The sequence below is a fragment of the Ornithodoros turicata genome, unplaced genomic scaffold, assembly GCF_037126465.1.
Source record: "Ornithodoros turicata isolate Travis unplaced genomic scaffold, ASM3712646v1 Chromosome131, whole genome shotgun sequence".
NCBI lineage: Eukaryota > Metazoa > Arthropoda > Arachnida > Ixodida > Argasidae > Ornithodoros > Ornithodoros turicata.
This window is the reverse complement of record NW_026999308.1, coordinates 106,732-178,820: the sequence shown is the minus strand read 5'-3', so window position 1 is coordinate 178,820 and position 72,089 is coordinate 106,732. Positions and strand designations below refer to the sequence as shown.

Sequence of the window (72,089 nt, the reverse complement as noted above, 5' to 3'; positions counted from 1 at the left end):
ATATCGCTCGCTGAGTGACCCCTGGTTTGCCAATTTCGAACGATGCGCAGCTACCCAGAGCTGACGAGCCGCAAACACGGCGAAACACGTGTCCTCTGGTACTGCCACATCGTTCCATGAGTATCTGTTTCTCTGCGTGCAGCCATAGAAGCCATGTTGATCTGTAAGTTTGAATTTCAAACACGTCTAGTATCATTTATTTGTTTCTTTAATGGCCTTTTTTCCTGCATTATAATTCACTGGCTTGCACTGTGGCATTGAGGAGTGCCCAGTCACGCTCCCAGGTGTATATCGCTCGCTGAGTGACCCCTGGTTTGCCAATTTCGAACGATGCGCAGCTACCCAGAGCTGACGAGCCGCAAACACGGCGAAACACGTGTCCTCTGGTGCTGCCACATCGTTCCATGAGTGTCCGTTTCTCTGCGTGCAGCCATAGAAACCATGTTAATCTGTAAGTTTGAATTTCAAAGACGTCTAGTATCATTTATTTGTTTCCTTAATGGCTTTTTTTCATGCATTATAATTCACTGGCTTGCACTGTGGCATTGAGGAGTGCTCAGTCACCCTCCCAGGTGTATATCGCTCGCTGAGTGACCCCTGGTTTGCCAATTTCGAACGATGCGCAGCTACCCAGAGCTGACGAGCCGCAAACACGGCGAAACACGTGTCCTCTGGTACTGCCACATCGTTCCATGAGTATCTGTTTCTCTGCGTGCAGCCATAGAAGCCATGTTGATCTGTAAGTTTGAATTTCAAACACGTCTAGTATCATTTATTTGTTTCTTTAATGGCCTTTTTTCCTGCATTATAATTCACTGGCTTGCACTGTGGCATTGAGGAGTGCTCAGTCACCCTCCCAGGTGTATATCGCTCGCTGAGTGACCCTGGTTTGCCAATCCCGAACGATGCGCAGCTACCCAGGGTCGACGAGCCGCAAACACTGCGAAACACGTGTCCTCTGGTGCTGCCACATCGTTCCATGAGTGTCCGTTTCTCTGCGTGCAGCCATAGAAACCATGTTAATCTGTAAGTTTGAATTTCAAAGACGTCTAGTATCATTTATTTGTTTCCTTAATGGCTTTTTTTCATGCATTATAATTCACTGGCTTGCACTGTGGCATTGAGGAGTGCTCAGTCACCCTCCCAGGTGTATATCGCTCGCTGAGTGACCCCTGGTTTGCCAATTTCGAACGATGCGCAGCTACCCAGAGCTGACGAGCCGCAAACACGGCGAAACACGTGTCCTCTGGTACTGCCACATCGTTCCATGAGTATCTGTTTCTCTGCGTGCAGCCATAGAAGCCATGTTGATCTGTAAGTTTGAATTTCAAACACGTCTAGTATCATTTATTTGTTTCTTTAATGGCCTTTTTTCCTGCATTATAATTCACTGGCTTGCACTGTGGCATTGAGGAGTGCCCAGTCACGCTCCCAGGTGTATATCGCTCGCTGAGTGACCCCTGGTTTGCCAATTTCGAACGATGCGCAGCTACCCAGAGCTGACGAGCCGCAAACACGGCGAAACACGTGTCCTCTGGTGCTGTCGCATCGTTCCATGAGTATATAGCGGCCGGTGGACAACGACGAGGATGGACACGCGCCTGGAGCACCCGCTTCAGTTCCACCGGCGCGGCCAGGGAGATAGGCCACCGTCATCGCCTCTCCGTGGCATACCATCATCGCCGGTCGGGGCTCATGTAGAGGAAGACCATCGTCCTCTACATTTGGTGACCCGAACAATGAACATCAAGTTCGGAGCAATTCGGCCCTTGTCCATCCCAAATTTGTGACGACACCATCGAGCAGCACTATTTCCGGCACACACGCGCTTCACAGATTGAGCCGCCTTCACTCCTGCCGCATCTCGGCACTCTTCACCGCACCCAAAGCTTCTCACTGCCGGCCGCGACACTCGAGCCTTGCGCTCACCTGCCGGTCGCGGCAGTCGAGGCACCCGACGGCACGGCCGCTTCAGCCCGTCTCGGCATCTCACCACGGCTCGCATAGCCTCGCCTCACTCCCTTCACCTGGGACTCTCTCGCTCGTCTCTACCTGACGGATCGTTGTTCCCGTCCCCACCATCTGTGACATGTCGCCAACGTGTGTCGTGCCAGGCACCTGTTCAAGCATGCTCGTCAACCACGGTCGCCCTCACTGCCCTCCTCTAGTGAAGTCGTGGACATCATCTGTTTTATCGCTGCTCCGCGTCTGAGGGGGGAGTGATGTAGCGGCCGGTGGACAACGACGAGGATGGACACGCGCCTGGAGCACCCGCTTCAGTTCCACCGGCGCGGCCAGGGAGATAGGCCACCGTCATCGCCTTTCCGTGGCATACCATCATCGCCGGTCGGGGCTCATGTAGAGGAAGACCATCGTCCTCTACATTTGGTGACCCGAACGATGAACATCAAGTTCGAAGCAATTCGGCCCTTCTCCATCCCAAATTTGTGACGACACCATCGAGCAGCACTACTTCCGGCACACACACGCTTCACAGATTGAGCCGCCTTCACTCCTGCCACATCTCGGCACTCTTCACCGCACCCAAAGCTTCTCACTGCCGGCCGCGACACTCGAGCCTTGCGCTCACCTGCCGGTCGCGGCAGTCGCGGCAGCCGACGCCGCGGCCGCTTCAGCCCGTCTCGGCATCTCAACACGGCTCGCATAGCCTCGCCTCACTCCCTTCACCTGGGACTCTCGAGTTTCGGCTCCCGTGCCGGTCGCGGCACCCCAGGACCACGACTACGAGCGCCTCACTCTCTCTCGCTCGTCTCTACCTGACGGATCGTTGTTCCCGTCCCCACCATCTGTGACATGTCGCCAACGTGTGCCGTGCCAGGCACCTGTTCAAGCGTGGACATCATCTGCTTTATCGCCGCTCCGCGTCTGAGGGGGGAGTGATGTAGTGGCCGGTGGACAACGACGAGGATGGACACGCGCCTGGAGCACCCGCTTCAGTTCCACCGGCGCGGCCAAGGAGATAGGCCACCGTCATCGCCTCTCCGTGGCATACCATCATCGCCGGTCGGGGCTCATGTAGAGAAAGACCATCGTCCTCTACAAGTATCTGTTTCTCTACGTGCAGCCATAGAAGCCATCTTAATATGGAAGTTTGAATTTCAAACACGTCTAGTATCATTTATTTGTTTCTTTAATGGCTTTTTTCCTGCATTATATATATATATATATATACAGAGGGGGGAAAAGCCATTAAAAAAATAGGTAAATGATGCTAGACGTGTTTGAAATTCAAACTTACAGTTAAGATGGCTTCTATGGCTGCACGTAGAGAAACAGATACTCATTGAACGATGCGACAGCACCAGAGGACACGTGTTTCGCCGTGTTTGCGGCTCGTCGGCCCTGGGTAGCTGCGCATCGTTCGGGATTGGCAAACCAGGGGTCACTCAGCGAGCGATATACACCTGGGAGGGTGACCGAGCACTCCTCAATGCCACAGTGCAAGCCAGTGAATTATAAAGAGGGGGAAAAAGCCATTAAAAAAATAGGTAAATGATGCTAGGCGTGTTTGAAATTCAAACTTACAGTTAAGATGGCTTCTATGGCTGCACGTAGAGAAACAGATACTCATTGAACGATGCGACAGCACCAGAGGACACGTGTTTCGCCGTGTTTGCGGCTCGTCGGCCCTGGGTAGCTGCGCATCGTTCGGGATTGGCAAACCAGGGGTCACTCAGCGAGCGATATACACCTGAGAGGGTGACCGAGCACTCCTCAATGCCACTGTGCAAGCCAGTGAATTATAAAGAGGGGGGAAAAGCCATTAAAAAAATAGGTAAATGATGCTAGACGTGTTTGAAATTCAAACTTACAGTTAAGATGGCTTCTATGGCTGCACGTAGAGAAACAGATACTCATTGAACGATGCGACAGCACCAGAGGACACGTGTTTCGCCGTGTTTGCGGCTCGTCGGCCTTGGGTAGCTGCGCATCGTTCGGGATTGGCAAACCAGGGGTCACTCAGCGAGCGATATACACCTGGGAGGGTGACCGAGCACTCCTCAATGCCACAGTGCAAGCCAGTGAATTATAAAGAGGGGGGAAAAGCCATTAAAAAAATAGGTAAATGATGCTAGACGTGTTTGAAATTGAAACTTACAGTTCAGATGGCTTCTATGGCTGCACGTAGAGAAACAGATACTCATTCAACGATGCGACAGCACCAGAGGACACGTGTTTCGCCGTGTTTGCGGCTCGTCGGCCCTGGGTAGCTGCGCATCGTTCGGGATTGGCAAACCAGGGGTCACTCAGCGAGCGATATACACCTGGGAGGGTGACCGAGCACTCCTCAATGCCACAGTGCAAGCCAGTGAATTATAAAGAGGGGGGAAAAGCCATTAAAAAAATAGGTAAATGATGCTAGACGTGTTTGAAATTGAAACTTACAGTTCAGATGGCTTCTATGGCTGCACGTAGAGAAACAGATACTCATTCAACGATGCGACAGCACCAGAGGACACGTGTTTCGCCGTGTTTGCGGCTCGTCGGCCCTGTGTAGCTGCGCATCGTTCGGGATTGGCAAACCAGGGGTCACTCAGCGAGCGATATACACCTGGGAGGGTGACCGAGCACTCCTCAATGCCACAGTGCAAGCCAGTGAATTATAAAGAGGGGGGAAAAGCCATTAAAAAAATAGGTAAATGATGCTAGACGTGTTCGAAATTCAAACTTACAGTTAAGGTGGCTTCTATGGCTGCACGTAGAGAAACAGATACTCATTGAACGATGCGACAGCACCAGAGGACACGTGTTTCGCCGTGTTTGCGGCTCGTCGGCCCTGGGTAGCTGCGCATCGTTCGGGATTGGCAAACCGGGGTCACTATATACCGGGGTCACATATATATATATATATATATATATATATCACTTTTCCTAGATCAAATGAATTACAATATAGCAGATGCTAAAGGGCGCTCCTTGGGAGGACATTACAAAACTCCTAAGGCAATGTCTTAATTAACTTTCAAGAACTAACATTTTAATTATAAAAGCTACGGAATTGTCCCAATGAGGACAACTCGTCCATTCGGTCACCTGATACCGGAGCCGTTTTCAGAACACAAATCCGTTAGATAGATCGTCCGCAAAAAATTTGGGAAGCAACACAATTTTTTCCACCTTATTTTGTTCCTCGCGCGTCTTTGAAGCCGCGTCTTTCCTTTGTGAGAGGGTGAAGGAGCACAGTACACGCGATGCCGCGTCACGGCCTTGCGAGGTCATAGATTTGACCCCGTTCTATTTGTGGGGCCGCATTAAAGACGCGGTTTACCAAAGCGAGTCCGCAAAGCCGGAGGAACTACAGGGGAGAATAACCGACTTCTGTCGTGCGATTTCACAAGAGGAACTGCGGATGGCCGCAAATCATGTATTGTACAGACGCCAGCTGTGCATCGGGGAAAATGGGAGGCACTTTGAGCACCTTCTTTAGCTGTTACAATTTGTATGTGCTCTACTTGTACTCTTTATGTGAAATAGTGAAGGGATTAAAAAACTCTCTTTCCCTTCTGTTTTCTCATGCTGTTTTCATGCGCAGTGGGACCGTCTCCGAGCCGAGACAATAGTCCCGGCGCCGCGATATCCGAAAGCGCGTTTGCAGAGATGGCAAGTTTTCGGGTGTCGAATTTTTGTGTAAATATCGTGAAAGATCCTGTTTGTGACTGAAATGGGGTGCTGTGGCCATGGGCTTTCGAATTAGCGCAAAAAACGTTTTCCTTTCCTTGGGGATTTTTTTTTAGTTCAATTTAGCAAATTAGACAAATTAATGAAGTACACTGATGAAGACCACCTGCTTAGGCGTCAAAAACCTTCACAAGTATGATGCAGAAGGTTTCTAATTTTTTTCTCAAGTACATTTTTTTTCACTCACTGCCGATAGGAAACAGGTAGGCCACGGGATGGAGATTCCAGACAAATAAGTCCAAAGTAGTCACCTGAAGAACTCTATTACGACAGTACCATAAACGAAGTTATCAAATCCAAGGCTATAGTGAAGTGATGTGACTCGCGTCAAAAAAAAAAAAGATAGGACAATTGGCTTATCTTGTTTTCGGTCACTCTTAAGTGAAACACCCTGTATACAGAGGGTGTTTCCTTTTATCTGCAACACATTTTCATAAAAAGCGGAGTTGCCTTAGGGTGGTTTTACGTTTGCCTTTGGATTACTCGACGGGGTTGCTACTAGGAAACCAATTTTTTGCTCAATTAGGGGAGTAATTGACAGATGTATTATAATGAACTTTTGACTTATTGACGTTAGGGAGCACATTGCAATTGTAATATTAAAGGCTGATCACCAGATGGTCCGCTCGAACCACTGATGAAGGGCTAAAGTAATCTCAGCGCGTGCTATAGACCTAAGGATTTCACCTCGGCCGTCCGCTGCAAACAGACAGTGATTACCAAAAGAGCGACGGTGACGTCGATATCTCCGCCCTCACTTAACGTCACAGGAGAACGTCATACGCGATTGTGGCACACCCTTACCCCCGTATGTTTCCCGATCTTTGTTTTGTTTTTGTTTTCTTTTTCCTTCCTTTCCTTCCTTCATGTGTTCGCAGTCGCTGCCGCATCAGTCCTTTCATCCTGCTCGACTCAGCTTTTGCCCTTCCCCGGTACGATAAGCGCTGATATGTGGTGGCGATGCGCGAAGCTCTTTGCAAACAAAAAAGAAGAACAAAAACAAGCAAATATCGTTTTTCTGTGACGTTAAGCTAGGGCGGAGATATCGACGTCATCGTCGCTCTTTTTGCGATCACCTTGTGTGCCCATTGGACGGCCAAGGTGAAATACTTAGGTCTCTAGCACACTGTGCGATAACGTTAGTCCTTCATCAGTGGTTGGAGTGTGTCATGTTGTGAGCAGGCTTTAATATTATAATTGCAATGTGCTCCCTAAAGTAATAACTATAAGGTCAATTGAAATATATGTGAATTACTCCCCTAACTTAGCAAAAATTTGGTTTCTAGTAGCAACCCCATCGAGTAAACCAATGACAAAAGTAAAACCGCTCTAAGGCAACTCCCCTTTTTATGAATATTTGTTGCAGATAAAAGGAAACACCCTGTATGTGTGTGTGTGTGTGTGTGAAGGTACAACATATTCGAGGTTTCTGGCGACTTTCTCGTCTCTCCACATGGGTGTTAACCCCCTTCCGCAACTGACATCAAGCTGTTCTTCAAAGCATGATTAAGACAAAAGTATTTGCCGCTCATATGCCGTAGCATTTTTGAACACAAACTTGACAATGAATGTCTCCATTCGGCGTCGAAGCAGTCTTAGTCAACATGTTTGTGCAATGCTCCGACAGCCATCGCTCCTGTTGCAACACCTGTCATGCATGTCCACTGACTCCCCGCCGAAACGCGTTCTCGCCCCACGCGCTTGGCGCCCTTGCGCCAGGCAGAGCACGGGTCTCACTGCATCAGCATTGAGCATTCCAGTGCGTTATGCGGCTATCACAATGAATGACACTGCTGAAGGAGTGTTTGCCGCATGCGTCAGATGCACACTGGTGATATTTTGTGCATTCGTGTGATGCGCCCCAAAAATTCTCACGGTTGTCGCTAGTAAGCGCAAAAAAGAAGCCCGTAAAACATACGGAAGGCTAAGTGAAAAAATGCTTAGTTGTTCTAGCCGGCGGTAACCTAACTACTGTACTTAGTTAATTGTGGTTTAACAACTAGTTGTAACTACCATTTTGGAAAGTAGTTTCTAAGTACTATTTAATTACCATACAGTAGCTTAACTAGTAGGTTAACCACGAGTAGTTAACTACTGCACATCCCTGCAATTTAGGAACACTACCCAAGCAGCACAATGTACTGAAAGTCAAGTGCAATGGGGGTGGACGGTATGCGTCACATCAATATTCTTTAGTTTCATGGGTTTGTTCAAGGCCTTCCACCTACCCGTCCACCCCCATTGTACTCGACTTTCAGTACATTGTGCTGCTTGGGTAACGGACGAGGACAAAATTAACCATACAGACAACTGCAGTGTATTGTAGATAAAGTACAAGCAGACGTAGGCACACAAACCTGTAACAGGCGACAGGTGCCGACATTCAAGAGTGCCACACGCATGTGCGAAGCAAACTATCTCACTCCGTAGATAACAACAGCATGGTTAACTGTTTAACAACATGGTTAACTGAAGTGTGTGATGGGCTTCCATGACGTGAGGGATCTGGTGCCCCACTCTCCGGCAGTGAGCAGGTCGTGTGGGTCAGTAGCTCACGCAATAAACTGCATATCAATAACCTCCAAAAAACACGTAGATAACAAAGTTCAAGTCACAGATTCCGTTACTCGACAAGTGTGTATGTTCTACTGGGTTTAGCGAAACAGGTGGTGCCCCGTGCTTTGAGAAACAGCCTGATGTCAGTTGAGGAAGAATGACATCGAGAGAATGATTCAGTTCTCTGTTTCTGTTCTCTCTTTTTTTTTTCTGCGCATTGACAACTACGGTCATAATGCACCTAGAGAATAATAGCAAAAAGAGGCCGCAGGACTCGCGCAACGCTAAAAAATAGTTCCCTTCACATTTTTTTTTCCTAGGGCACAGAAATACGATGCTGTTGCGATTCTAATGGACTAAACACCTCATGGTTGTGCTCTGAAACTTTGCAATTGCGCGGTCGAAGTTATTTTTACAAATTTCAGAAGATAAGGATTAAGGGCTTTATAACTACTGGTACACCACCACCTGATACACCTTAAAGTAGGCCTCCTCGGGAATACATATATTCAACGACTTTTTTGTTTTCAAATTTAAAATTTCAAATTTCAAATTTATTGTCAGCCTTAAAAAGTGACGCACACTGTATAATAAAGGCATGCACAACCGCCGTATAAAATGATACAGGGTGTCCCAGAAAATGTGTCATTGAATTATAATAAAACAACTGCGCCACCTAGAATCACGCGGTCAACGGCATTTGTTCTTACTAGGTTTTTCCCATCTCCTGATGTGAATGGCATGTATATCGTAAGTTTAATTATGCAAATATTTGCGAACTGAACGCGGAAATTTGCGAAGTAAAGGTCACCAGTATGAGGAGCGTGTCGAATTCACTCAAATTCATGAGGATTGACAGGGATATTCACGAGCAGACCTGTGAAGTAATTACAAGTAATTGAATTACTGTAATTAATTACTTCCTTAGTAATTAATTACTTCCGGAATTACATTATGTTTTATGTATTTGTAACCGTAATTGAATTACTCTTACAAGTAACGCGTAACACATTTTGAATTACCTTCGGAATGACTTTCAACGCTATCTGGGAAGGCCCAACGTTTAAATTTTTGGGTCAGTTCCACATCGTTTTTTTTTTCGTTTTTTTTTTTCAGTGATTTCCGAAAGACTCGACTCAGATCGGTATATTTTTCGGTATAGATTTTGATACATTTGAATGTAGAAGGAGAAAAACTCTTGCGCCATGAGAAAAGGAGTGGGATTTGTGGGTATCGGCCCGCACTTCAGAGTCGTTAGAGTGCTTGAAAGGTCTTTCCTTTGTGGTCGAAATGTTCATGAAGTACAACGTTGGGCTGCCCAGCAGTGCACCAGTGGAGCGTCTTTTTTCGGTTTGTGGTCTTGTTATGACAAGGAGACGTGGCAGCCTCACAGACAAGAAGTTTGAGAATACCTTGCTCTTGAAAGCCAATGGAAGTTGCAAGCTGCACTCATGATCTGCACTTTGTTCACATACCTAAACAAAGAAAGCCTTTCGAGTGTGATGTTCTGTGTTTCTTTAACATAGCAAGAGACTTGCCCTTGTGTAAGACTTCTCTAACTTGTTTTTCTACCAGAAGCACCATCTTTCAGAACATGTGCAATAAATGTGTATATCAAATCTTGCAGCTTGCCCGTTGCAGTCAACTTTGTGAATGCAATCAGTGTAATGCAATTACTTTTTAGTAATTGTAACCGAATTACAATAGAAAATGAGTAAATTGTAACTATAATTTAATTACTTTTATGAACATGTAATTATAATGGTAATTCAATTACTTTGGAAATGTATTTTTTACAGGTCTGTTCACGGGCTATCCCATCGGAAGAAATAGCCGAACATCGTGCATTGATAGCCGCATGATTCTAGGTGGTGTATTTTTGTTATTATAATTCAATGACACGTTTTCTGGGGCACCCCGTATAGCTGTTATCTCACATGCCTTGCAAAATACAGATTATGCACGGTGGAGTTGCGAATCGCTCACATGAAACCACGCGAAACAGTAAGCTGTAACAAAAAATTGATCCAGCACGACCTTTCCGAAAGAAAAACGAACCGCGAATTTAATAAGACTCTGCCCAGTCTTACACCATAAAGCGCAATGTATAGAGGGTCAAAACTCGAGGCTATTCTCATAGAATGCCCGTGATTATGGGACCGAAGAGAGGCTTCAGCGTTAATACTGTGCGATCCAGGACCCACAATCCACGGGTGTTTCGGGTTCCGACGCGCCGTAATCCCGAAGGACACGAAATACATCGGTATACTCTCCTGGGGATGAAGCTGACGATTGTCCACTGGTGGCTGCCATCACGCCCGCGCATAAGGGGGGCCGTCGATCGTTTGGTCAAACGTAGCATCTGGGAACGGCAAAAATAAAAAGTTACGAAAAAGAACAAGAAAAACATCACACTTGATGTGAACGAGGGCAAAGGTTACAGCGAGGAGACTCCGCTAACCCGCCATGGGCTGTCCCATCCCGAGCGGGTTGCAACTGTGTCGACACTGTGGAAGAAAGGTTGGGATGGCGACGAACATGCTCTGGAGTGCTCTTGCCCTTTGTCCTGCTGAATAGATGCGCTCTATGTACTCGTTCGTGATATGACTGGCAAGGAACATGTACTGCAATGTTAATTTCAAACGTAACAGATGTACGTTGAGCATCCAACTGGTAAGGCCCGTCCAATCGGTTTGACACGTCCAATCCGTCCATTTGACACACTGGACAGCAGCGAGCAAACCGCAAAACATCCTCTCTCATGCGAGGCCACAAAGGGATACGATATAACTTACAATAAGTCTTACTGCAGATACCGTGACCTGCAAAAAAAGCCGAGACATGGAAATTTCTGATTAATAACTTAGGTAGCTTTTGTGGTGCTGAAATACGGAAAACGCTTTTATGGACAGCACACTAAAATTGACACAATATCGGACCAATGTGGACGGTCAGGTTGGCCAATTCTTCCAACACTGGTCCAACGTGAAAACTGCAGGCAGGCTCCATATTTACCCAATATGGGCTTCCTATATTTGCAAGCCAATATTGCCTATATTGCGCCAATTTTTCGGTAGTAACGTCAACGATGAGTCCGCTTAATCATAGAGCATTATCCTGTATAATATCCACCGCTAGCAGTGGATATCGCTCATACAAAGTGACAGGGCGCTGACAAGCTGGTGCATGATGAGAGAGGCGGAACCCGAGACGAGGAGGGAAGAAGGACGACACAAACAAGAATTCTCGAGAATTCTAGTTGTGTCGCCCTTCTTCCCTCCTTGTCTCGGGTTCCGCATCTCTCATAAACATCCATAGGACAGGATCGACACGAGCGACATCTGTAAGCAAATCTGAGCAAATGCAAGCGTGAAAGGGGGATGAGTGAGAGAGTGGTTGGTTTGTCCCTTCAGATGACGCATCCTTGGAAGTCGCTGGGGAGGTGTGTTAGCTTAGCCCAGTTGGTAGGTCCCTGAAGCAGCAATCCAGAAGATGTGGGTCCGACTCCTACAGCTGACTAACCTTTTTAGTGACTTCCATATTTCATCATTAATTTCTTAGGCACTTGGGGCCTTGTATGTATTTCTCACTGCTATGTGTTCCAGCCTCGGAACATCAATTGTCTCATCGGCTTTGCATATTCGTTACAGGATATCGATGGTCGCTACGAAACATGGAAACTTACCCGTAAATTGTTGAAGGATTACGCCGACGTAAGTTAAACTATTATGCGCCTCTACTGAGGTTGTGTGTTGTCCTATAAGTCTCACTGTTTGTGTGCAGGAGATGAAGCAGCGGATCGGGAAAGAACGAGAGGAGGCTCAGCGTATGTATGAAGAGACAGCGAAAAAGGTTACCCTTATTATGTGATTTTATACAATTATGTGACTTTATACGATTTCAGAAGCCGGCACCAAAACTGTAGTAACATCCAACCGCGGTTACTTAAGGAAAATAAGAATATTTCCGACTCTCTTTCTGATACCGAAAGAACTGAACTATATATATATTTGTTTCTGTTGTACACAGAATATTAGCACAAAAATATGTCACACAGCGCAGCCGTCAGGACACGAAATGTCAGGTCCCCCAAACTCCCCTCTGAAAAGCGTGCAACGAAGAAGGCCGCCACTAGATACCCCACTGTTGCCGTTCCGGATCACTTCAGCGCGCCAAGCTTAGCGGCAAAATGTTTTTGTTGTTCCTGCGAATGAATCTAGTCTTTATATGTTTAAATAAAACGCGTATGACAACTTCTGTGTCGTGTTTCACTTTTTGGTCCCGTTTTTAAACGTGTTGAGCGATCGGAAGGATCTAGTGCACGGCTGCGTGCATCACATAGCGTACCTGTCGTACCAGGCGCCGCAGGCACAGTCGTCGATTTCTGCTTCTGTGACTTGGCCTTGATTAGATTGTGCTTCAACTTGATCTTTAGCGCTCTACAATCAAACGCAAGCCAACGTCTGGTAACAATGGGGTGTCTAAGGGCGGCCTCCGGCATTGCACGCATCGGAATAGGAACAAATACATGGGAAAATGGCGACCTTGGGGGACCTGCGAAATGTAGATCGAGACAATTGCATGAGCTAGCAGAAACATGGGCTTGTTTCCTCTCTAATAAACGCGTTTTCTGTTTTAGATGACTGAAGAGGAGCACACTAAATACATCGAAGCGCTTACTGCTATGGCCAAAACACACAGCATATATATCGAAAAGGTAAACTCAAAGCTCCCTCATTTTTTGACATGCAACAGAGCTCTGGCACAACACACATCGTTATGTCATGTTTTACCTTCCGCAGATGAGAGAGTCTATGGATAAAGAAACATTTTATGGTATCGTCGGTGACGCTGTGGTTGCCGGACTATCCTTTCTCCCAGTAAAAAAAGGACTACGTTCGCTGGGAGATTTCTAAGTATCTGCATGGGAAGGAGCTACTGAAATGTTATCATCTCATCAGCGCAGAAATCGTCTGTTATGTCAGTAGCTAGTAGCAAGGTCTACGACGAAAGGCAAATGCTTTGAACACAAACAGCACTTTGGAGAGAGGGCAATTCCTTGTCTCTTGGAATGAAGAACTCCTCTTATAGTCTTTATGTAGCCATCTTAAAATTACCCAAGAAGGACACCTTCTAATATGAGGCCCCTTGTGGAACCAACAAAATCTACTAAATGAAAATTGATTGAAGCCGAAGACAAGGAAAATGAAGACGATCACAAACACTTTCTCGATTATCACTAGTTGCATTTTGACAATTATTCAAGTTCTACTACGTTGCGGGCTGCGTACATGTTAGCCGTTGTACGGATCACGTATCGCTATTTCGTACCACCGGGGCGATCATTTCATACGGACCATGTGTTGGGAGTCCAGTGTTGCGGATTTGAATCCACGGATTTGATTTAAATCCGGATTTAAATCTACCGGAGGGCTGGCGGATCTGATTTGCGATTTGATTTGCGCAAAAAAATATGGTCAGGATTTGGATTTGGATTGAATCGCATTTTCCACTAATGATTAGGATTTGGATTCAATCGTATATTCCAGGTATGATTTGGATTTGGATTCAATCGCATTTTCCACGAATGATTTGGATTTGGATTCAATCGCCCCTTTTTCAGCGGATTTGCGCGTGGATTTCGCCAAGCTCCCTCACAAAATGCATGGATTTGAAATTGAGCGAAGCGCCGTTTCGCATTCTACGCTAATTCATGTGACCTTGTCTGAAATCTGCACACGCACTAGCAGCGTCCTCTCTCCAGAGCGACAAGAGTAGCCGTTTTGTTCCAATCACTTCCCCTCATCGCACCGAGGGAACACCACGTGCAGTTCTTTGAACGCAGTTAACGTTATTCTATCGATTGGACGGCACCTTTCCCGTGAACCTCTAACTGAGTCTTCAAGCACGACCCATTTCAAGCTTGCCAAATCATGTCGCGAAAGTCTTGGTCTTCGCCATCATATTGAACGCATATAGGTACACGCATTCACGTCAAAACAAAGTAAAAACGAACAATAAATATATAACATCCTATCATTTCGTGATTTCGGGAAGGCAAGCCTTTCCTACTCCCACGGACAATCATGGCAAGATGTGGCACTTTTCCTCGCATACTCTTTTTTTCCCTTTATTACGACAGTACAGTGTACTGCGCGAGGAAAATTTTTACAAAGCCCCGAAACGGCAGCATTAAAATAGACCCATGGGCTACATGTTTAGTATAAGTATTCGTAACATGTCCCACGATTTATTAATGATCCATTTAATTGTGACCCCCAGGGTATAGTAACCAACGACCTGTGGTCTTTTCAGTACCGATGGTAGAAATCAACGCAGGCGTGTGCTTTTGGGTGTAGCTGAGCATAGGCCCGCGATAGGAATTCCTTCACTCAGGCGTGTTCGCCCGGTGCTAAATGACGAGGATGTTCCTGACCCAAAATCCGCTTTTGGGAAGGTGTACCATACCTACCAACTCCACACTGTTCATACCCCGTGAAACCCTAGTCAACACCAACACGATACGTAATGAAGATGGGGGTTGTGCATCCCCCTCCCAGAGTCATCTACGATTCAATACACTTTTATCAGTATCACTTTTTCTATTTTGGTGTAACACAAAAATTTAAGGGCACTTAACGAATTACGTGTTGGCAATGCAACAGAAAGTGCTACTGCTTTTCGATAAAGTTTTACTATTTTCTTGCTGGATGCCTTCAACTCATCTCATTCATTCATTACGTGTATTGTCGTTGGGCTTCCCTTTGCGCCCCTCTTCTACTGGCATTGCGCAATTCGCGCGGCGGAGGGGCCAGCTGTCGGCTACGCCCCGGCGAGGAGAGCCGTCTGAGCCAACGGGGAATTAAATGACGGAGGACGAGCTTTTTTTCGTGAGGAGGAATCTAATGCTATCCCACTGCAGGCCGACGCAGCTCTGGGCTCGGGCAATGCTCGGGACTGCCTAGCTCTGGGGGAAGTACTCATGCCCTCCAAAACGCGGCCCGTGTTAGCTTCCAGCTAATCGTACGGCGGCTGGTCGCGCGTGAAATACAACATCCACATTCAACGATCCCAACGATCCGAAATGGCTGCGGGTCTTCAACCTTTAAGAGGGAGCACGCTCGGCATGCCCGTTGCCCGCACGGGGCGTGCGAACGCTAGAGGTGACACAGTGAGGTCGCCTTCTGTCCACTCTTGGGTAGTTCCTTTTTAAATCGACAAGGGTGGGAAATTGACAAGTTTTAATTTCCATGAAAAAAATATATGTTAGAATCTCGATTGATGACAAATGCAAGAATTTCGAGCTCCATCCGATGAACCATTTCCGATATGGAGAGGCGGAAGGTTGCGGCGGCGAATGTTGGTTCGAATTTTCTCCCAACTTTGACCTCATAGCAACGCGCTTCTTGTTTTACCACATCCTTCAAATTTGACTGATAAAGACTATGGGTTTTAGACAGCACGCGGAAAAAGTGCCGTGACTCCTACTTTAAAGGGGCGCTACGAAAAAATTCCCGAACACAGCACTTCCGGCAAAAAATGTACGATTTCGAACATTTATTGTTCATGAGCGGGTACATGCATTCCCTTGAAGGCAGATTCATTAGAACCGCTAACTCATTCTCTATCGAATGGTATAGATATAATTTATATAGCTCCTGCGGTATAGCAAGGAGACGGCTGTAAGTAGAAGCAACTCGCCAAATTGCTCCCCCCCCCAATCGCCCCCAAAACGTCAGTTTATACATTGAATTTCCCTCTCCTCCCTCCCCACTACGCGCTCCGACAAAGAAACCGCTGCCCCCCCCCCCCTTCCAAACCGAGCGTCTGGAACCGCCCCTGACACAGGCTGATACGTGGTGACTGATAGTCTGGTACACGCCGAGCAGGCGTAACCGACAATGCCTTTCTAAACTCAAAAATTTATGTCCTAAAACATGGATAAAATTTCGGTCAGCGGATTGATAGGTTGTTCCTTTATATCCTCGTCAATCAGACGAAATGTATTGCTCTTTTTGCCACATCACGCTGTTATTTAAGCGTTGTTTAGTGAATACGTGCAGTATTAGTAATTTGTAGACACGGTTATAGGTCTAGTAATGCTACTGCACGAATTTTGGCTCCTGGATTTGTCAAAAGATTCGATAAATCCGGATTTAAAAACGGATTCGATTTAAGTTCGGAAAAACAAATCCGGATTTAAAAGGATTTGATTTAACGTGTCAAAATTAAATCCGGACTTGATTTGGATTTGATTTACTACCTTCAGAAAAAATGCGGATTTGATTTAAATCCGATTTGAGCAGCCAAATCCGCAACACTGGTTGGGACCATCGGGAGCGTTGTACGAATGTGTGCACATTAGAAAAACGCGAACGTCTTGATAAGCGATGACAGGTAACATAGATGAAGGATAGAAAAAGTAAATACGAAAGTGCAAAAAATGTAAACGTAAGAAAAGCCTAGAAATAATTTATGTTGCAGCTTAAATAACGTGCCAGTGATTTAGTACTTTTCCGCTCGGGCAATCAGTTCACACAATCTATACCAATTTAAGTTACACACATTTATGATTTTTGCATTATCTGTGAACATTTTAATAGGTATGTCAGACAGATTGTCGGCTCCATGTAAAATCAAGCAGGAAGGTCACGTCAATCACGGATTTTGCACATTGGTCAATTGTTGTCGCTGATGTGTTTTTGCGCGCGTTTGCGTATAGGATAAGCGTTTCTTTTCGACATTGTCTAACCATTATTTTATATATGCTTGCAATGAACTTCTTATAAAATTGTGCACAGTAGGCATTTGTGAAACAGGAAACAGAAATCCTGAACATGGGTATCGCAAACTTCTATATCCAGTCGGAAGAGTCACTCCTGTAGCTGTGTTTGGCCCGTATTGGTGAGATTAGCGTCACATCAATTGCCCATCACTGCTGTTCCATTTGTCATTGTGAGGTAGCATTCGAAAGCCCTTTAGCACGATTTCTTCCACTGCTTCACCAGTCGACCTATCGGTTCGGTGTGCCGTTCGAATTCGAACTGAATTCCATGGACACGCCTTACGACGAAAGTGCTCAACAACGGTCAGGTTCATTTACGGTATGTACAAAGCAACGACATACGGCTTACGACATGCTCATCCAGAATTCGGCTGGCTGAAGGAAATATTCAGGTCGATCCAGGCCTTCTCGTGGCGAATTCCTCCGCTCGAGGTCTTTCCAAAACTACCTACACAAGCTTATAAAAGCTAAAAGTAAACGTTGCCCAGAAGTTTCGGTCCCAATAGAGGCGCTCGGGAAAATGACGAAACCAAACTCTTACCTGGCTAATTGAACTATGTTGGTCACATGCAAGCTGAACACGTCGGAGGCTACCCTCAAGGTGATTTTAATCTGACAATCTTGTCTGCATTCTTGAACACATCGTGGTGTCGTCAGTGCTTCGGACTTAGGGTTACCCAAATGAAAAACGCACACGAAAAAAAAAAAAAAAAGAAACGGGGCGAACGGGTCGCTATCACCTGTACTCATTACACGGCAAGGGGGTTACATGTCTCCGACTCATTACACAATACAATGGTCCAGTCAATGAACATGGCCTGAGACGGTTGCTGGCTTCGGGTTTAGATATATGTACAGCTCTCGCCTCCCCCTCCTCAAACTCGTTGAGGTGCACTATTGTATTACAAAGGCTAAATAACTAAGGGTTGTGGGACGTTAAGCTGTAGCAGTCTCATTAGAAAAGAAAGAAAACACCGAAGCTCGTTTCCCAGTCACTCAAAAGGGCAATGTTCACAAGTGTAAGCGGAATCCTTTCCGGAAGGCTAAAAAAAAAAAAAAGAAAAAAAACTCTGCGTATGTCAGCTACAGATGGGTGTCAGGTGTAACAAGAACAAGCTCACAGCCATGGTCGGCAATGACATAAGGAAGAAACTGATCACACAAATGAAAAATCTACCTACTGCAAAGGTGTACGATAGCAGCTCTTGGGTTCGAATTAATCCGAACATCAAAGTGTTTTGCAACCTATCCTGCCTCGAACTGCAACTGCGGCAAAGCGAGTGCGTTATCATGTGCGTGTGTGTTACCTCTGCTGTGGAAAATATTTACATTACACCTCTGCAGTGCCAGTGCCCAGCGCCAAGTTTACATCCCTGGAGTGTTGTGCAAGCTAGATAGGCAAGAGGGTTGTAATCGGATATCACGGTAATATTTGCACCAAATATCCAACGACCAAACTTCTTTATAAGAGCCCAGCGAACGAACCGTAAACGGCCCGCGTTCGAACGCCCCTCAACGAATCTGTGTTTCCAAGAATCTGTGCCTCGGGAAAAGCGATAGGGACTTCGCGCCTTTATCACCTATTCCGGCGGAGCAGGCGCCAACCACGTAGGCTGATGCGTTCGTGTAAATCGGATATGATCACTCGGGGTTTGGCGTGGCAAGACTGACCTTTAAGGGCCAGTTCTCGCTTGACGGCGCCCGACGCGACGTCGTGAACGGACGGCGGAAATAGATGTGCATTTCCGGAGTTGAGACAGGATAGACGTCGAACCATAGAACTTGCCATGCCGAACTTCTTTCACGACGTTGGCGAGAACTCAAGGGAACGATATACCAGCGACCAATCTGGTGACACCGAAAAGCCACGCCTCCTTATTTTTCGTCTGCTTTTGAGGACGGAATGCCACTGTGGTGGGAACATGAAAATCGTGCGCTCTGAAGGGGCGACGAAAATGCCGTATGAAAATGCCGAAAAACCGTCCGTTCACGACGCCGCGTCGGGCGTCGCCAAGTGAGAACTGGCCCTAACTAGTCTTGAAAGGATGCTTCCACATCGTCGTTCCCTCGTGTCACGATGATGCGAAATCTTCCTTTCAGTTGTGCTCGGGATCCTTTTCCCAGTCAGCCGCGTTAAACCTTGGGCAATTTAGGCGTAGCCCTCCATAATCTCGACCGTAGTAGTCTCGATGTAGTGATAAGGAAACTACAGCCATATCAAAACAACACCCATGCTCGCAACCCTGTAAATCAATAATACATATCGCGACAGTTCAACTTTATGCACGCTTTACGCACGGAACATGACCGGGTACATACCGTGACCTAGTGCTCTACATTTGTGACCGGACACACCGGAGAGCTAGAAACAATCGCGATAGCGACGCTATTAACAGCAGCAAAGATTGTGTGCGCACCACCGATTGAGCGACGGCACACTGAGAGAGCGGGTCACAGCGAGGGAGGTGAAAAACCATCCGCGCTGGGACGGGACTCCGCTGGACACATGCATATCTTGCGTTTTTGCTCCTGTCATACTGCAACACGCTGCGGTTTCTGGTTTCCGGATTTAAGACCTCAGAACTATAATTATCCATTTAAACTACATACATATTTTATTAATGAACGTATCTAATTCCGAAACCTATTATGGAGTTGAGGCTGCTGTCGAAACAACATCATGTCGAACCGAACATTTAGGAACATTAGGGCTCAGTCGTTGAGGAGCACCCTTAATAACTGCCTCTGTATTTGCATCAACTGCAATAGGAATACCTAAAACTAGCTATACCTAGATTAATAAAAAGTTAAAATGAATATCAACTATAACAATAAAAGTCAATTGTTTTCTTTTTGGCTTGGCACTACTGTGCGGCCCTTGTCTCATTGCGAAGTTTCTTCGCAGCACGTGGTTTGTCTGGATTTCAATATTCTTTGTTCTTCTTTCAGGACGTCTCTGAGGAAAGCTGCCTCGATTATTGACAATATCGGGCTACCAGGTCATGCTTTGTGCAGAAAATTGTATGAAGAAATACCCAAGCAGAAATAGTACTTTGGTTAAAGCATGGACACATATTCTGTAGCTGGGACAGATACTGCTAACTCCAGTTGTTTAACTGGAACCTGGGTCGAATGGGTTCAATATTGACATGCTCACATTGAAGAATGGCATTGCCAGGGTGCTTGCCATACGGCAAATGTTTACCAGAATTGCATCAACTTTCACTCTCAGTACCCTGGGTCACTTGGACACCAATGAGCACAAAGCGTCGAGAACCCACTCGCCAAGCATTGTCTTTAATTTACATTATAGCACACGTGCATGGAACTCGTTACATCCAGAAATAAAACTCAAGGCCCATTTTTCTTTGTTCAAAACCTATTGAAACTACATATACTTTCTTCAGATGAGCATGTTTAAGTTACTTGATATTGTATGCCATAAGTTACTAGATATCTGCATTTAATTCGCTTCCAATAGATTGCTGTTGCGGAATGTTCAAGAGACGGTTCTCACACGGCTCCTTTGGTCATCGTCCCTCTCATCGCCACCTACCAGGTGTCTGCCAGCACCTTGCTCGATGAGCATCCAATAGTTTAGTATTCACCCACTAATTGGACGTATTGTGTAAGTCAGAAATTTTAGCGTAATCACTCAGAAGGAGTAAATCGACAGTTCCGTAGCGGACTAGTCAGGACAAGATATTATTACCATTTCAAGTAAGAGTATGCTTAAAGGGACCGAAAAGTGAAAAATAACCCCTATATTCTTGCCCACTGTCGTGCACAACATCGTTGTTTGATCAGACGCAGAAAGCATTACTTCGCAATTCGGCATATTTTTTACCTATCAATATTTTAAAGATTGCCGGAAAATGGACGGTGCTGCCAGCGAACGGCGAAAAAGAGCAACTTTGGTTTCGGGTCCAGGGCTCCCAGGGATTGGTCAACCCTTACCACGTGAGAGTTAATTTTGTAGAGAACAAAGTTGACGCGCATTATCTTACAGCTCACCGCCATTTTAAAAATGACGCTCACTTCCATAGCTTTTACGTTACACTACTTCGTCACTACGAGCTACGATCCGCCGCGCCATCTGCAAGGCCATCTGTATTATCGCGTTTATTGTTTACGTCGTAGGTGGTCATGTTGGTCGCGCGAAGCAGGAAGTGAATGACATGTTCGTGGCTGTTGTGTCAATTATTCGAGAGACCCACATATGCCTGGTGTAGTTCTGGTGTTGGGGGATGCGAAAATCATATTCGTTCACCATCGGCGGCGGGCGTTTTCAATCACAAGGTTCAACAGGAGAGTGCGCGAAAACGAATGTGGTTCGAAACACTCGGTTATTAGATGTAGATGTGCTGAGCTCATTTTGCTGCCGATGACTACGGATATGCCGTAGAAGGCGAATTGCGCAGACGTAACGAAGCACACTGATGCTCAGTACCCAGTGATTTTGGTTCACCGAGGTGACGAGTTCAACACAACGTCTTAGGTACGTACATGCGTCACACATGTATAAATTATAATATAGCGATGAGGTATTCCATATAACTTTTGTTATCCTACTTGTCCCGTACTCAACATTGTCAACATCAACAAATTTAATATTAGGGGCCTTCCAGTGTTGAAGTGGCGAAAGACTGCTTCGTGTGTGTGTGATCCAGGCACTCAAGTTGACATGGCAGAAATAGCTGAAACCAGGTATGCAAAGTCCACAGATGGAAGCACTAGATTTATTACGTGTTGCAGACTTGGTGACATTTTTTTGAGTATTTGGACAGGTGCAGAATATTAGTATGACCTCAACAATAGGAGAAGAAACCGATGGGTACTACTAGGTTGTTTGAAGGGTACAGGAACCCTTCCTGTAGAGGTGTGGTTATGACTTTATGACTAAGGAACGCTAATTAGTTTTCTAGAGTTGCATCCTCTACACTTGAATGCCCAACGAAACAGCGAACGTTCATTGTCTTTGAAGCCCCACTACTGGAACTGTTCAATGTGTGTCAGAGCTGTAGTGAGCCATGCAAGGTTACCACATCATAATGGTCCTAAATTTGCAGAGTTCCCTATCTCGGACGCAACTGCCATTTCTCTTTATTGCTCTTCCGATCCTACCTTCTCAGAGATTAGTGTGGTTCACCGTACACCGCATGGGCACTGCCTTTCTCTACTCATGCTTTCGGTTTCTTGTTCTGTTGAATAAATCTTCACTTGAGTTTGCAGCCATCACGCTGTCTACTGTGTTTGCCCGTCATCTATATTGATGTGCTATAACGGTATAGCACAACAACATACCAATAACCAACTAACACCTACCAAACAACCTTGCCTAGTCCTACTTTTGAATGGAAGCTACACGATGTGGTAACATCCACATATATAAAGTTTTATTCGACGGAGATTTGCTGTTTTTGTACAACCTTCATTGTACATTTCTTTTGTCTCACTTAGCATGCCTGAAGAAATGTTCTCATCTTCATCAAGATGACAGGTCATCGTTTGATCTGCAGCATTATTGTTCCTGTAATATTTTCACCAACAGAGAATACAAAAGTGAACAAAGGGTAAAATATAGCTAGCATGTTAAATTCAAAAGCGAAAGACAAAACTGTTTATACGTCTCTTGTTTATTTTGTTGCAGGTTGTACAACTCTATCAAGTACGTCAAAACATCAGAGGGCAGGAAGTCCTACTCTGTTTCCTAAATCCCTGGACAATAAAAGAGAAAGATATAGTTTGAGTTGTGACAAAACGTTGCTTCTGCTCTTATATGATATTTCAATCAAATGTTACGTTTTCATTTGTAGCGTACACTGAAGCCAGTTTCAATTTGCAGGGCTGTCAAAAGTACTTTACAAAAGTACATCTCAATTACAGTAACAGAGAACATATGCAATAAAGTATTTAGCCATTTTGGAGTACTATGCACACCAATGGTGCATGGTTCACTTTGAACACAGATCAAGGGTTAATAATAATGGAAGTCAGCCCTCAAGTTCTTCTTTACAAATGTTAGTTGGTGACGTGACAATGAATCAGTTACAAGTACTCCGTTTAGCACACAGAGTTAATTAAGTGTTAAATCCCAATCATGGTTCAAATATTAATTGACATTTGGAAACGTGGTCACTAAGAAGTATACTAAAAGGTTATGAACACAGTTCAGCTGAATGACACTGATGAAAATTACCTTACTTACTCCTCCCATATACAATTGAGACATGAGTATAACCTACAAATACATCTATGCCCACAGGTTACTTAACCCCGCAGGAAAAGAACTAGTAATTATAATATGCTGTGATAGCAAAGAAAAAGCAATGAGAAAAACTTGCAGCAAGCACGAAATGAAAATATGCTGACATAAACATTTCTACAAATCTGCCCACTGAAGGGAAAGCATCGCTATTTGCATGCGTGACGCAGATCGAGATCTAGTGGAGTACTTTCTATTGTATTTTCTCGGAGCACACCATATCCTTCTTGTGAATGGAAGACAGGTGGTATAACGGAATTTCCTGCAGAAATAAGGGTTTTCCGTCAGGTTTGCCGTTCAAGTACCGCGTAAAGACCATACGGCGCTGCCGTGTATGTTGCCATGCTCTTCGGTTTCTCGGATGTATGTAAAAGGCACTTGCAGTACTTCGGTGTCAAGGCACAGTATTTCGAAATATTCGTTAGCTCTGATGCAATTGTCTGTCTGCCTTCCACACGCATTCTCTACCTCTCGGCAGCAAAAACCGTAGTATCCGTCGGTTTGCATTTCACACACGGACACCTGCACGCCGAAAAAACAGCGCTTGTTTCGGCTTACACAAGTGCTTCTCCCTGATACATGGAAATTTCACAAAGCAGTCCATGTGCACGGCACGGCACTACTGCTGAGGACGAATGTGACTCCGACTAATCTCTGGACGAGGAATCTTCTGCTGCGAAAAACACACTTTCCACCACGCTAACGCACGAACAACAGTTCTGTGTGAGCGACAGTTCTCGAATGCGGAATTCCAGCGCACTCATGTTCAAGAGGCTCGACATTCTTGACGTAGAAAGTGTTCACAAATGTCCACTGCCATTTTCGTTTTCGCCGGGTTAGCGGCCGGAAGTGCGCGTATTACATGCGTCCTCGACAGATGGCGTGGGGTCATGCAATTGTTGACAGACTGCTCGGTTTCCTACTAGGTCCCTGGACATGCAATTATGGAAAATTCGATTACAGAAAAACTACAGCGATTTCAGAGGAGTTCTTTGATATTCGAACTTTTGAAGGTTAAAGCTTTTCGTTGAAGTTTCGATAGGTTTATATTCACTTTTCGGTCCCTTTAAGACCCCCTTTAAGAAAATAATGCAACCAACTGCCGCCTATTTGGTTTCAGCCTTCTTTCTACGAAGTGGTCGCCACGTCCTCATCGATTACACTATCGCACTTCTGCCAACAGCGCTTTCTCACGAACCCAAGTGTACATTGCCTTGAAAGACGAGTGCAATAGGCGTGGACGGTATGTGTGTTGTGATAACTCGATAACATTGATAACGCTGTTGTCAATGTTCTCGAGTTCCACGAATCTATTCATGGGCTTCCACCTACCAGTCCACTTCTATTGCACTCGACTTTACATTGCGCTTCTTGGAAATGTGTCATCGTTCCGGGCTACCGCCACACGCAACGCGATGCGGCGTCTGCTGTTCAGAGAGGAGGCGCCACGCGGAGAAATGAAGCAGGAATGGTGTAGGCCATTTGTGTAGCTCTATAGGTTGAATATGTGATTAAGCAAGTACCCAACGTTTCCCTCCACACGTGACCAGTAGAAATTAAACAAGTCAGAAATATGAGAAGTGGCGAAGGAGCGTACGCAAAACGGTGCCTGTTGCATTCGTCGTGGTTTGAAAACGAAATGTAATTTTGCTTCCTGGTAATCGGACTGTGTCGTGGCACTGCCTTTGTGTTGTTGATACACTGGTACACTGCTGTGAGCTCGGACAGAACAAGGCTGGCAGACATATTATCGACATTCTTCAGTACAGTTTCAGATCGATTCACGCTGCGAACGCAGTGAGCCGGCAGGTACAGTAATCTGTAAAATGCTATCCATCTTATTGGTAGAAATCCAGCGAACCGGTAGAGATCTAGGAAGGGAGTTGTTTCAGGACAGAAGCCGCCGATATTTCGAACAGAGACTGTTCTTCTTCTGGGCACCGTCCTCAACATTGGCATGGTATTTAAAGGGTTAGGTATGACGTGTTTAAAGGTTCATGCGAATTGTGGGTCAACAGCCCGGAGGGATGCTCTATGCAATACATTGGTGAAACCGGCCAACAAATGAACAACCGCCTTACGGGACACATAACCGACACGTCCAACAAACTCCCCAGAGCAGTCGCCGAACACTTTAACGTTCCTGGTCACAATTTTGACAACATTAAACCATATATTCTAGAAACCGAGTTTAGATCCACACGTGACAGACGTGAAAGGGAGTCTTATTTCATATACAAGTTCAACGCTCTTCACCCGTCCGATATCAACAAATCACAAGGCACCCTAGAAACACTTCACAAATAAAATATGATTTTCCCTTCTATCTCCATTATCATCTGTTATGTTCTGCATGGCCACTGCTTTCTGCTTTCTTTATTGCATGCCACAACTTTGTATTACAAATATTTAATAAAAAAACTTTGCTCGTTCTGGAATTTTCCCCACGTAACCACTAACCCCCTTCTCTTTCGCTACGTTTGCCAATTATTGCCTGTTGTCCCGTTTCTTCCAAGTGTTCATGAGCCTCCCATTTTTCTGTAACCGGTCTGGAGCCTAGATCACTTCGTTCACATAATCCCCTCCACGCTCTAACAAAGCGGCCATTCACTCCGGTCGTAGAAGCCCGTACGGACCCTTTCTTCCCTCCGTGCTCTTGACCCACAACTCGCATGAACGTTTAAACACGTCACACCTAACCCTTTAAATACCATGCCAATGATGAGGACGGTGCCCAGAAGAACAACAGTCTGTTCGAAATATCGGCGGCTTCCGTCCTGAGGCAACTCCCTGCCTCGATGGTTCTGACGAAGTTAACCAAAGCGGGGATCATTCCACGATACCCGCATTTGGAAGCGATTCGAACGCACACACACTAATCACAAAGGCTAGTATCCCGTAATCGAGGCACGAAACACTAAATACAAAGACGAACGCAGGTAGTCCACATAGAAACAAGCGGGCCTAGTTTCACTTGTAGCTTCACTGAGCGGCTACTCTTGTCACGGCAGTGCGCGTGCGCGACTTGCCAGATTTGCAAATCGGGGTTGGATCATGATGTCACGCATGGCGCTCAATCGGGAGGATGTGCATTCCTCCCAGGAAACGCTTGTTTGTGCAGTGGGACAATCTTGAGAAACGGCGATGACGTTACGACTTATCTATATCACAAGGGTCCAGTTGTCAAAAAGTGCTGCGCACTACCAGGGGTGCCGTGCGGTTAGCTGTGAAGTTTGATTTCACTGCTCTTGTTGGAGGAATCTACTTGGATTGCTTTTCAGTCTATATTGTGAACTGTGTTGAAAAGGGCACTCGGGAACCGACAAAAGTGAGTGATTGCTTTGTTTTGTACAGTTGTGCACTCGCTAGCCCATGCCTTTTCCACTTCGTTTGAGCTCGTCACATTTCCTTTAGGGCTAGTTCTGTTTTATGCTCTCGTTGAGTGAGCATGCGAGTTTTCTATGCGCGTGTTTGACATACTTAGAAGCAGTGATGGGCAAAGTACCTCAAAATTATACTTAAAGTAAGGTACCAAGTACCTGGTGTCATTCTTACTTCAAGTACAGTACAGAGTAGCCAATTCCAAATGTACTTCAAGTAAAGTACAAAGTACTAGGCAAAGTACTTCAAGTACTCATCAAGTACATCGCCAATTTAATTTGTATCACTTTGCATATCACTGTTTAGTATCTGTGTCTTGCTCTTTTGGCAAAACTTTAGTGAGCATCGTTGACAAATGCTCTGAAACCATAAAGTGCTATAGGTTAAGTCCTAACCAGATGTTATAATTTGTAGTTTTATGTACAGAGGTAATCAGTCAGCTGTGCTGTGATTATGCAAAATAGTATTCGCTGACTGATCCAAGATCACCCGCCTAGTGTGGTGTTCGGTACTAATCTTCGGGTATAGGAGGCTAGATAGTCTCAGGGGGGAAAAGTACATGCGAACAGAATTTATACATTTCTGGGCATTCCTTGCTGCTTTTTGAAATACAACACGTTTAAAAAAAGAATATGAAGAAAATTAAAGAGGATGAAACACGATGTAAGCTTTCATTTTTATACGACTGTGATATGCAGCAATGTAATCCATGTCACCAATTAAAAAAATGCAAAATGTTAAAATGAAAGCATGTGTGTCTTTCAGAGTGTTCATCGTGTAATGCAATCACACATTGTGATATAAATTCATTATTAATTGCCAATGAAGGAAACAATATAAAAGCATAGAACCTTGCATTGGGAGAGCTGAAATGAAAATTGACTAAGTCATTGTGCTGCCGGTTGCAGTGTCATAATGTGTGCTTGTCTTTGCATTCCATTCATTTTACTCAATCATAGATGAGTTGATACTTTTTCAACATTTCAAGCCTCGCAACAATAGACTTGCTTCTACAAATATGCTCTTTAAAAGCACAAAAATCCGTTTTGGTAAAATGTCATACTGGGAATCTTGGTACTGCATTTCACTAGAAGCGCTAAAAGAAGACGAAAACTCAGATATATAGCCCTATCTGTGTGCTTTCGTCTTCGTGTTGTCATTTTAGCGCTTTTAGTAGGGTGCATTTTTATACTCCTTTCTGACTTTTTGTCAGGGTCCAAATTTGGGTACTTGTGTACTTGATGGGAAAGTACTCACGCCATTGAACACAGTATCTGAAAAAACAATATCCGCGAGTCTTAGATAAAAAAAAAGCACACAAAACCACGGAAGTGCGGTAGCATTAAAACTTGAAAACCCCTTTTGAAATTCCCCTTCGCAAACGCTACACTACCCTTCACAACGACCCTCCACAATGCTAACGCAAGACAGCATTCGCAGCCAAACGAGCCTTTCGGGCTTCCTACGATTCAGCTTGGCGGCGGCAGGGATATGAAGCTGCCATAAGGGAGTTTTAGTTGGCCACTTCTGCTCCCCCGATAACTTTCCGACTCAGCTTTCCGCAAAGTGCGCATGCGTAAACTGCGTCGGAGATCCCTATCGTGTACGAAAAATATCGTAATCCCACTCATTCCGAATTTATCGGACGTCTTTCGTGCGCGCTTTCGTGCTCCCACTTAGCTGGGGCATACGCGGAGCGTTCACTTACAAAGAAGATGGCTGACAACAACAGAAACAATATCGTTCGCTCGCGGCGTGCACCGCGAACGATTTTGGTCTGCAATTTCCCGAAATCATGGCTCGGCGACAAACACGCGTACAGTAGCGGTTGTTCCGAAGAAAGGACAGCGGACTGTTGACGAGGCGTACCATGCGTACTTCACACCTTGTGTGACTTCCTCCGTCTGAACGCCTAAGCCTAAGTGAAGATGTGCGTTGTTTCGCAGACTATGTTTTGACAAAAAACTGTTGCCGGCGCATAAATGCACAGCGAAACATTTAGGAACATCACGTCTTCCACAACTACTGATACAAATGCTTGTAACGTGCGTTTCACGCGTCTAATGTAACTGGAACCTAACTTATCATACGAGTAAACGAAGTTAAGATCTGTGCGGACAGATGGCGTCCCGCTTGATTTTCCGTATCGGTGGGGTCTCTTCGTCTGCAAACTAAAACTGCGGACAAATCATTCCCATCATCAAATCATTACAAATCATTCCCACCGACTCATGAGTCGTATGCGTTTTTCGGAGATCGTATCTATCGGCGTGTTATAGTAGTGGGAACTAAAACTTCCTATAGAGGCCTATCGTAGCGGAAAACTTGCGTGACCTCCGGCGCTGAACCAATGACTCAGGACTAGCCACCCGTTCTTTTTTTTTCTTTTTTTATAATATGGCCAATGACGTTGAATGACGTAGCGCGCGTTTCTCTCGCTCTACTTTCCTTCTTTCTTATCTGCTTCTCGTCTTTTGTTGTTGTTCCTGGTTTCTCTCTTTCCACATTTTTTGGTTCAGGTTTGTTACCATGCGGTGGGAGCCGCAGATAAACGGCGGAGCCATGGCTTTTTTTTTTTGTCGCTTTAAGTATTTTATTGTGCGATATACAGTTATGCAAGCGACACCCACACAGCATGTTTGCATTAACGAAAACTACATGACAATATTATTGGTCCGGAATTTGCTTGAAGAAGTTGTAGCGCCCTCGGTGGCAAGGATGCAAAAAGCACGAATAATAAACGAGCGCACCCCAGTTGATTCCTGACAGCCGTTGAGCAGGACCCTTGTTCTGTCCCGCTTGATCTACAAAGTATATGCAGGTATACAAGAGTGCCCAGACTTCGCTTGTTCCTGTTATGAAGGTTATGACGCGAATGCTATGGCGTCAGCAAGGCTGCAAAGTCGCGAGAAAAAAAATCATGTCGCGAAGGCGGCGCCCCATCATCCCCTCTTCATATGTTGACTTGTTGAAATTTCTCAACTAAACCCTGAGCGCGCAACGACCTTCGGCCAATGGGCATCCGTCATGATGCCTGACACAACTATACCACGTGATCATGACGTAGAAATATTTTTTTTAATGCCGAGAATACGGGGAGCTAAGAGGCATGTGTCGGGGGCGGAGGAGTCAGTACCGCTCCCGGGCTGAATTCAGTAGGAACTATGACTAGATATGTCTGGAAGCTATTATTTATTTTTCATTATTTATTTATTGATACTGTCCCTGCTGGGCCGAAGCAGGTGATGAACAAGAATTATATACTTACCATATACAGGATGATGCACTAGACTTGTTGACATAGCACAAGCCAAAATTCAGAAATGTATACGCCGCACACGAAGAACAAAGTGAAGGTCCAATGCAACTTGTGCAACATTTTGACTTTGTCGCAGCATACAAGCTGAGAGCGCTACCGCAAGAGCCGATGAATTTTCCACAAATTTGATGTGTTCCGATGCTACAAAAAATGTCGCCACGGCATTGTAAACCACCTCTAATGGTGCGCATGGACAAGCGACAATAATGGGGATCTGGTTCTTGAAAAGTGGCTCACGACTCTATCATGGATATGGACAATGAAGGTCTCCATGCAAGATGTGCACATCGAGACATTGGCAGCTTTGGCTCCCTGAATGTGATTTAGAATATTTCAAGCTAGCAGGGACTACTAAGCAATTGTCTTGCATTCCTCACTTACACGGACTGATACATTCGAATAATTGGTGGGGATAGTGGATATACCTCCGCTTCTGAAAGACATCCCGTCATTGTGTGCACTACAAGTTTCCTTGCCTCAATGTTGTTTCTCGGTCATGTATCTAAGATATCAGAGCGCCACTTCTGCCTTATCTGTGGCCACATACAGTAGCTACACATGAAAAATCTATGCAGAAAAACTACTGAAATATAAACTTGCATTGTTCATTTATTGCGCGGGACGGTTCTGTCTCCATTTGTCATTCTAATAATGTTAATATTCATGTTAGGCTATGCCCAGGAGCTTCCTGGAGCTGTGCTTAATCTATGTGCGCGGTAGCTTCTCATGAGACCCTGACCAGAAGCAAGTTGCTACACAAGCTCACCACAAGAAATACACTGAATGAGTCACTAAAATACTGACAACACTGCAAAGCATTGGCTGCAAGTGGACAACAGAAGGGCTTCAGTGAACGTGTACAAGCAGTCTCATGCCTAGGATTTTTGGTTTTCGGCATCTCGTTCACCATTAATCTGTGGCTTGTGAGAAGCGTAGGGATGGGGGAAACAAAAACAAGTTTTCTGTGCACACGGTAAACGGTACTCCAGTTGCTTTAGCCATTTGAACTATATGAAGTGCCTGGGAAAGATTAAAGGGGTTGGGACGCTTTCATAGATGTGGTTTGTTACATCATGGGTGCATGTTTTCCACACCATGACACTGAGAAAAAATGATTATTTTTTTACATACCTCATAGCTACAACCAATCCCATTGGAAGCCGGTCTGTGACGTTTGAGCTTCAGGGGTTCCGATATTCACGGTACTATTTTATACACTATTATTCCCATGTTCGTTGCAACGCACACCTCGGTGCAAAGAGCCTTCTTTTACGTTCATGTGGAGTGATTCTCTTGAAGAATGATTAGTGGGCTATGACCTCGTTTTTGCTATTAGATTGACCACAGAACACTTGAACGGCATCGAGGATTTGTTCATCTTGCAGTGTCCTTGCAGTGCAATGTGGTGAGGACTATGCAGGTCAGTTGGGCAGTTCAATGATCTCTGCTTATGGCAACAAAAATATGTGTTATGCGGAAACAGCTTATTTAATGCAGGATGAGCCGAAGGTGAGCGCATGCCCCGATGTTTCCTGACGTGACTTGGTACATTGAAGAGACAACCAACTCATTTAACGAATCTGTTGCTCTTATCAGTGTGACTCGTTTTCTGTGTTGTTACACACTACTCGAACACTACTTGTTTTTCCTTTCCAGATAGCGCTGTCCTGGGCTTGCTCCAGCCGGCTGCTCTCATGCCTGTCGGGCTAGATAAAGCCAGGACTTATCTCTAACTGCAGTTATCGTGCACCTTCTTTGTTGTTCGAGACACATTACACTCTGAAAAGCATTATTGTCCCACCCATCAGATAAAAAAGCAAACCGGATGAGAGGAAATGATTCGATAAATAGAGCTCACGCTAGCCAACACCGACACATGCACTCATCTTTATCGCATAACGCTTTAGATGAGCTATTTCTATTGCAAATAATTTAAATGAGACCATTTTGCCGCTGGTTAAATTGTCTGGTGCTATAGTGTGTGCTACTGCGTCAAAACTTCTTAAATATTTCAAATAGACACTCCCATTTTACAAGTTTATGTTCGAGGTACGTAATGACCCACTGAATAGTACAATATAATAAATAGTATAAAGTATAATAGTGCGAAATAAGTTGAGTGATCGTTTACCCTCGCGCATGAATACATGTCCAGCACTTGCTCAACCTTGACGTAGTCCCACGTGGAGCATGTGTTATGTTTGTCATTCTGTGGTACAGCCGCAGCGGTGGCTATGAAAGCCATGCAGACATGGAAAGATGGGAAAAGACTACCGGAGGAAATAGTAAGATGGGTAGCATGAGTCCAGGGCTGACTTCGTGGGTAACCCCCAGAGGACGCGGACCGCGACATGAGGGGGGCTGTCAGTCAGCAAATCACATACAATTCAATTCGCAATACACCATGTCTACTATTGTTCTTTATATTTTAATCTGTATCACTTTCTTGTTTACTTACACTTTGTGTCGTAACTTAGGCGGTGTGTTTATCTGCGCACTAGGTGCACTGCGCACGCGATTAGTTTAAACCCCCCCCCACACACACACACACACACACGGTGCATTCTCTCTTTTCTCTTTCTTTCGAGACATCGAGGTTAACTTTCTTAAGGAAGAGGTTAAGGATTTTTTTTTTCACTTACGATTGCCGATTGGTATGACCTTCCTCAGTCCTTAGTCACCTTGCCTACCCATCAAACCTTCCGTACAAACTTGGCATCATATCTACACATTTTGTGGTGAAGCATTATCTCATGTCTTGCATGTGTGTGAATTTTGTTATTACCTTAACTATTTGGTGCAGTGCTTGAGCTGTTTCGTGTACTAATGTTGCATATATTGTATGTATCCCCCTCATGTATCGCCTCAATGGGCTCTTTGAGGTATTGACATAAATTAATAAGAAAAAACCGTTCCCATGGTTCGTAGTTTTCGTACTACCGAGCACGTACGTGATATCGTTTGACTAGAATGTGTTTTGTTTACGGTATCCTATACGTGTACGAATATGAATGGAGAATGTCACGGAGAACCTACTCAACTTGCACTTCCATTTCCTCCTTATCGTCAGCATCAAGATATTTGATCATGATATCAAGACCTTTCATCCTACCACCAAGGCAGCTTCGTGACCAATGCTTGTGCAGGCTGTCTTTCCTTCCTATGAAGTACCGTCAAAGGAATGCTCTAGTAGCCAACACATCGGAACGCGGAGGAGAAACACATGGAACCGTGCCAGGAAGACGTGGGAGTTCTAGTCGAACTCTTGTAGCCGCCTTTTTCCGCATTTCGGGCACCATTCAACACACAAGGGGGCAAGAAAGAAAGAATAGGGAAAAGAAAACCGTCCTCAAGCAGGCTCGTGGAAGAGCGTGTCACACGACTGCTTCAATCGAATCTGCATCGCGTTTCATCTGTCCTTCCTTTCGCTCTTCCTTAACTTCTAGGCTGAACCAAGACTATAGCACACTGCACTGTGCATCAGGAAAACGCTATTGTCGATGATAACGCCATCACGTGCACAAATCGTTCGTTGTATTAAGGAGGAAGTGTCAATTTAAGAGCAACGGTGCGCATTAAAGATTGCTTCGAACGTGATTATCATACATTCATTTTAGTTGCTTTGTCAAAGATAAGAGGGGGTACTACATCAATCAAACATGGTGATGTGTATGCCCTAAGGCGACAGCCCGGACCTCCGGACGGTATTCGAATTGCGACGGCATTCGATTGTCTTCCACACGTACGTTATTCTCATAAAATAGAAATGTTCCCTGTTTTACAGAACACGAATAACATCCGTCGTACTAAGGTTTTATAAGCTAGTAGTTTGGTCTCCATCGGATACGTTTTTAAGGATCGCTTTAGATACCCTTAACTTATCTAAGGCTTTGGAAGTAATTGACTCAATGTAATCTGACCACCCGAGGCGGCACAGTGTACTGAAAGTCGAGCGCAGTGGGGGTGGACGGTACGTGTCTTATCAATGTTCCATAACTTAAAAACCCGAGACCACGGACTTTTTTAAGTTATGGATCTATACCATCGGCTCGCTTGCAACCTCTCTATCCTCTCGTTATCAATGTTCTTTAGTTTCACGGGTCTGTTGAAGGCTTTCGACCTACCCGTCCACCCCATTCCACTTTCTACCCGTGCACCCGACTTTCAGTAGATTGTGCCGCCTGGGACGTCAGCTTATATTTAAATATAACTCCTAAATATTTTAATGAACGCACAAGTCTCACATTTTGCCCACACATTTTCTAGTCAAATACCATCGTAGTATTGCGGTTGGAGAACGTAATGGTAAGACATTTGTCAATATTAATTTCCATGTCCCAGTTGCGGCACCAATTAATTATCCTATTTAATGATTCCTGGAGAAGGACCTGGTCATTTGGCGATGTGGCTTCGCTATAAATAACCCAGTTGTGGGCATATCAGCGTATCTTTGCTGGTACTTCCTTTACAATATCATCAATAAACAGTATAAACAACAGTGGACCCATCACTGATCCCTGGGGTACCGCCGACGTTACAGGAACTTCTGTAGACAAACAATGATTGAACAAAACTTTCTGTGTACATCCGGATAAGTAACAATTCACCTAGTTGTGTTATTATTTATCACACTGTTTAGTTTCAAAAGAAGCTTCTGATGTCAAACTTTATTAAACGCCTTACGCAGTAGTTACACGTCTATAAAGATAGAATCATATTGGTTATTAGCGTTAATGCGAGATGCAAGGCTGAACACAAACGCAATCAACTGGGTAGTAGTTGAATATCCTCGCCTAAAACTGTGCTCACGCTTAGATAAAAGCGTGTTATCTCCCAAAAAATGACGCCCCATGATTAATCTTAAAATCATACGAAAAGCACGTTTCTTTGATTTATTAAAGGTGTTACTCGTTGCCGTTCCTGCTGTATGTGCTCCCGATGAAAAACACTATAGGGCGTGCTACTAATACCGTAAAACTGGAAATATCCGGGACGACTTAATTTTAAAGAATTTAGCGATCGAACTCTTTCTTCGCGAAATAAGGTTTTAATGTACCACGTAATATAATAAATGTAAAAGAATAACCACTGGAACTCGCGAGGAAATGAGCCCCACAAATGGAGACCTACTTATTAACTGCTGTGTTGTCAATGCGCCATTCAAACTCCAATCATCATCATCAACTTATTAACTGTCCTCGTTTCAGAAATTCGTTCTTCTCAAAGATTTCTATAATTGAAACCACCTGTTCAACATCAATAGTTTCTTCGCATATTGTATCACTTTGAATTGTAGGCTTGGGGGAGGAGTTTGTAGCGCATAAAGGGCAACAAAGGGAAATTCACTGTATGGACTGACGCTTCAGGGACAGACCGCTTAACCCCCCCCCCCCCTTCCGGCACCTTCCTACACAAAAACGAGCATTTATGTCATTCTCGCTGGATTAGAGCTCATAACAAGCCTACATAAGCCTGGGTGCATGTGGAGGCTTGATGACACTGCCGGGAGTGTCATGAAGCCCAGAACCCGCGATTTCTGCTTCCGTCCGTTTCCAAACAGGTTCGCGAATTTGCGGCCTCGCGAACTACTCCAGCGACGCACTCCCAGTTTTACAGTACGGGGGACTTTTACCGAATATTCGCATAGCAAATGTTTTGTTAACCCTTTCCCCAGGGCTCAACTAGGAGACGCTTCGTCTACCCAGTGGTCACAAACGATGCCGTTCGCGAACCGCTTGGCCGAAACGATTAATTAAAATTCCTACAAGCTCTCACACTCGATACACAACCTGTCACGCGGGTACGCTACCTGGCACATTGGATCGTTTACCGTGCTGCTGCATGCAACTGTGTGCGGCACATTCTACAGGGCTAGAGTACGCTACAGTGTATCCCTCAAAATGCGCGGAATGTCCTGCCGTTTAGGGCAGGTGACAAAGCGATGCAGTAAAGTGCTCGTGAGTGGATGTCAACAATTTGTGTGTACTGTTACCTCCTAGTACACTATCGATATCCTGATAAAAGGCTACGCGTTGAGGAACAAACGTTCTGACACTTTCCGACACTTGAGGCAGCTCGCTTCCAACAGTTCGCTATCAGATAATAACGTCAAGCTGTGTGACTCTTTTTGACCTATTCGTATAAAAGCGGGTGGTACACAACGGTCACTTGTGCAGTCGTTGGGTTACGTCAACTTACTGTTGTCCTGACAGGAAGTGGACTTTCAGAGGTGAGTCATTCGGAGCACGTTGTAAGTGAATTATTTAATCTCCAATCTTGCAAGATATATTGAGCATCAGCTTTGCATATGCTTATCTGTTTAAAAATGGTCCGAATGCAGGGAATAATCACGTTTATGTGGTAAATAGGCACAGAGGCATGCACAGCAGTTGGAAAAAATTAAAATCACTTTTCGAGATCCATGCGGATTCCTTCATCTTCGCGATCGGAAAGATTCTGTCATCATCAGAATAATAAAATAATGAAGGAACGAGATTCATCCACTGCACCGTTTGTAATTAAAACATGAATAAAGGTGTCAGTTTGGAGGTTCATCTTTGCTTCGTATGAATCGGCGCAAAATTGCAGGGGTACGTCTCCACCAGCGCATCTAATTATGAAACAAACAAATTGCGCGAACTGCCCCTTTCCGGATTTCGTTCTCCAAACAACCAGAGATCAGAACCGGTATTTTTTTAGAACCCGTCTCAAACAAGACAAAAAGGAAAGGAGTCAGCGGTCGGGACGTTTACAGTGATTGGAACCGTTTACTTTTTTCGGCCCTGGTTTGACGGGTACTTCGGCAGTAATTTTGCTCCATGAAAGCGAGCTGACCCTCACCGTACAGGGTTATAAGAGTGTGAGATAACAGTTTCAGGTGAAAACATAAGACAAGTAGTAAACACATTGATTATTTACATATTATTTTACTGCATTGTATTCTCGTGGTCTTCTGCGGAAAACAAAAAGCGAAGTGCCTTTTGGCAGAACCCAGTCAGTGTCATCGTTTGCTCCGACAAAAAAAAAAAAAAAAAGAAAGGGCGTCACAAAAGTCACAACTTGTACTCGCATCTGGCATAATACAAAAAATAAATAAACGAACAAAGAAAGATCGGTCGGTGGTACAATTATTTCACCTTTGAACTGATTACCGAACCGGTAGCCGTATCATTTTTTTTGTTCATTTCTCGTTCGGTTCAGGAAAAGCAAAAAAACTGGGGTTGGGGTTCGGTTCGGTTCGGGTTCGACAGAAAATAACGTTTCTTTTTCGGTTTTCGGGTTGGGTTCAGTTCCGGTTCCGATCCCTGCAATCAACGCGGTGCGAAGGAAGCTGCGACTTGGCTGAGGCACGTAGGAATACACACCTTGTCGGAGGGCATCTGTAGTAGCAGGAGCTTCCGCTAATACTGCCACAGAACAAGGTGAGAGGGATACACGGGCGTGTTTGAATTCCATTCCATTAGGGGACGTTTACACAGACTAAAGAATGGGATGTCTCAATACTAGCTCCATGGGCATACACACAGGGAGCTAGTATTCAATCACCCTGCAAAGGACACTTTTGCGAAAGGAGTTCCTGCCGGTGATACACGGAAAGAGAGAACCGTTTTTTTTAGGAACTGTATTTTTTTATTTTAGGAACTGTTACTTTTTCTACTATTACCCTGAGGGCTGGCTTTGAAACCTGCTTTCGTCGGGCCGAGTGCGATTGCGCTCAAAAAGTCATCGCGCGTTATGGTCCGCTGCCCCGAAAAGCATGATGTTCGGCTATTTTTTCCGATGGCATAGCTCGCGAATATCACCGTCAATTATCATGAATTTAAGTAAAATGGGCACACTGTTTATATCGGTGAAAAAAAAACGTTAGCTGGCAAATTTTCGAGTTCATTTCGCAAATATTTACATAATTAGACTTACGATAACCGACATACACATCAGGTGGTGGCAAAAACCTGATAAGAACAATTGCCGTTGACCGCATGGTTCTAGGTGGTTTAGTTTTTTTAAAATTATAATTCAATGACGCGTATTCTGGGACACCCTGTATAAAGATATTTTAGTCGGGTGTAGTTCAATAACAATATAACCGACCGATGACAACAATACGACCAATGAATTAAAATTACATACTGAGACTGCAATATCCGCACGCAGACTTCGAGTAAGTGAAAAATGAAATCACGGTCTAGCCTTCGTTCGAGAGTATATATAAAAGGCATAAATAAAAAGTTCTGGAGATCTTTGGCTGCACGTATAGCATATGTTTGTAAGTCAAACGTCGCCATGCCAGTACTGGATAGCCGTTGCGAACGAAAACATAGATGACATAGTCGAATACATTGCTAAAAAACTTTGTCTGAATTTAAACCGGAACATGTGCAGGCTGCCCACCGCCTTCCAGTGAAAAGCGACAAAGTACCGGCAATACTAATCAGATTTATCCCTTCGGCGATAAGAAACACGTGCCAGCAGAAAAGGAATCGTGTTCGTTTGCTGTTCGAAAAAGGTGATCTGCCGTTTCCGTTGTTTCTCAATGAGAATCTAACAAGCTTTTACAGAGAGCTGTTGTGGATGGCCAAACAACGCGCTAAAGAGTGTGCATACAAGTTCGTATAGGTAAAAAATGGAAAGATTTTTGTGAAGAAGGATGAAAAGAGTTCCATATTGCGCATTACCTCTCAGAGTGATCTTGTTAAAATTGTTTGAACGATATGGATTTATGTACTCCATGGTCTAGCTTCAATGAATTGCAACAGAAGGTAAACGTGTTTAAGACTTCTGGAACTTCTGTTGGCGTTTTGCACATTAATATCAGAAGTATGCGTAGGCATTGGGCGTTATTGCAAGTTACAACTAGCAAAGTGAAAAACTGGGTCGACATTTTTGTTATAACGGAAACCAACGTTTCCGCTGCTGAATTAGATCTCTATCAGATTCCTTGTTACTTACGTATTTCGTTCACGCGGGAGAACAGTCGTGGGGGCGGTATAGCTGTTTTTGTTAGAAATGGTATTCTTGCTAGCATGAGTCAAACATGTGTAAAGAGATGGAGTGCGTGGCCTTAAAGAAAACTACAGACAATGCTTCATTTGGTTTGTTAGCCGTAAACCGGCCACCTAAGAGCAATAAAACTGTATTTTTCGGTGAGTTAAGACAGCTTCTTTCTAGTTTTTCTTCCGCTGACATATGTATGACTGGTGATACTAATATTGATGTCCTGAAACCTGAAAAATCGATTGTATGTGATTATTTGAATATTCTTGCGGATTTTGGTATTTCTTCATTGATACAAGTACCGACTAGGGTTGAGCTTCTGGGTGATCATCTTGTTTCTTCTTGTTTAGACCATTTTAATATGAGATGCCGTGACACTTCCGTTTGGTGAGGTGTTGTTGAGGAAAAACTTTCTGATCATTTTTTCACCTTTGCATTTATGTGTTGTCAGGATTTGTTATAACCCCATGCTACCATGCATCAGTTTGTTACTGCTTATATTAATGAAAATGATATATTTGACAGACATCTAGCATCGCTTGATTTGAATCATGATTTCAAAGATTGTACGCACATAGAAATGTACGATATTTTAGTTGGCAAGTTTAGAAAATGTTATGACATATCGAAAAGGCGAGTAAGATTCCACAAGCGGAAGGTTGAAAATGCGTGGCTTGATAATAATATTCTTGCTCTAATTGATCAAAATAAAATTTTGTGGCATAGGTGTCGAAGGTTTCTCTCAGATCAAGACTTAAAAACTAAATTCAAGGCCATGCGTAATAGGATAACTTCTCTCATTCAATCAGCGAGGAGCGCTTAGTTCAATAATAAATTTACTAGTGCGAAGAACAATTCGAAAGAGACGTGAAGTTTAGTAAACCAGTAAACGCGGAACCTAACCTAGCTGAATTTTTGCTGAATAGCTTTGGTACTGTGGACAATCTTGCCGATAAGTTTAGCGATCATTTTAGTAGTTTCTCAAGGCAGCAGGGTTATGAGTTGCCAGCATTTTCCAATAGGGATTCGTGTGGATTTCACGAGTTGCAAATGGATGATCTCTTGTTTATTCTAAACAACTTCTCTAATACAAGAAGCCCTGGGTGCGATGGCATTCGCTCGATTGACATCAAAAGTAATATTCATCTTATTAAACATAACCTGCTTTCAATTTTAAATGGTATTTTTTCTACTTGTCACGGACCTGTTTTATTAAACCGAGCGGTGATTAGGCCTGTCTTTAAGAAATGCAAGCGTGATGATGTTAGGAATTATCGTCCAATATCTATTGTCCCAGTTCTTATGATGTGTCACATCCCTACCCTGTGTCGATGAGAGCCAAGAAGCTCGAAACGGCCGTCCACAGCTGGGATTCTGACACGCTTGAACTGTAAACATATATATATATATATATATATATATATATATATACAGTGAACCCTCGTTAATATGACCCCCGATAATCTGACATACGCGCTTTACGACCAATTTCCCGGGGAACAATGCGGTGAAACCTCTGCAAATCCCCTCATTAATATGACCATTCCGCATTATGACCAATATTTTCGGGAACGACCATGGTCATAATAACGAGGGTTCACTGTATATATATATATATATATATATATATATGCCACGTAACAATGAATCACCTACAAAGTGCAGACTATCGCAGCCTAAGAGCGAGCTGTGCTGCGTCATTTTCTATTCACCTTCCAATTCTTGACCATGTTAATCTTGCGTCGAATCCCTTTGGACAGCGTCAACGTTATTTCCGGGTGGATGAAAGATGCTGCGTAACATCACTAGCAAGAAGTCTGTCGAAGACATAGATCACTTTCGCTTGATAAATTTGGAATTATTTGCCGCACGATATCGCAACCAATCCGTTTCCATCAATATTGCAATGAAATTAACAATATTAAGCATTCTCTGACACACTTGCAGTGTTGTGTTGGTTCTGCGTGTTGGTTCTGCGAGTAAGAGTCTACTAAACTACGCCTGTCAACGCAACATGTTTCTCAGCTGTTTCACGGTGCATTTAAAGTTATGTACTTCTGCAAATTTATGTACTTGACAGCTCAAGAACTACAGAGTTGTATTACAGATGTGTAAACGACTTGATCGAACAGCTCATTTCACCTTTTAAGACGAAAGACTGCACGCTTTTCATCACCTCAAGCCATGGATAGAAGAGAGACCATGGAGGAAACGTCTCAAGGTAACGTGGTATCCTCCTAATCTCGACAAGGTAGGCCAACTATAGATCTTAGTGCGAGGTGTGTCTCCAGATATTGCGCGTAACAATATCCCTTACCACAACAAGAAAAAAGAGAAAAGCATGTTGTATGATGTAGATGAGATGCTGGTAGATGCTTGCACGAAGCTCTTTACTACACCGTGCCTTATGATGTAGTGACATGCCTATTTTATTGCCCTCCGTATGTGTTGTGTGCAGGTAATACTCCGCTGTTGCTAGAACCATCATCGTTAACATCACATAGTTCTTCATAGCCTGCAAACACAATATACCACTGACAAAGTTTAAAGGGACTATTGCATATGAAAACATGTGTATATGAACTATACTGTAATCTCCGACTGCATATAAGAAGAAGCAATGCCGACTTCCAAAAGAATGAGTTCTATAACCTCTGGACGCGCAAGGAATTTCTTGCGATGTCCTCCTCCTTTCCATTGTTGCGATGAGCAGCTGCATCCGTGCTCACATTGGCCGTTCATTGTAGTTCGCCACAATCTGAAGGCTGACTCAGATTACTGCATTTACGGCTGCGTACAGCGTTTTACGTGTACCCTAGTTCTATACAGAATGATGTTCGGTTGCCATGATTCGCTGTCAGCGGCCGTAACAGGCAATCGCAACCGTAACCGCAGGATTGTGAATCAGCCTTAAATAGGAAGCATTCAAAACCACCCAAAGTACTCTCCAACGTCTGCCAGGGCAACCTTAGAGACGACACGAGCAAAAGCAAAGAGGCGCGTACTAGCACGACTGGTCACCTCTCTGAGCAATCGAATGATTATCACCCAGTCAACGTGAAGAACACTCACATCAATATTCTTAAGGCCAATCAGGAGCAAGGAATCTGAAGCAGCCCTTCCGCGTATTTCCGCCGGTGGCGGCGTTATTCTGCAAGCGGCGCTTTCCGCTGAGCTTCCGTCCACTGGCCAAACGCCCCTCAAGCCGCTGCTTGGTTACAGAGTAAATAATTTTACGCCTGTATTCGCTCAATACAGGCGCATTATCATAGAAACACCCTTTCTATCCCGCAAACTGTAGCAAATGGTGTACAAAGAGCATTACTAAAGGTGCAATATCGACATACACCACATTTTTTCCCATGGCGATCATTTAATGTGTAAAGTGAGGTGTTGAAAGAGGTGTTTACGTCCTATAAGCTTTTTTACACCCCATTTGTACTGGGAATATGGTTTTGAAAACGGCGTTTTAATTGGTCAAAAGAAAATTATACTGGTTTCGCGGCTCCACTCAGCAGTTAATGACATTACAAACGATAACGCCTTCAGGGAACATGCAAAGCTTCTTGACTGCCTAGAAGGATTATTGTCATACTGTGGTGACAATAAGATGAATGCTGTTATCTGTGGTGATTTGAATGTGAACCTTCTTGCAAATACAATGAATTGTCGCAGACTTCTTAACATGCTCCAAAGTTACGGATTCACAAACACAATCAACTCACCAACAAGAATAACGCAAAACACCGCTACACTACTTGACCTTGTAATAACTAACTGTGACCTGTATACAGCTACTGCTGGTACAATCACAGCTGACATAAGTAATCACTTTCCCGTTTTCTTGTCAGTCAAACTAAGGGGACTTGACCGTAAGATTAATACCACGATTTCGAGAAAAGTGATAACGGACGCAGGCTTGACTAACTTTGAGCACCACCTTGCCTAGACTGATTGGAGCAACGTATTTACGCAAGACGATCCAGACGCTGCTTTTGAAGCATTTGTTTGCCGCAATAAAGAGGTGCATGAGCTAAGTCTTCCTGTTAAAACATATAAGATGCACAAGCGTGCACGTAAACCTTGGATCCTTCCGATACACATACGTAAGATAAGGAAGCGTGATGCGCTTGATTCTCAGTTTCTTAAGCACCGCACTGAAGAGAACTGGAAGAAATACAAGGACTTCCGTAATGCGCTGAATCGCGAACTACGTTCTAGTAAGCTAGCTTATATTAATGCGAAGCTCCCCATTGAAAACAGAGGGTCGTTGTGGAAGAATCTGAATTCTTTACTAGAAAGGAGAAGCCCTCAGAATAACATCTCATCATTGGTCATCAATGGTCAGGAGCACAGTGGTGCTGACCTGGCGAATGCATTTAATGACCATTTTGTTGGTGCTATACGCCACGGTAATAACCTCAGTATGCCCATATTTTATGATGAATCCCCAACGTCCTCTTTGTTTCTCAGCTCCGCCGACGCGGTTGAAGTTTCCTCGATTATTATGTCCATGAAAAACAGTAATTCTCTAGATGCGTTTGGATTGGACATGAAGAGTACTAAACACGTTGCCAATAAAATTGCCCCTATACTGTTGCATATTATTAATATTAGCATCGCACATTCTACATTCCCTGATCAGATGAAAATTGCGCGCGTCATTCCCCTTTTCAAGAAAGGTGATCGCGCTATACTGTCAAACTACAGACCGATATATATTCTTCCTCACTTTTCGAAGGGCTTTGTGAAAATTATCCATAATAGGTTGCTTAGCTACCTCGATAAACACGCGATTATCTCGCAAAGACAATATGGCTTTAGACAAGGAAAATCCACGGAATTAGCCCTTCTACGGCAAAAGAACCTTATACTGAGCAACTTTCAAGCCAAGAAAATCGGCCTGAGTATTTACATTGATTCTGCAAAGGCCTTTGACAGCCTGAATCACTTCCTGCTCCTGGCCAAGTTAGGTCACTACGGTATTCATGGACAAAGCCTTTTTTCCTTTCAGTCATATTTATCAAATTGCCGCCAATACGTTTACTTAGATGAATCTAGCATTTCAGCTACACTCCCCATTTATTCTGGAGTTCCACAAGGCAGCGTTTTAGGCACCTTACTTTTCCTCCTGTTCATCAATGATATAGTTACACTACATCCTGAAATTGTGCTTTATGCTGATGATGTGTCACTTTTGGTCAGTGCGTCATCTATCGATGCCTTGTTTGGAGATAGAAATGATGCGCTTTCTAGTATAACCACTTGGGCATCTCACAACCAGCTAAATATTAATGTTCAGAAGACTGTCGGCACTCTTTTTGCCCCTCGTGGCACTAACTTTACTCTCACTCATGATTTGTTTATCGGTAACTCAAAAATCAAGCTAGTTGACCACACTAAGATTTTGGGGGCCATTTTCGATAACAGGCTACTGTGGCATAATCACCTTTCTTATGTTGCATCCCAAATTAGCAAAACTATCGGTTTACTCCAAAAGCATAAATACATGCTTCCAACCTGGAGCAAACGATTACTTTACCAAGCGCTTGTTCAGTCGCACTTAAACTACTGCAGCTTAGTATGGTGCACAGCTTCCAGAACCCTGCTCATCTTCTACAAAAAAGAGCTCTTCGTATCATCGAAGGGGTTGCTTTTGATGCAACGACTGAGCCACTTTTTCGTAAGCACAATGTCCTACCGATTTTTCGTCAATATACATTTCGTCTTACAATAACTTACAAGCAGGCCCTGAGAAAACCAAGCGATCTTTCCATGCTAGCTCGGGTGCAAGAGATTATGAGGTGCTACACATTCCGCAATCCAGATATATTCCACGTTCCCTATTCTCGGTCTAACTATGGCTTAGAGAGATTGGAGGTAGTCGTGCCACGGTCTTCTTAACTATCTGCATCGTCTAAACGTTGACATAGAACGGATTTATTTCAGTGAGCTAAAGGTGATAATGTTTGATATTGATGTTGTGCTTGTGTAACATGCACTTGTCTCAATTTTTGAGTGTACAACAGTCATTGCCGTGGATTAATATTGTGCTCTTTCGCTTGTTTGGTGTGTTCTACTTGAGTTTTGTTTCCATGTCTTTTTCTCCGATTTTGTACAAAATGTATTGTTCCTTTTTTACCGTAATCTTCTATTAGCCAAAAACCAACATGGCTTGTCTCCGGTTCTATACAGGTGCTGCTACTGTAGTCCGGGGACGAGGCTCCCCTCAAGCTTCTCTAAGCTTTTTTGCCTCGCCTCCGTCCATCTTGTGTATGGAAAAATAAAATGAAATGCAATGCAATGAAATAACTTGAGTTAAAAACACAGTATTTAGCAGAAAAGGATATCGGGAATTTAAATGGTATCCTTGACTCGCTGCAGGCGTACGTTTTAATTGCAAAGACGAATTCCGGTCACCGTTACAGACGTTTTCCTCTACTACACTTAACGAATGTGCCTCAAACAAATTGTATATCAGTATATGATCCATCTGATACGTCAATAGAGGCTGCCGAAGGTGGCCAAGTCTCTTCAAGCTTCGGCACTCACGCGTACCGTACCTAACAAGCCGTGCCTGTGAAGCATTGCGCTCCGGGTTGGATTGTACGATGAAACCACGGCTGCAAGTCTGCCGTGTTCAAGGTGGTGGTTGCCGTAGACTCAAGAACATCGAACTGTACGTGTTGGTATGCTGTCGTTGGGGCTTGTATTACACTAACCATTTGTGAGGCAGTATTTGCCACAAAACAATTCCATTCTGAAAGGTGTTTTCAACAGAATACTCCCCTTTTACCGGTGTTTTTTTGTTAAACACCCATTATAAGAGTGTCTTATGAGGAAGACACCCAATTAAAGTGTACTTCAGACTTCAGACCCTTCATTCTTGTGTAAAGGCAACAGCAAAAAGTTGTGCGCCATGGGACAAGTCATTTACACAAAAAACTGTAAAACTTTACTGTGTAGACTCGTCCGCCCAAAGGGTTGATTGGTTTTGGCAGTGTGATGTTTTCTCCGATTTCCAGAAAGGGAATTCCGGGATACTCTCAACAACTGCCGTCTGCTCTTACTATGCATCACATAAAACCGCACAGGAACTACTCCAGAAATTTGCCGCTGAACTCCAGAAATTTGCTATGTTGAACGAGGAGTAAAAGAGCGCTACAGTTTCGGAATCCACCGCGACTAGAGTCACTATATAGAGGGCAGAGTAGCGACACTGAGCCACGTCGGCGAGCAAGACCACCATCTTGGGTCCGGAGCGACTGCGTCGCCCAGCGATGGGACGCTAATCTCCCCCCTTCTCCGCAGTAGAACTGCGCGCAGTCGAGCCATCTCGCAACCAAGGAAGCAGGTTTTGGATGGAGGGGACTCAACGTGGACGATGCGTTCTTAGAAAGAGAAACCACGTGACACGACCGGCCCAATTGCAGACACTGAACGGCGGCTTCTGCAGAGAAAAGGAATGCGATATTCTGTACCTTATTTAGTGACTCTAACCGCGGCGGGTGCAACAGTCACTTTAATGCCTGTTAATGCTTGAGCGGCGCCATCCCTTTTGACGATCAACCTGCACTGCAGCGTTAACGGCAATGGGTATTTGAAAACTTGAAAGAGCGTATGTTTTCTGTGCATACAGGATGTCCCAGTTAAATGCGAACGTATATATTTTTTTAAATAGTTATATCACTTCTTTTCGAGATGAAGTCAGTTGCAATATGGCATATGCTGAATGGCGCTCCTTAGAGGGCTCCAATAAAGTCCTGAGGCTATGTCCAAATTAACTTCCAATAAACTTTTTAACTGCAAGAGCTACGAAGTTGTCCCAATGCGAACATGTGGTCCCCTCGGTCACCTGATACCGTAGCCGTTTTCTGAACAAAAATGGGTTCGATAGAGTGACCGCAAAAGTTCGTGAAGAAACACCCTTTTTTATTATTTTGCTCATTGTGCATCTTTGGAGACGCGTCTTGCTACAGCTTTCTCATTCACACTTTGGCTCTACTACTTATGATTAAAACAATTAACTTCGTTTAAATAATTCATTACAAAACAAAAATCGTTTGAGTGTCCTCATACCGATGGTAACACGATGCTGTCCGTCTTTTTGAGGTGCAATCGACAAGCATTAGTCCATGATATGTTGTCCCTGCGAACCTTTGGGAGTACGATATACTAACTGGCCTTTTATTCTTCCTGAAGAAGACAACCATGACTGTGTGTCCTCGAGCAATCCTGCTGGAAGCCCCACCTCCCGTAAGATGCCTTTCCTACTCTGACAAACATAACACGAACATTAGGGCGTTGTTGTGAGCTGTAAAGTGACCCAGTACAAAGCGTAAATCACAGCTATCAACTTTCGACGCCAATAGAATGATCTCTGAGCGTACCTTTTGGGAAGTTTTGTCCGTATAGATTGCGATGAAAATGGGTGTTCTCAGGCAGGAACACAGAAGAAACAACAACACCACATACAAGTATCAACTGCCTGGGACCCATCAAAGAGTGAAGTCACTCTGAAAGGTTAGCCGACTGTAGGACTCGAACCCACACCAGCTTTGTTAGCTGTCGAGGGCTGTACCAATTGAGCTAAGCTAACACACCTCCACACAAACGCACACATTTTTACGACGCGGCGACGCAAGCGGTACCTGTTGAGCACGATGGAAACTGTTGTATAAAACGTGGTGAAATAAACGTATGAATGCGTGCGTAAGCGAGAAATCAAGTAAGAGTGAAAGGGGTACGAGTGAGTTAGTGAGTGGATGTGTTTGTCCCTACAAACGACGCAACTTTGCGAGGGGTTGGGGAGTTGTGTTAGCTTTGCTCAACTGGTAGAGCCCTGGGCCGACAGAGCCCACGACGTCAATATCGAAGATGTGGGTTCGATTATAGGCAAGCCTGAGCGATGGGCAAGACACGTAAACGAACACAAACACGAAGGCTCAAGCTTTTGAGCCTTCGTGTTTATGTTTGTTTGCATGCATTTACGCCATTCTGCCAATGTGGGTTCGAGTCCTACAGCTGGCTAACCTTTTCAATTACTTCCTCTTTTCATTGTATAGAGTGCTTCCTGACTGCTTTTTATATTAAGACGTATAGCGTACTGCTGAAGGGACTATCAAACGACATATTCTCGCTTTGTCATTTTCTTTTTTGCACCGAAAAGATGTTTGTGAAAGCACGACGAAAGCCGACTCTTTTTTCGTGAACAAGTACAGACGACGTACAGAACCTATACCGACTTTGTTCACGTGGCGACGCAGCACAGTGGGCGATTGCAGATGGAGTTGGGTGTGTTAGTAGCCATTTACCATTTTCCCAAGGTGCCTTCGCCGCATACAGTAGACCACCAATGTTGCACACACAGAGCATGCTTGTCAAACTACCCACAATTTTACTGTTTCGGAAGAGAAAAATACGCGCTAAGTGTCTCACGTGACCCCTACCCTGTTCGAAAAATTGTACGCTTGCACATTTGTTCGTCCTTGCTCCCCACACCTACGTAAAGGAGTATCATTGGAAAACCTTGAGCATGCCATCGCTTGGGCCTTATGACACCACCGTGAACCGCAGTGCTACCAGGATTGGCCTACGCTCCTTGGTGAAAGTCGCTTGCAAACTCAACGTACCGAGGCACCGATAACACGTGTTAACAACGGTAACAGAAGACAAGAATTGAGAGGAGCAACACGAAAGGAACATGGATGTGCAATGAGGAGGGGGTTTGAACCATACGCGGTTGCAAAATCGCGCACATTAGCCGCGAAGAATTTATGATATAAAATTTCCTAAGGGCAAGTGCTATGTTCAGCAAACATTTAACAATGTGTTTTCGGGATAATTTACTGCCCATTAAATACTTCAGCTGTGCCAACACATTTTGCCATCATACTGCATCGTAACGTGAAAAAAGGAATGTTCGTTGCCTCACGACTTTGAAACACATATGCCTAATGGGTGTCTGACTCGAAACTACCGTGTGAGTCGTTTCGGTCGTAGTTGGCTCGCGACTAAAGCCTCGAATGATGAATTATGAACGAAATTTCATAGAGCAATTATCAACGCTGCGAGTTTATATCTTCGTCGATATTCAGTCCTCAACGTAACACCACCATCAATATATCGGACGATTCGATGTTATGCCGATGATGCAAATAACTGTTTGCGTAGTTGTGAAGTATCATGCACTCACCTATCGTTCGTTTTGGGACAGGCACTGTCATGGTGGATGCTGCCTCTGAGATGAGACCTGAACTAGCCTACAGTTCAGAAGACGTCTGTGGAAAGAAGTATCGTAAAGAATCGTATGGAAATCGCGTGAAGCAGTATGCTGTGCCCAACACCAGGCCCATACATGAGAGGTACGCGTCGTTCGCTAGCAGAAAATCATCATTCGACCTTCATCCCGCAACTGCAAAGGGAAACACAGAAAAAATGGCAAAAGCTGGATTCTTCTACACTGGTAATCAACCTTTTTTGTTTCGTCAACTGATGCCTCCGTGTACCAGTTGAGAATTTCCCGGTTCGAAATTCGTGCATAGTTGAAAGTACATGCAACATTCAGATGCTTAGGAATGAGTGCAAAAGAATAATAAGAAGAGAAAATAATAGGATATTCCCCTTTACCCATTTATGGGCACAAAGCCTTGAAATAACACTTAACGAAGTGGTTGCCTTCGTCCGCGGTGTGCAGAGCGACAGCCGCGCCGCTCTACGGGAGACAACCGTAAACGTGATGGGAGTGTTAGGCGGCGGCAGCATTGAGCCCACGTAAAAAAAAAAAAAGAATGGGTCCAGTTCGAAAATTCCGAATTGGTATCAGCTCGTCATGCTCAATTGGTTCCAGTTGTGTTTTCGGCTACACATCAAATTGGATCCAGTTGGCGCCCCCATTGCAATTGACTAGCATACCGACATTTACCAATTGAAAACATACTGGCCTCCCAGCTCGATCCAATGGGTTCTAGCCAACCGAACCGTTTGGACCAGTTGGTGCCAACTGGCCTCCCAGCTCGATCCAATGGGTCCTAGCCAACCGAACCGTTTGGACCAGTTGGAACCAACTGGTCCAAAGGGTTCGGTTGTCTAGAACCCATTGGATCGAGCTGGGAGGCCAGTTGGTGCCAACTGGCCTCCCAGGTTGACACAGTGGGTTCCAGGTAACCAAACCATTTGCACCAATTGGCATCAACTGGTCTCCTAGATCAATCCAGTGGGTTTTAGGCAGCCTTGTTGGATGCAACGATTTGAAAGCTATTTGTGTCCTAATGGGGAATAACCGGCAACTCGTGATTTACCGACTGGTGCCTTACTGGTCATTAAAATAAACCCAAATGGTAAGCTTTTTGGGTAAACCCAACTCGAAACAAGTATTTATCGAATATGAGCCGACTGACAAAAAGGTGTACTATGCAACTGACTGCTGTCCACACTTCGTTGTCGCCTCGACGAAGGAATAGTACAATGCACAAGTATACCGCTAGGGGATGGTGGAAAAAATAGATGTGAATTTATTATACGCCTTTTTTGACTAGAGTTAATGACTGTATAGTAGCATATCGATGGAGAGCTGAACCGTGCCGCCGGACATATCAATAGAGTGCTTCAGTGTCCCTTGAAGGCTTGAAAACATGTTCGGCAATTAGAGCTTGGGTACATGCTTGATGGTTGTCGAGCTGCCAACAAGGCATACTCTGCTGCTGTTACCCTCATATTCGATATTATTTACATTTTGTAGAGTATCACCTATTCCACTGGAGTGCTTCAGTGTCCCTTGAAGCCCTGAAAGTATATACAAGCATGAACAGGACTAGCATATGTTCGCTGTATACATCTGTACACATATCCGTAGTGCTTGTGCTGCCTTCATGTACAGTAGTATCCACCTCCTGCAGCAACCGTTTTAGGCACTGTCATGTGCAAATACTCTGTATGAAATCTAAATAGATTGGAGAAGAAAGTAAAGTGATTTCCACGTTGTAAAATCATCAATGTGGCCCGATGGTCATCTGTGGAACGTCTAAAATTCCAAGCGCTGGGAAAAAGACAGAAATAAGGACACGACGATTCATAAAACGCACGCACAAGCACTCTGCCTGAATATGTGCCGTACCGGAACCCCGTTTATAATAAAGTTTACGAGCACACGATTAGGGTAGTCATTTATCACGAACGCACTGAATTACGCGGCTGAGATGTCACCGCGTCTCTCGTGGCCGTTGGTCGCTCGCGGATTCGAAAATGCCAGTAGCAGCCAGCCGCTTTACACCACAGTTTAGTAAATGGCAGCGATCAGGGCATCAAAATAAATTGCTTTTGCTGATATACGTCTAATTAATTATTACGGTATTTTAAAGTACATTGTGTCTGCACTAGGTGACCAATTGCTATCACGAAATGAACAAAAAAGGATGGCTGCAATATATCGGCTGGATATCACTTATGGCGAATTCGGGTGGTTTCGTAGCAACCTTTTTTGCCAGATCTCGAGCAGTCATGTTCGCCTGGTCAAAATGAAGCAATCTCGCATGTTCGCGTGGCGCTTTCCGAGCGCTCGGAACTTGCCAGCTAGCACTTTTTTTGCCCGGTCTCAAAACGATTGAGCAGCAGATTGCTCAACTGCATCCGGTGTCGTCACATCCGCACTGCAACGGTGGCGAGTGCCCTCATTGGCCGCATGCTGAAATCACGTGGTTTAGCAGACGACAGAACTCGAAGACTTGCGACCGCGACGCCCCTAGTGTGATCCAAGTACCTAAAACCCAGTGCTGAAACCGATAGATTCCTAGCAATCATGTTCGGGTGGCACGGGTCACATGATCCAGCTCGGTCAACGACCTAGCAATTTCCGAGCACTCGGCCGTGTTGCTACGAAATGACCACCCGAATGCGCTATTAGAACATGGTGGCCGCGGCGGCCGTTTTTTTTTTTTTTTTCTGGAAGGGTTGATTTTAATTGATGACGATGATCTGGGTGTTTTGTGATGCACAAACTAGTTTGTTTAATCATATATTTTGAATCACCATCCCCGCGTATCGGCAGCATGTATGGAACGTTTACGTGATGACAGTTTAAAGGGAATATGAAACGATTTTTTTCTTCGTTTCGTTCGAAAGAAGACATTTTTTTGAGTCTAGAACGGAAATTTTACTTTCGTCGCTCGAGCGGATTTCTCGGGAGCGAATTTAAACGGAGCGGCGAAGGGAGGACAGCTGGCGCCGCGCCGTGACGAGCTCCCGAGCGGAGACACAACGGGTAACTTGACGCGACCACGGCCGGCTCAGCAACACGTCATCGTGACGTGTTGCTGAGCCGAGGAATCCCGCCAGGAGCATGCGCCGTAGGATCCCGCGTATGCGTTCATCGGGAGTGGAAATCTCCATGACAGCAGCTTTCGCGCGATCGGCAGATTTCGGCAGTGGCGGCAGCCACAGCGCGAGCTCGCGGCATTACTTGCCATTGTGCAACACCGGTGACGTAACGGGGAACCGAAGAGCGGTCCGTACAGTTACACCATCGGCAGGGAAATATGCGCGGGAGAGGAGGAACGCGGAAGAGACATTTCCAGCGCGCGCTCCTCGCAGAGTGGAGCGATTTCGTCCGGAAAAATTTGTGTCATATTAGTTTCTCTGCGGGAAGAACAGTTTCCATCGAAAAAAAGTATGGGGGTTCGGGAAATTTCATAGTCCCTTTAAAATTTGAAAAATATCTGGGAGTGCCAGTTAGATTTCCAGTTCACAATGGTGGTGTGTCCAATTGAAACTTAGGAAATTAAACCGTAGTTAATTATTACAAAGTAGCTAAGGCCCAGTTTGTCAAATTGGGTGGTCAATTGAAACACGTGACGTGACAGACTATATTTATGAAGTATGAGTATTTGAATTTCAGTTACCAATCATTAAGGCCCAGTTGGTTATCCAGTTCAACGTTGACCGACAACTAATATGGCTAGGAAGCCGGCTGGAGTTGGAATTTGATTTATGAATTCCAATTGGGCAGCCCAGTTGGAACTGAAGTGCCCAGGTGGTCCCCATTGGATTTTGTATTGGTCTAGTTGATTCCAATTTCAGCTTCCAATTGGACCTTGACTTTCCAATTGGCTGTCCAACTGGCGTCCAAGGAGTCAGTTGGACTTCCCAATTTGTTTTAAAATTCCCAAGTGGACATCCACGTGGAATCAAAAAATCAAGTTGGCTTTCGTGTTGGTCCAGTTGAGTCCTATTGGTACCAATTCAAATTTCCAATTGGACCTATTCTTTTTTTTTCTTACTGGGGCGACAGGCGAACCCAAAGCGAGTGATCCAACCACCGTGTTCGTTCATCACCGTGTTTTAGGGAAAAAAAAGAGTCTGGATGCTTCTCGTCACACGCAATGGCATGCTGGAAATCAGCAGCGTTCGAGCAACCGACGCCTCAAAACTGTGCCTCCGGTACAAAAATCGACCTTAGCACGAATGGCAGCTGCGAATTACGGTCTCCACTTTCTATTTACTTTTACACTCTTTTGTGTGAATGAAATAGAATTCGACACGCTGATGGAAATTTTGGGTTAACTGATTTGAAAGTTGTCCACCTACTTTTTCAAGTCATTTTCTTCAAGCAAGGCCACATGAGTAGTTCACAATCAAAACGGGAAGATATTCTGCTATCCACCAACAGCAACCAAAAAATCGTCATACCTAGCATTCTGTAGAGTTTAGACAGCCCACAGGCAAAACAAACGATACGCTATGAGAATGTTCGTAAAAACGTCGCAATGAAATGAAAAGGTCGGCACGCGTAAATTAATCTAATTTGGCAGTTTTAACTCGACAGTTAACAAAGTGAACATATCGTTTTTAGTTCACCACCTTGTACCACTGCAATACGAACACTGCCACTTTTGCATTGCATCTGCGAAATTTTTACATGTGGAAATTACCGCTTGAGCAAGTGTCGCACGTACGTCGCACTTCACTTTCGCCTGAAGTGGATCCATTGTGGAAGGATTGATATTTTTTCTCTTTTTCTAGCTCAGTTAATCGGATTAGTTCAATTAACGCGTGACATTAGAACAATCTGCTGTAGCGTATCTAACAGGCGTTTTGAGCATATAACTCAACGGTCTACACTATTATTAATTGCTAAACTACCCCCTCTAGACACACGTGCGGTCCTCCTCTCTGAGAGATTCACTCAAGTTCGGGCGCCATCCAATCATATTTTTATTGTAAATATATCGTTTCCACTTTATCAGTATCAATCGGAAGGGAAACTAAAGAGCATTCTACCTTTTGTAATAATCTTGGGCATCCCAACTAGTGTGCCCAGAAATCTGCAAATAACTAAAATGAACACAGCAATCGCGATATCCGCGAAAGCCGAGGATTGTTGTTGAAAAAGAAACAATTTCTCACGGGTTCAGGAATGTTGACAATATACATCCGGCGAGTTACAACCCGCTGCACTTCAAGCTGTTGAGGCGGTTTGTCTGAATGCCAACAACGACATGTGAGTTATGTGGTAAAAATTACTCACGTTATAACTAATATGAAGCAATCCTTCGAGAGCGTTGCAAGTAAAATGGACGAAAACGGGTGCAGTGTCGTGTGCTAGTGCTGAACGTCTCCCGAAGCATTTGCGCACTTTCGGCAGGGGAACGAGACGCAGCGGCCCTGTGGGCGCTGCACAGCGCATATTTCGAAGCCATGATCGCATGTTATTGCTCCTGAATCACAGACCATGGTACCAAAAAGTTCCTTGCGAATTTCTGGAATAGCTTTTGTGCGATTTGATTAACTTCGCTGCAATAGGAGACGTTGGATTGTGCGAGTTTGGCAGCATTTCCTCTCTAGAAAAGTTATACGATAGCGACAAATGATTCCACGCCTCCGAGAAAGATGAGCTGCCTGAGCGGCGGCCGTCTTGAAGCTGCGTATCACTCATGCTCCGAAGACACAAGAAGAAAGAAAAACAAACACAGTTGCCAAGCAGTGAAGTTGTGACGTGTCAGCGTTCCACACCTTTATCAGGGTGGAACGCTTAGAAACAGTGAAGCGTAAGCGAATTGTGGAGGTACCACAGAGAGATGTGGTCCTCACACGACAAACAGACAGGAAGAATCTTGACACTGGAAGTGATTCCACATGACCTAATTACAAAGGTGCTTACGTGGTTCTTATACTTTGTGTGATCACGTTCTTCCCTCCGCACAGGTGCTCAAGACCGCATAACCTGCTTTCAGTGCGGCAACTCCCTCTACAACTGGAGCGATGAGGACGACCCATTATCTGAACACGCCAGGTGGTACAGAGACTGTCCTTACGTCATTCTGCAGCTTGATGATGAGGCTATCGAGAACATTAGACGGGAACACAGCAATACACTGGCAGAGGTAAGTTACCCTCCGCCCACGATAAAGCTGCCCAACCTAGAGGAATCTAGTGAAGCAAACGCTTGTACAACCGCAGTGTGTACCGTGCTAATAGCATGAGGCGCAAATTGTACGTAGTAGCTGATTTGGGACAAGTGGCTTTGGGGTGTTTGTTCACATCCCTCTGTTTCTGTATTTGGTGGACATTTCCCCCTGCAAGCGCTCCCCCTTTAATGTGTATACTGAACATACTAAGTTATTTTGTTCTAAATTTGCTGAATATTTTTCGGTTTTTTTTTTTACTTTGTTATACACTGCACCTTCCCGTTGCTGTTTTGTCGTACGTATTTAGTGCACGCTTTCCTGCTGTGCATAATGTTCGTTCCTCGTGGTTTTGTTATAAATATATCTGAATGCTTTGCTGTTGAATTTCGTCGGCGAAGTTGTTACATGCCCAGAACTGCACATAGTCTGATTCGTACTGGATGTCCCTGTTGTCGCTGTTGTTTGTATGGTAAAAGCACATCATGTTAAAATTGCCTCTAACAATACCAAGTCCGGCTATGTGTGACGCACATGTACAGGTACAGGGAGGACAGTAGTAACGAGTAAGACAAAGAGAAGTTAGTATAGGGAATTGAAGAGGAACCGTGTGGGGCATCGATCTGCGGAATCTGACCTCAGATTCTCAATCATCATGTGTCAATAGGCACAAACGCCATTCTAGTAGACGTCTTCCTCTGGAAAAGCCTTAATGCTACCCGTGTATCAAGGGTGTAAATGGGTTCTAACGATGTCACCATTCTGCCTTCCAGAGAAGTCATGCAGAAAGGAACATGTCTGACAAAGCAACGGAGTTCTTGCTACAAAACCTAAAATCGTCCTATCTTGTCCGCCGCCTGATTTTACAAGGCATCAACCCGGACATCGTGGAGTTAGCGATACGAGCAAGGCTTAACAGCACGGGGTTGGTAGATGTGCTCGACGAGCAAGACCTACGCAGGGCGGTAGGTGAAGTCCTAGCTTTACCACAAAACGTCAGAACAAGGGAAGTTCCAAGTGAGTACTGCGTCTATTTGCAATGCATAAAATACAGCATGATAACTTGCGGATGCGAATCTGCTGCACAAAACGTGCAGACACATAAGAAGAAGGAAAGAAGGAAGTCTCTGAAAAAGGTTAGCCTGCTGCAGGACTCGAATCCACATGTTCTGGATTGCCTGTTCAAGGATCTACCAATTGTGCTAATCCTACACACCTCCCCAACAGCTCTCAACAGTGCGTCACCTGAAGAGACAACAACATCCATTCACTCATACATTCCACTTTCATTCTTACTCACGCACACTTTCATACGACGGGGCGACGCAACCGGCATCTATTGAACACGGTGGAAATTGATGTTCTGAGTGTTGCGTTGTCCTTTTTTCTCTGTTCCAGCCTCGGAATATGAATTTCCGTCGTGTGCATAGGAGGGATATGACTGTCGGTATCTTCAGCATGTAAGTTCGCGAGGCGGACTTACATGATGACACTACTTTACTACTACATTACTTCCTGCTGGACACAATGAAGCATGACAATGTTTTAGCAACCGCCGGCTGGTGCCATGCAGATTAGGTACCCGCTAGGTGGCTAGCATGACGTCGGTGGTACATGAGGGACCCAACTCAAGAACCGCTTCAAGTGACTTCATTTGGCACTGAATTAAGCGTTGTAAAGTTGTCAAGGTTGTCTCAGTTTACCTTATCATCAGTTACCGTTAACTGGAGAACTAGCATGTTAAACGGTGGTAGCACTAACTATCACGTGCGATAAACAAAGAAAAAGGATTCAATATTCTTTATGGACTGATCAAGCGTTTCATTTGCATGCGAATCAATCCAACGTATCCAATGAATTCATTTCATCACTTCTTATGTTTGGCATATATGTGTCACATTTCTGAAACGGTGTTTACGTACGATAGATTGGATTGCAGGTCGGAATTCTCGTGAAACATGAAACGTTTTCCGTAAGTATCGGTGCGTTATTCTTCCATACCCCTCAGTGCAGAAAAAATCTGCGAGTCACACAATTGAGCCTGTGCATGCAATATGATGATAAGTTAACATATATCTTGTTGAGTATTTTTGTTGCATACGAGTGTGTACCTGCTAAAAGAAATTCAGCACCGTATTACAATTATTTGACACACTACAGGAGAGCAACGGAAAATGCACGTGGGTCAATTGGATGAACAGTCGGACACGGTCGGTTTGCTACACATACATACAAATGGTGTACCTCAAATTTTGCTACGATGCGGAAGTGACCTTTGACTTCCACTCCGAACAATACGGTCATCTTACCTCACGTCTCTGTGTCAGCAGTGCTACCGAGCGTCGTAATCGAGCAATAACAAACAAAGAAGAAAAAAACGTGTGCAGTACAGGTGACTCCATGTGACTCCACGTCCAACTCGTGAATTTTTTTTCAGCGCGATAACTATGTGCACGCGGTGTTACATTTGATAAAGAAGGCGCAATTTTTTGGTACAAAAAGAAGAGGTAAAGCAAAGATAAAGCCATGCAGCACACCGGCTTGTTGTTCCGGCTCGAAAAAGGGGGTACTCATCATGCTCCTGGGTTTGTTTAAATTTCTGCCAAGTCACACGCCCAAAAAACGATGCTACCTGGACATTCATGTAGAGTAGACACATGCCAGAATATTTCGCTTTTTGCATTTGCGTTATTCGAGCGAACCCAGCTGCAATTACTTTACCAAAGATAGAGTCGAAGTTTTCTCGGTTTGTGATTTTTGAACTTATCCTCTTATTGCATAGAGAGGCTCAGTTATGGCAGGTGGAGGCTACCAGCTTCTTTGTCTAGTGCGCTAACACTGTGGGCTACCTTGCTTACCTCTCCTGATCGCCAAGTTCCCCGATGAATTTCTTATCGAGCAGAGGTGACCTTCGTCAAGACTACAAGCTTCCTCAGTATGTCTTGTATTTGCTTTCTTGGCATTATTCTAGTATAAAGTTCGCATGTCGTCTTATTTTCTACTTCTTACGGCACAATAGCATCACATTAATACTCGCGCGATCTATTGTTCTTTACCCGACGCTCACTCCCAAGCGGAGTACAACGCCAGCACGTAGGGTCCCTCTTCCACACCCCTACCGCCTGATTGGATGAAGATTGATGGGAGAAGCATCCTTACTTTCTGTGCCATGAAACTTCTGGTATAGACCAAGGAGTGCGGCCGGAGACAGTATCTCAGCGTTACTCGCTCGAGTGGAAGGAACGTATCACGTTGCCCACGCTGGAGGCAGTTGCCTCTTTTATTGTAAATAAATTATGTTGCCACAACTTAATGTCTGGGCTTGTACCGGTGCTCCGGACACGAAGACGTGCACCGTAGGTTCCAATTTGTATTTGCCCCGTAACCGCTCTACGCAACGCTTGTTGGACATTCGTCTCTAATGTCATTGCACTGATCACACCACACTGATACACGCACTCAAGAGGCCACATTTTAAATAAAAATAATTGTATCTTCCCAAACAATCGTTGCCTATCTGCTGTGAAGGTATCATTTTCATTTAAATCAAAGACAAAACGTGACGGTGCACCAAGCAACGTGTCGTGCTTGAGCAATCGTCCCGTCTTCGTGACTTTGTAACGACGACTTCGTGGTGTTGATGGTTTGCGGTTTGCAGGAAAGACTGCAAGGGAGGAGCCAACGCGGTATCCTGACGACCCCAAAGTTTCAGAAAGTGCTCTCCTCTCTCTCAGAGTCACACTCCTTCTGAAATCACTGACAGTTTGAAAAATACCCTTTCATTTGAAATGTAGATGAGTAGTATGTTCGTACAATATTCTGCGGGCTGAATGAGGATTCTCAACCGCGGTTAGTAGTGTCGTCGTAGGCTCAGAGCCGTACAGTTTAACTTTTAATATTCGAACTTCTCTTACAGAAGCTGATAGAGGTGACTTGAGCAAGTGCATCATCTGCAAGACGGGAGACAGACGCATCATCTTCCTTCCATGCAATCATCTTGTCTCCTGTACTGGATGTGCCGCATTCAGCACCGTCTGTCCCTCATGCGAGCGCAAGATCGCAACCACGAGGGAGGTTCTCTTGGCCTGAATAACACTGATGATGATGATGATGATTATTATTATTATTATTATTATTATTATTATTATTATTATTATTATTATTAATATTAACGATATTAACGTTTTTAGAGGTAGCATTGATAAGATTATGACTGAATTGTTGTCAGTTAAAGCAAGTGTAAGTCAAATTCCTCAACTGAGTGAGAAAGTCGAGGACCTCGTATCACTAAAGCTCGTAATTGAAACACTCCTACCTATCAGGGACACCATCAATGAGCTTAAAAGCTCAGTTACCTTCCTCTCTGCAGTTTACGATGAAGTTCATGAGACAGTAACCAAACACAACAGTGAAATAACTGACATCTCAAAGAAGGTAAACCGTCTGGAAGATAAGGTGAAAGACCAATCTGAAGTAATTCAGAAACTGCAGATTTCTCTAAATGAAAGTGAACAGTACAGTCGAAATTTGAATCTAGAAATTCGTGGTGTTCCTGTTGAGGCGAATGAAAACATAGATGATATAGTCAAAGACATTGCTAAAAAACTTGGTATGTTTGAATTTAAACCAGAACATGTGCAGGCTGCCCACCGCCTTCCAGTGAAAAGCGACAAAGTACCGCCAATATTAATCAGATTTATCTCTTCGGCGATAAGAAACACGTGGCTGCAGAGCGGAAGCTTGTCCGTTTACTGTTCGAAAAAGGTGATCTGCCGTTTCCGTTGTTTGTCAATGAGAATCTAACACGCTTCTACAGAGAATTGTTGTGGATGGCCAAACAACGCGCTAAAGAGTGTGCATACAAGTTTTTATGGGTAAAAATTGGAAAGATTTTTGTGAAGAAGGATGAAAAGTGTTCCATATTGCGCATTACCTCTCAGAGTGATCTTGTTAAAATTGTTTGAACGATATGGATTTATGTACTACATGGTCTAACTTCAATGAATTGCAACAGAAGGTAAACGTTTTTAAGACTTCTGGAACTTCTATTGGTGTTTTGCACATTAATATCAGAAGTATGCGTAGGCATTGGGCGTTATTGCACGTTACAATTAGCAAAATGAAAAATTGGGTCGACATTTTTGTTATAACGGAAATAAACATTTCCGCTGCTGAATTAGATCTCTATCAGATTCCTTGTTACTTATGGTTTTCATTCACACGGGGAAAAGTCGTGGGGGCGGTATAGCTGTTTTTGTTAGAAATGGTATTCTTGCTAGCATATAGAGTCAACCATGTGTAAAGGGATAGAGCGTGTGGCCTTAAAGATAACTACAGACAATGCTTCATTTGGATTGTTAGACATATACCGGCCACCTAAGAGTAATATAACTGTATTTTTCAGTGAGTTAAGACAGCTTCTTTCTAGTTTTTCTTCTGCTGACCTATGTATGACTGGTGATATTAATATTGATGTTATGAAACCGGAGAAATCTATTGTATGTGATTATTTGAAAATTCTTGCGGATTTTGGTATTTCTTCATTGATACAAGTACCGACTGGGGTTGAGTTTCTGGGTGATCATCTTGTTTCTTCTTTTTTTAGACCATTTTAATATGAGATGTCGTGGCACTTCCGTTTGGGGAGGTGTTGTTGGGAAAAACTTTCTGATCATTTTTTCACCTTTGCATTTGTGTGTTGTCAGGATTTGTTCAAACCCCCTGCTACTATGCATCAGTTTGTTACTGCTTATGTTATTGATAATGATATATTTGACAGACATCTAGCATCGCTTGATTGGAATCATGATTTCAAAGATTGTACGAATTTGGAAATGTACGATATTTTAGTTGGCAAGTTTACAAAATGTTATGACATATCGAAAAGGCGAGTAAGATTCCACAAGCGGAAGGTTGAAAATGCGTGGCTTGATAATAATATTCTTGCTCTAATTAAGCAAAAGGAAATTCTGTGGCATAGGTGTCAAAGGTTTCCCTCAGATCAAGACTTAAAAAATAAATTCAAGGCCATGCGTAATAGGATAACCGCTCTCATTCGATCAGCGAGGAGCGCTTACTTCAACGATAAATTTAGTAGTGCGAAGAACAATTCGAAAGAGACCTGGAGTTTAGTAAACCAGTTGCGTGGTGTGCACGCGGAACGTAATCTAGATGAATTTTTGCTGAATAGCTTTGGTAGTGTGGACAATCTTGCCGATAAGTTTAGCAATCATTTTAGTAGTGTCCTAAGGCAGCAGGGTTATTCTACTTCCTTTGGTTATGAGTTGCCAGTATTTTCCAATAGGGATTCGTGTGGGTTTCCCGAGTTGAATATGGATGATCTGTTGTTTATTGTAAACAACCTCTCTAATACAAGAAGCCCTGGGTGCGATGGCATTCGCTCGATTGACATCAAAAGAAATATTCATGTTATTAAACATATTCTGATTTCTATTTTAAATTGTATTTTTTCTACGGGTCACATACCTGTTTTACTAAAGCGAGCGGTGATTAGGCCTGTCTTTAAGAAAGGCAAGCGTGACGATGTTAAGAATTATCGTCCAATATCTATTGTCCCGGTTCTTGCATAAATAATGGAAAAATTTGTATTCTCGATAATGAACAACTTTGCTGCCCGTTTTAAGTTTTTTTTCCGACAACCAGTTCGGTTTCATTGAAGGTCGTGGTACAATAATGCTCTTGGAGAAACTTAACGATCTACTTTATGGTGCTTTAGAAAAGAGGCAGCTCGCTGTTGGATTATCGTTGGATCTTTCTAGGGCCTTTGACACCATATTCCATGATATTCTTTTGCCTCTTCTCTATGCTTACGAGTTCAGAGGTCGTATATACTCTTGGTTGGTCAATTTTTTAAGTAATCGAACTCAGACGGTTTTTGTGGGTGGTGCATTTAGTAACGTTGTAGTAGTAGACATTGGTGTTCCACAAGGTTCTGTGTTAGCTCCCATATTATTTAATTTCTACGTGAATGATTTATTTCGTGTTTTGAAGTTTTGTAAAGTATTTCAGTATGCTGATGACACTTTATTGGTAGCGGTACACGTATCTCAATGTGAGGCCATTCGGTTGCTACAGATTGATGCCACTCATGTTTGTAACTGGTTCTCTAAAAGCGCTATACAGTTGAATATTGACAAAACCCAGCTCATCTGCTTTCGCAATCCCTCTAAGGGCTTTGATGATACATGTTCTATTGTTCTACCTGGCTCACAACCATTGACGTATTCACAAACTATCAAGTACCTTGGCTTGTATTTTGATTCGGACATGACATGGAATTCTCAGTTATCGTATGTATGTAAGTGTCTGCGGCAAACATCCTTTTTTCTCTTAGGTATGTAACGCCTTCGAGAGTTCGTGAGTCAGTGCTAGATGCTCTCGGTTAGAGTATATTACGATATGGTATAACATTGTTCGCACATTGTAGTGAAACTTGGAAAATTAAGGTTAACAACATTCTTAGAAGCTGTCTCAAAAGTGTTGCTTATAAAAATTGCTGCATGGGGCATTCTGGGGACCTTTTTCGTGATCTGTCTTTTGCATCCTTTGATATTTTTTTTTTTAAATCCACCATTGTACTAAATCACTTTTGGGAATCTTCCTTCAAAATACCTGTCACGGCGAACCGTTCAATGAGAAAAAAATCATTTAATTTTGTTGTACCATTCTCTTTCACTAGGTATGGGCTGTTTCGCAGAGCATGTTATGTCCCTCGCGTTTTTAATGGCCTTCCTTCTCAGTTTTTAACAATCCAGTCCAAGTCAGATTTGAAAAGGTCACTGCATCAATTATATTATTGTGCCTAATTAGTGTACTATGTAGTTGTATTTGGTTTGCTTTTTCTAGCTAAGTTGTGTTTAGCTGACTTGCTGTTGACTGCCTCCAGGCCCAGCGTCACAAGCCCTTCGGCTTAGGCGGGCCTGCTTTGTATTTTGATTTGATTCACAAGGAATAAAAATTATTATTATTATTATTATTATATTAGTATATTATTATTATTAGGACAGGAGCACCTCATGTATTATTATTATTATTGTTATTATTATTATTATTCAATAACACGTTTTCTGGACAACCTGTACATGAGGTGCTCCTGTCAGGGTACAGCAGCTCTCGCAGTTCACTGGAAAAAGCCTTCTAGAAAAACAGCATATCGGGACTCGTATGGTCTGTTCGAGCTACCGACGGCTGATATCGACCATTTCCAAATCACATCTTAAAATAATATTTAAAAAAAAGCTTACTCACAGCAGAATGCACCGTCAGATTGACAACAGGTGTATCTTTCAAAAGTGATACTGCACGTATATTTAAGAACCTTCATAACATAAAAATACATGACTAATGTAACGATACACTTCTGAAGCACTGACTCCCTGCAATAAAACTAAATTGACCTATTATCCGCTTCACTGTATGGTTTTGTGCAAAATAAGGGTACTATATCTTAGTTGGAAGACTTTGCTGATTGTTTGTATTCTGCACTTGACATGAACCTTGTAGCCGTTGCGCTTTCTTTGGATTTATTCAAAGCTATTGATTCTATAAATAACGAACATATTTTGCGAAATTTATACTTGTTTGGGTTAACCCCCACGAGTATAATTTTCGCAAAAGATGCAAAAGATGGCCTTTTCTTTAATTGGCTATGTAGTTATTTACAAGGACGTTCACACAGAGACATTGTTAGTTGTCAACGCAGCAAGCCAGTAGCCTTCCATACGGGCGTTCCCCAGGTGACCTGTTTGGCCCCTGTACTCTTCCACATCAGTTAACGACCTGTCAGACGTGGTGAAGAAGACTTCAATATTTCAGTACGCTGAAGACACCGTCTTGCTCTCTACTGATTTGTGACTGCAAGATGCAGTTCAATCTTTACAAAAGGATGCCAAAAAGGTTATAGACTGGTTCTTTGTAAATTGTATAACAGTCAATGCAATAATAAATAAATAAATAAATGAAATGAAATGCAGCGAAATCAAAGCTAATATGTTTCGAGAATTCTCACAAACGTATTCATCTTTGGTTGTCTGCTCTACAATATTAGGCCGTGTATTCCTTGCTCAATTCGCAATCACATATTGCTGTTTTTAGGTTACTCCATAGTGAGATATGGTTTAACAAACTTTTTCATCTGTTCATTTACTTGGAAGAACAGGATTAACCATGTCTTAAGATTTGCCTTAAAAAGTGCGTCCTTTGGCCGACAGACGCGTTCAGACAGTTTATTTAAACAAAATAACCTTGCTCAATTTGAAAAGTTATTTGCAGAGATAGTGATTCGGAAATATTACTGGACCGAAAATTTTAAGACTGTACGGATTCTTCCAATAGAAACCAGACTTCCTGAAATATACATTGTCCCTGGAATCTTCACTTCCTATGAAACATGGCAACGGTCTCTCTATGTTCACTCCGTTTTTAACTTACTGCCAGCTGATGCTTTGAATTTATCATCGATTGCCTCCCTACAAACATTATTTCGTTCCTTATTCTGTAACTGAATCCGCTTAACGTGTTCTTTTATTGTGAATCTATTGTAACTTTGTCTGTTTCGTTGTAACGTGTTCGTTGATGCTGTATTCCGTGTTCTTACGTACAGTTTTTAAGCGCGGTTTCCACTGTCAGGCAGGACTGCTCACAAGCTCTTGTTGGCTTAGGCGAGTCCACGCATTGTAATCATTTGAATGAAGTGAATAAAATACTACTACTACTACTACTAATAATAATAATAATAAAAGTAATTATTATTATTATTATTATTGTTATTATTAATCTGCCTTTTCTGACCATTTTTCATCTCTCTCGTGTCCTCACCTTGGTGCTGTTAATTACAAGATGCCCTACTCAGTGAAGAACTTTTGTGCATTACCTGAGAGGCTCGAGGAGGACATGTGCTTCACGATTACGAAGATGCGTAATACTGCTGCGGGCTTAGACAACATACGCATGTTATATTAAGCGTAGCTATAATCTTGTGTGTGAAGCCGTTCTGCATATTCTAAACTCTACTTTTGTTGCGTGTATAACTCCCGTGCCCTTAAAGAGGGCGATTATTCGGCCAGTTCATAAAGGGGGTAGAAAGGATGCCGTTGAAAGCTATAGGCCCATCTCGATTTTACCTGCACTGGCGGTCATCGTGGAGACATACATTTACTCCGTAATGGTAAACTTCGTTGAGAAGAACAGAATTATTAATGAATCCCAGTTTGGTTTCGTTGCCGGAAAGGGCACTCAGTGCCTTCTAGAGGACTTTACGGATGATATCTACCAAGCTTTAGACAAAAACTGTGTGGTGACTTGTTTGCTGGTAGACTTGTCCAGTGCTTTTGACACCGTATTCCATGAGATACTGCTGTATAAGTTATACCCTTATGGGTTTCGTGCACTGTTAAAAATTTCACCGTAAAAAAACGGGCAAATACCTGGCAGCAACGTTGCCAATTCTTGCCCGTTTTTTTTTTTACGGTGGCCCGTATTCAATTTTGCCCGTTTTTTGTGACGGTATTTGCCAGTTTTTTTTAAACTGTCATCTGCCGTAATATTTTACGGCAAAATACTGTTCATATTTAATTTTTACTGCAGGTTGCAAGCTGTAGTAAATATGGTGCAATGCATGCTCTGTGTCACGTACTATGAATCGTGCCGAAGCGTCATCTTGAACATACGTAGTCTGCATGTGGTCATGTTAATGCATGCTGCAAGCGAGCTCGAATTAGCTAAGTGTAATACCAGAGACGTGGAGACATGTCTCTGTGCAATGTAAGTAATGAAGCAGACAGACGTACTGTGTTAAATATTTATTGAGTGCAATGATGATTATGTATGTTTTCTGGAAGCCCTGGAAAAGTCAGAGTCTGGATGTGAGATGCGCTTGCGTTCCATTAGCACAGCATAAGAGTGGCCATGTGCCCTATGTTCGCCCAGTCGCTGATGGAACAGTGGAAAAAACTGGAAGAGAAGCAGCATGTATGCGTCATGATCCCTCGGGCAGGACAAGAGAGGCACGTACCTTCAAAAAACGCAGCATAAGAGTGGCCATGTGCCCTATGTTCGCCCAGTCGCTGATGGAACAGTGGAAAAAACTGGAAGAGAAGCAGCATGTACGCGTCATGATCCCTCGGGCAGGACAAGAGACCTTCAAAAAACGCAGCATAAGAGTGGCCATGTGCCCTATGTTCGCCCAGTCGCTGATGGAACAGTGGAAAAAACTGGAAGAGAAGCAGCATGTACGCGTCATGATCCCTCGGGCAGGACAAGAGACCTTCAAAAAACGCAGCATAAGAGTGGCCATGTGCCCTATGTTCGCCCAGTCGCTGATGGAACAGTGGAAAAAACTGGAAGAGAAGCAGCATGTACGCGTCATGATCCCTCGGGCAGGACAAGAGACCTTCAAAAAACGCAGCATAAGAGTGGCCATGTGCCCTATGTTCGCCCAGTCGCTGATGGAACAGTGGAAAAAACCGGAAGAGAAGCAGCATGTACGCGTCATGATCCCTCGGGCAGGACAAGAGAGGCACATACCTTCAAAAAACGCAGCATAAGAGTGGCCATGTGCCCTATGTTCGCCCAGTCGCTGATGGAACAGTGAAAAAAACTGGAAGAGAAGCAGCATGTACGCGTCATGATCCCTCGGGCAGGACAAGAGAGGCACATACCTTCAAAAAACGCAGCATAAGAGTGGCCATGTGCCCTATGTTCGCCCAGTCGCTGATGGAACAGTGGAAAAAACTGGAAGAGAAGCAGCATGTACGCGTCATGATCCCTCGGGCAGGACAAGAGAGGCACGTACCTTCAAAAAACGCAGCATAAGAGTGGCCATGTGCCCTATGTTCGCCCAGTCGCTGATGGAAAAGGTGGAAAAAACTGGAAGAGAAGCAGCATGTATGCGTCATGATCCATCGGGCAGGACAAGAGAGGCACGTACCTTCAAAAAACGCAGCATAAGAGTGGCCATGTGCCCTATGTTCGCCCAGTCGCTGATGGAACAGTGGAAAAAACTGGAAGAGAAGCAGCATGTACGCGTCATGATCCCTCGGGCAGGACAAGAGAGGCACATACCTTCAAAAAACGCAGCATAAGAGTGGCCATGTGCCCTATGTTCGCCCAGTCGCTGATGGAACAGTGGAAAAAACTGGAAGAGAAGCAGCATGTACGCGTCATGATCCCTCGGGCAGGACAAGAGAGGCACATACCTTCAAAAAACGCAGCATAAGAGTGGCCATGTGCCCTATGTTCGCCCAGTCGCTGATGGAACAGTGGAAAAAACTGGAAGAGAAGCAGCATGTACGCGTCATGATCCCTCGGGCAGGACAAGAGAGGCACATACCTTCAAAAAACGCAGCATAAGAGTGGCCATGTGCCCTATGTTCGCCCAGTCGCTGATGGAAAAGGTGGAAAAAACTGGAAGAGAAGCAGCATGTACGCGTCATGATCCCTCGGGCAGGACAAGAGAGGCACATACCTTCAAAAAACGCAGCATAAGAGTGGCCATGTGCCCTATGTTCGCCCAGTCGCTGATGGAAAAGGTGGAAAAAACTGGAAGAGAAGCAGCATGTATGCGTCATGATCCATCGGGCAGGACAAGAGAGGCACGTACCTTCAAAAAACGCAGCATAAGAGTGGCCATGTGCCCTATGTTCGCCCAGTCGCTGATGGAACAGTGGAAAAAACTGGAAGAGAAGCAGCATGTACGCGTCATGATCCCTCGGGCAGGACAAGAGAGGCACATACCTTCAAAAAACGCAGCATAAGAGTGGCCATGTGCCCTATGTTCGCCCAGTCGCTGATGGAACAGTGGAAAAAACTGGAAGAGAAGCAGCATGTACGCGTCATGATCCCTCGGGCAGGACAAGAGAGGCACATACCTTCAAAAAACGCAGCATAAGAGTGGCCATGTGCCCTATGTTCGCCCAGTCGCTGATGGAACAGTGGAAAAAACTGGAAGAGAAGCAGCATGTACGCGTCATGATCCCTCGGGCAGGACAAGAGAGGCACATACCTTCAAAAAACGCAGCATAAGAGTGGCCATGTGCCCTATGTTCGCCCAGTCGCTGATGGAACAGTGGAAAAAACTGGAAGAGAAGCAGCATGTACGCGTCATGATCCCTCGGGCAGGACAAGAGAGGCACATACCTTCAAAAAACGCAGCATAAGAGTGGCCATGTGCCCTATGTTCGCCCAGTCGCTGATGGAACAGTGGAAAAAACTGGAAGAGAAGCAGCATGTACGCGTCATGATCCCTCGGGCAGGACAAGAGAGGCACATACCTTCAAAAAACGCAGCATAAGAGTGGCCATGTGCCCTATGTTCGCCCAGTCGCTGATGGAAAAGGTGGAAAAAACTGGAAGAGAAGCAGCATGTACGCGTCATGATCCCTCGGGCAGGACAAGAGAGGCACATACCTTCAAAAAACGCAGCATAAGAGTGGCCATGTGCCCTATGTTCGCCCAGTCGCTGATGGAACAGTGGAAAAAACTGGAAGAGAAGCAGCATGTACGCGTCATGATCCCTCGGGCAGGACAAGAGAGGCACATACCTTCAAAAAACGCAGCATAAGAGTGGCCATGTGCCCTATGTTCGCCCAGTCGCTGATGGAAAAGGTGAAAAAAACTGGAAGAGAAGCAGCATGTACGCGTCATGATCCCTCGGGCAGGACAAGAGAGGCACATACCTTCAAAAAACGCAGCATAAGAGTGGCCATGTGCCCTATGTTCGCCCAGTCGCTGATGGAACAGTGGAAAAAACTGGAAGAGAAGCAGCATGTACGCGTCATGATCCCTCGGGCAGGACAAGAGAGGCACGTACCTTCAAAAAACGCAGCATAAGAGTGGCCATGTGCCCTATGTTCGCCCAGTCGCTGATGGAAAAGGTGGAAAAAACTGGAAGAGAAGCAGCATGTATGCGTCATGATCCATCGGGCAGGACAAGAGAGGCACGTACCTTCAAAAAACGCAGCATAAGAGTGGCCATGTGCCCTATGTTCGCCCAGTCGCTGATGGAACAGTGGAAAAAACTGGAAGAGAAGCAGCATGTACGCATCATGATCCCTCGGGCAGGACAAGAGAGGCACGTACCTTCAAAAAACGCAGCATAAGAGTGGCCATGTGCCCTATGTTCGCCCAGTCGCTGATGGAAAAGGTGAAAAAAACTGGAAGAGAAGCAGCATGTACGCGTCATGATCCCTCGGGCAGGACAAGAGAGGCACATACCTTCAAAAAACGCAGCATAAGAGTGGCCATGTGCCCTATGTTCGCCCAGTCGCTGATGGAACAGTGGAAAAAAACTGGAAGAGAAGCAGCATGTACGCGTCATGATCCCTCGGGCAGGACAAGAGAGGCACGTACCTTCAAAAAACGCAGCATAAGAGTGGCCATGTGCCCTATGTTCGCCCAGTCGCTGATGGAAAAGGTGGAAAAAACTGGAAGAGAAGCAGCATGTATGCGTCATGATCCATCGGGCAGGACAAGAGAGGCACGTACCTTCAAAAAACGCAGCATAAGAGTGGCCATGTGCCCTATGTTCGCCCAGTCGCTGATGGAACAGTGGAAAAAACTGGAAGAGAAGCAGCATGTACGCATCATGATCCCTCGGGCAGGACAAGAGAGGCACGTACCGTGAAAAAACGCAGCAGAGTGGCTGTGACATTAGGTCAAGTCAGCAATGCAACAGTCTTATGCAGTTGCTTGGAAACTGAAAATAGTACTGTTTGCAAAGAGACTGGAGGAAAACAAGTAAGATGCTCATCTTACCAAGTGTTAAACATGCCACTCAAAGTGCGACAGCTTGTCGACGAGTCGCAGCACCTTTTTATTGACAGGCGTGCGCTGTCTCTTCTCTGCTCTTGAACCCCGGTCAGGGTTTATCCCGAGAAATGTCCTGCGAGGACATGAAGAGCTATACAAAAACAGCATGCATGGCTGACAATGTGCACCTCTGCAGGAACTCCAGCAATGCTTGACTTTCTTGGGCATATACAAGATTCAGCACATAGTGGAGAGCAAACCAGACGCTGATTGCCGTGATAAAGTCATCGATGAGGTCTGTGACAACAATCTTGTCTACACTCAACATGAATGAGGACGGGCGCCATGCAGAATCACCTGTTATATAATAATCACCAACGGCAAAAATTGAAAGACACGAGCAGGTCCGATGGTACCTGACTATCAATTCACATGCATGTAGCAGAAAGCCCTGAAACCTCACCAATAACAATAATTCTTGGGCTTGCTGGAAGGTCAGACTGCTCCACATCATGGGCAGTACAAGGATCCTGTAATGTATTGGGAAAATATATATTATATTCGTTGATTTCTCAACGTATGGTACAAGCATGTGGTACGAATGTGAATGAAATGGTACATGTCCTCATCACTTATGGCAACAAGGTAGTAATAGGTAACAGTATGTCAGCGAGGAAGCAGGTGTCATATCTGTCATTAGCATGTGACATATATACCACTTACGCCACGAACAATGAAGACGGCACCTTCATTTTCCTCTAAGTAGTGTAACAGGAGAAGGGTCACTGCTACTGCCTGGTTTTGCAGTTCTGTGCCTGGCGCATCTTCCAGCTCCGCCAGGATTTGCGTGGCAGCATCACTTTTCTCGCACTGTTGTGCAAATTTCAAAATGCTCAGTCCCTTTTCCTTGAATGACACTGGGAGCACATCCTCGACGTGTATGCCAACAAGCTCGTGAAAGTGGATGAACATGCCGTCGGGCGTGAAGAGGTACGGCCATTCCGACAGGAGTTCGGGGGTCTTGATTTTCGAATCGATCATTTTCCGTTGCAGCAAGTATGTCGCCCTCATCTCCGCTTTGATGTCATCTTTTTGACCAGTGTTCGTCACATACCAATGTTTTAGCGTTTCTTTTTTTTCTTCCAAGCACTCCTCATCAATGTTTTCAGTGGTAGAATCCTTGAAGCAACCGTACATGCGGGCCTTCTTCCGTCCACTCTTCGTCAGATCCGCCGTCTCACCAGAGCAACGGTTCTTAAAGCGTACACAGTTTTCGGTCCTAAAGACCAGCTGATTAAGAAGCGAATCGTGACCCCGTCCCAACAACCGTGCCTTCAAAGGCATCTTGAAATGATGCTGGATACTGGCCCACAATTCGTCTTGCAATAATTTCGTAGTGTTTCTTGAGTGGGCGCTCACACATGGTTCTGGCTTGGTCAACTACCAGACGGACCATTTCACGACGCAGCCTGCTAGACGGGCGCTCCTTTTTCTTCACTGCGGATATTAGTTGTGGTGGCATGCTTTCCCAACAAACTTGGAAGTTTACTGGCCAGTTGGGGTCCACGTTCGAAGCTTTGCTTTCACACTGATGTTGTTGGGTGTCCGGCACTGAGGGGACTTGCAAATGAGATGTGCAAGACGGTGTCGTGCTAAAAGAGGAACCTGACTCAGGAACAGAGCCATCACCTGTAGATATATTTATAACACGTATGTATGAGAAACAGCCAATTCCACTGGTCCCACTAAGGGAATACAAACAGAAAGGTTAATAAACTATCAGGGCTACAGCATCCCTAGTCAACACAAAATATTGCAACACTGTTGCGGTAATACTGTGCAGTGCACTGTTGAAAGCATGTTGCCAACTGAATGAAATTAAAAATGGCAGTGATCGAAAAAGGAATGTATTTGTTAGTTTCATGTT

The 72,089-nt window shown here is 44.3% G+C and overlaps 2 protein-coding genes and 1 long non-coding RNA gene across 3 annotated transcripts in view; 2 read left to right on the top strand and 1 right to left on the bottom strand.

Annotated features, from left to right (window-relative positions):
- The first annotated feature begins 11,744 nt into the window (after positions 1-11,744).
- LOC135372214 (uncharacterized) lies at positions 11,745-13,196 on the top strand. Its single transcript, XR_010415877.1, has 5 exons — positions 11,745-11,831; positions 11,907-11,969; positions 12,040-12,108; positions 12,896-12,973; positions 13,059-13,196. It is a non-coding gene; the product is annotated as an uncharacterized LOC135372214 (long non-coding RNA).
- Positions 13,197-41,156: 27,960 nt separating this feature from the next.
- On the top strand, positions 41,157-60,819 carry LOC135372204 (baculoviral IAP repeat-containing protein 8-like). Its single transcript, XM_064605885.1, has 6 exons — positions 41,157-41,221; positions 47,203-47,256; positions 49,217-49,465; positions 55,198-55,376; positions 56,171-56,414; positions 59,314-60,819. The coding sequence occupies exons 1-6, from the start codon at positions 41,185-41,187 to the stop codon at positions 59,484-59,486; spliced, it is 936 nt and encodes a 311-aa protein (XP_064461955.1). The 5' UTR covers positions 41,157-41,184; the 3' UTR covers positions 59,487-60,819.
- A 10,888-nt stretch (positions 60,820-71,707) lies between these two features.
- Positions 71,708-72,089, bottom strand: part of LOC135372212 (uncharacterized) — a 3,731-nt gene continuing 3,349 nt past the window's right edge. The window contains exon 4 of the mRNA XM_064605891.1: positions 71,708-71,851. Coding sequence (XP_064461961.1) covers positions 71,708-71,851 — 144 coding nt within the window. The remainder of the gene's footprint in view (positions 71,852-72,089) is intronic.

Bases quoted from the DNA above. Each gene is read 5' to 3' on its own strand.
- LOC135372204 (XM_064605885.1), top strand. From the start codon at position 41,185: ATGGATAGAAGAGAGACCATGGAGGAAACGTCTCAAG. The intron at 47,257-49,216 runs GTAAGATGCCTT...GTTTTGGGACAG, and splicing joins TGCTGGAAGCCCCACCTCCC to GCACTGTCATGGTGGATGCT. The intron at 55,377-56,170 runs GTAAGTTACCCT...TCTGCCTTCCAG, and splicing joins ACAGCAATACACTGGCAGAG to AGAAGTCATGCAGAAAGGAA.